The sequence below is a fragment of the Lepisma saccharinum genome, chromosome 12 (assembly GCF_977018435.1).
Source record: "Lepisma saccharinum chromosome 12, izLepSacc3.1, whole genome shotgun sequence".
Lineage (NCBI taxonomy): Eukaryota > Metazoa > Arthropoda > Insecta > Zygentoma > Lepismatidae > Lepisma > Lepisma saccharinum.
Window position 1 is genome coordinate 47,137,677 of NC_139240.1, and position 72,089 is coordinate 47,209,765.

Genomic DNA, 72,089 nt, shown 5'->3' on the forward strand with positions numbered 1-72,089 from the left:
TTTTGTTTGGTGCTCATAGCTATGGTGGTTCCCAATGCTGCTATTTTTTCACTTAAAGAAGCATCTTTGCTTACAAATCTACCAAATGCAGCCTCTTCTAATTTCTTGTCTGCAACATGTCTCTTGTCAAGATCAGAATGTGTGTTGTATGCTATGTCATGGTCTCTACAAGCAGCATCTAGGGGATTTACACCAGGATCACCTCTGTTTAATCTATGATCCAATTTTGTGCCTGGACCACAATACTGATAGCCTGGAATATGTAGTTCAAATGGCAACTTGTTTATAATGTCATTAACCAACCCCCGACCCTCAGAGACATTCCAAAATTTAGGTGGTAGAGTATTAATAATTTTTATGAGATATCCAATCCCCTTAGGGTCATTCACTATAAAATTAGACAATTTTGTGCTTATCATGTCCATAATTCCAACCTTTTCATTGTAAAAATTGTGGTTGCCAGCATTTTCCTCCCCAGCTATCACCAATAACCTATCCACAAGTTTCCTGACATCATCAACCCACACAAATTCTTTAGGCAGGGTGTTGTATTGTTTGATTCCACTGCCAGTCTTGATCTGTGACCATATGGGCTTGATTAAATTGTTGTATTTTGCCCCACTGCTCGACTTGACTCTTTTTTGTGTGGGATCATTGTTCTGGTATAGAGCATCTGATTTTATTAATATTTCTTTGTAATCCTCATAATCTTGATCTGTATAGCTGCCAGGCCTTTTCCTAGTCATCAGTTCCCACAATCCAGGTGTTCCGGGGTACTTAACAAAAGCACCTCTTTCTCCGAGACGAGATTCTGAATAAACAATCAGATCATCCCCCATAAAAGTTACTCTGAAATTGCCAATTCTATGTATGATGCTCCCATCAAGCTCTGTGTCAGCATATAAGCCAAAGACCTCATCTTTGTTGTCTTTAGGTGTGGTTAAATATTTTTGAGCAAGAAGACCCAATTCAATAGGATCCTGAGTAGCTTCAATTCTTCTAGGAGCAACAGGACTAGGTGTATGAATACTTGAAAGTGGGGTGAATGGATAATCTAAAATGTTCCTTGCAGCTACAGGTACAAGCTCTGTGATCAAATCTTGATTTTGCTCTGTAACAGTTTTGATATTCTTACCTAAATTATTAATAGCATCAATGACAGGCTGTTCTGTTTGTTTGTGTTTTTCATAAATTCCCCGGTTCTCTGATTTCCATCCCTTAAATCTTTTTACAAGATAATCTCTTAACTTAAGATCATCAATGATTGGCCTTTTCATGGTTGTTTATATATGTTTCAACGTCTAGAAAATCGTTGATTTTATTTCTGTATTTGCCACTATTGGGTGTTCTTGTCATATCAATTGTGACAAACCCATAACTGTCCTGGTTCCAGCACTTGCTGCAAAACTTGGAAAAATCATTGTAGCTCAAGTCCCCACCTACATATTCATCATGTATATGTTTGAGGTTGGTATGATCTTGATGAAACACACATATAAAATTGCTGTTGTCCCGGATCAGTTGCTTCGGTATTTTAGAAAAAGTCTGTGCCAGGTAGAAACAATCAATGTTTTTGTGTCGGCCCTGTGTAAAAAAATTTCTAACCTTGTTTTGATTATCCAATATAATGTCATCAAACACAACAACAGAATTATCGAGACATTCGTGAAGAGGCTTAACATCTGATTCAAAAGTGGCTACATCCAATCCATCATATAGCTTCATCAGCTGCTGATATTTTAATTGTTCCAAGCTCTTAGAGAAGACATACAAGTGCCTGTTTTTCCAGTCTAACCAGTTGGGTGCCAATAAAAAATTATCAACCATTAGTGTAGTTTTACCACAAGCAGATGGCCCAACAATAAGACACCTAATATTATCAGGCAGCAAGTTGCCATTTCTCTTATTCTGCTGTTCAGGTTCTGGCAGCCTTTTTATAACATCCCAGGTGTTCATATTATTATTTTGTCTGCATCGATCCAGCTGTTTTCCGGATGACCCAGCCATTTGACAAGTAACTTGTTGCCTTTTCTGCGGATGATTTTTTCTATGAGATATGTGTCAGGCTGCTTAGTTTTGCTGAGTTCTTCTTCATAGAATCTGCCTTTGAGAATTTCTCCTCGGTGATCCTTTATTATATATGTGTTAAGGGTCCCGGGTTTAACTTGAACCACTGTAAATAATTCAGTGCTCCAGTTTCTAGTAAAGCCTCTTTTGAATAAGTGCTTATATTTGCTGATTCTTACTTGATCACCCACCCTGTATTTGGCCCTTCTTGTTGTTGGCTGGTATCTAGGATAATAAACAGTCCTGATCAATTTTTGCTCATCAGATGAAGTTACTTCAGAGGGTTTCATGTTGATTGTGGAATGGACCGAGTTGTTATATTTATGTAGAAGTTCTGGAAGAATATTAATCCATTTATAATTACCTTGCAGGGTGAATTGTTTATACATAAGATTTTTTAGGGTTCTGTTGAATCTCTCTACAATTGAGGCTTTGAGATCACTGTAACTCGAATAATGTTTTATTGCCTGGCTTTTAATAAATTGTTGGAACACAGAATTATAAAATTCTTTGCCATTATCTGTTTGCAAATAGCGCGGTGATCTTCCTGAATGATTGATGATTGTCCTGATGGCTTCTGTAACACATTTTCCAGTCTTGGATTTGAGTGGCACAGCCCAGGCAAATTTTGAAAATGTATCTATCACAGTGAGTAGATACTTGTAGCCCTTGTTGATTTTGTCTAAGTTTTTCAACTGCCCACTTGCCATTTCAATCAAGTCGCTCTGCCATAAATCATCTATGCCCTTTGTGACTACTGGCAGTCTCTTATAATTATGTCGGGCCTGTCTGTGTAATTCATCAACAACTAGACATAATATGAAAACAAGAATATTGCAACTATGGGGTGTTCAGCAGCTGATACTACAGGATTTTCTAAATATAATTTGTCCCCTATTTGTATATTAAATTCCAGAGTGCCATCATCTTCAGTATAGGCTGTTTCTAATGTATTGGGGTCTGTAAAATCCTCTAACTCTACACTGGTGATTTTCACTTTGTTCTCAGCATTTGTTATTGATAAGGTGGGGTAGTGATGTGCTTGTGGCTGATGCCAATATTTGATCTTGATTGGTCTCAATGTGCCCCCAACAAAAAATTGGTAATAAAATTGTGCAGGGGACAGCATATATATTTTGCCACCTGGTGTAAATGGAGAATCATATTCTTTGTTGGGGATGCTGTACAATTCAAGAATTACTGTATGTTTAGGATTATGCCTGTTATTTCTTTTTCTGCTGTAAGCAATCTGCTTGTTACAGATTCAAGGTGCTCATTGATGGTCCTAACAACATCATCATGGCCTGGCTTGATTTTTATGTCCACAACAAGTTTCTTGTATTGTTGCACAATTTCTTGAAGCTGGGTGGCAAAAACAGACAGGGCATTTGCTTGATTGGATTCCATGGTTCCTAGCTGTTGCTTGATATTAGCTACAATTTGCTGTAAATTTTCAACAACTGCCAATTTTGAATTTTGAGCAGTAAGATCATGGACCTGTCTTCTGATATCCTCAAACAGAGCATGCAATTCATTAATATGTTGATTGGTTGGTAGAGTGGCCACTGTCTGAGTGAGTTGTTTGATCTCTGCTTGGATATTCTTGATATCTTCTGATTTCAATATCCTATTCACTGCCCTCTTAATATTTTTAAGTTCCTGTGATGTAGGAAGATTTGAAACAGTATTCTGCAAAGATTCAAGTGCCAATTTTACATTGTTTAATTCAGAAGCATCAGCCACATTTTGCATAGCATTTTGGAGCAGGGCTATATCTGCCTGAGAGGGTGTGGATTGTTGTAAAATTTCAAGCTTTGTTTGGATATCATCGATCAAGTGATGAAAATGTGATAGTTCAGATTCAGTGTTGAGGTTTTCAAGCTTTGTGATTTGGTGCTGGACACTGACAAGGGTATCTACAATCCCAGGCAATCTGGATTCTAGTACATTTGCCAAATCATTTTGCACTGCTGCTATTGTATCTTCAAGATGGGTTATGGTACTTTGAATTTTTCCAAAATCTTCATATGTTTCAAGTTGCAGCTTAATATTTGCAACACTCCGAGTTATTGCATTCAAAGCATCAGAAGATGGCAAGTTGTTCATAAAATTTTCAAGTGTCTCAATTTTTTCTTTAACCTCGGCTATGGCATTGTGCAGAGGATCCAGATTAGGTATCTGGAGTGATTGAATCTGTTCTTTTAGAGTGGAAATGACTAGATCAAAATCTTCTTGTGATTTTATGCTTTTGACAATTGTTTGGAGCTGTGTCTGGACATTATTTATCTGTTGTTCTAATTGTTGTTTCAATTGCTCAGAGTTGGTAGCCTGGGTCTTAAATTTGGCTTGAAGAGCTGCTACAGCTTCTTCTAAACTTTGAAAATTATCCAATGTGGCCAAATCAGTATATCTCTGAAGCAACAATTTGAGTTCAGAATCAATTTTAAGAAGAGGGTCCATGCATTGTGATTGTAAATTTGTAATTTCTAATTGAAGACTGGCATTGAGTGTGGTTTGTAAAGCTTGTAAATCACTTCTTAATTTCTTGACTCTGACATCAAGCATCAGAATCTCATCACTGTGATCTTCATGTCTTGTATGGCCAAATATATCATTAGGCATTTTTGTTTTAATGGTTATTTATTATAGAGTATCTGATTCTTAATTCTATAAAAAAGGGTATAAGCTTGTCATATGATCCAGGGACCTCAATATATAAGCAGTCACCAGCAGAAACAGTATATACAGTGCCAGAAACCATGTTTGAGTGCTTGATTCTATAAATATTTCTCCCTACTGAAATCTTGACATCACCCTCAGGGGTTGTAATAAATTGCAATTGCCCACCTACAGGTAATTGGTAATGATTTAAATTATTGTTAAATATGTACAATATTTTGCCTGTTTCATCATCATTATCTGTAAATATGCTGTTCAGATGAATAATTAACAAGCCACTCAGTTTAGACAGCATATCAGGAGAGGGTTGTGGTGTTGGCAGATCCATAATAGCCTGTTTTTTGAACCCAAATAAGTTCATAGGCATGTTTATTTATTTCAAATCATGCTCTGTAATTGGGCATTGTTTCCCACTTTTCAAATCACAATGACCCCAAGGTAGAGTATGTATGCAACATGATAAAATGCATCTCTTATCATCATGTGGGTCCAGGGCCACTTTTCTTACAACATTTGAAGTCAACAAGTGATCCTCACTCTGAATTCTATTTTCTGATGTTCTGATTGTGCTACATGATTTGAGGCAATTTTTGTAATCTTCAAATTCAAGCTCTTTGTCAACAGTTACTCTGCCAATGCCCTTGGCCTTTTTGACAACACCACTACATGTTTCAAAGTTGTACATCTTGGCCCTTAACCCAGCAAATGCCACAATAACATCACCACATGTCTCATCTTTTAACTTGCCAGGCACCTTTTTGTTGTGGGGTTGAATTCTTGTATGTTCACTGGTATCAAAGTATTGAAACAATTCAGGCTGTGCCATATCTTGATAAACATCTTCTGTTTGAATATCAAGAATAAAACTATCTGTGTCCATGTACATCAGTTTTACACGATCCTTATAAAAAGGCTTCAGCACATCATAATACAATATTAACATATGTAATTTGGACAATTCCAATATCACAGCCCCTACATAAATAGGTTTATCAAATTTGATCTTTGTTTTTATTATGTTGAAAAGTGCCATGTGCTCATCATAAATTCTTCTATAATTGAAGTTGGGCTTTGCAACCAATTTTTTGCTCCGGCTGGGGTCAGTAATTATTTTAACATCGGTATGTTTTCTGACATTTTCAATTGTTTTGCCATACACAGAATTCACCATCAATTTAAACAAGCCCTTATCAAATTGGCTCTTTGCAGATGTTCGAAGCTCCGTGTTTGTATCAATGTATGGTTTCAACCATCTTGAGTGCCTGAACCTCAAAACTTTTCCAATTTTGGTCACTTGAACACCATGTTTCATCAGGAACTGGAGGTTTTTGTAATATATGACATAGCCTTGTTTCGGCTCCAGAGTCATCATGAGCTTCTTCTGTTTAGAGCCAGGTGAGCACTGAACCTCGGGAATTGGGGGCAGATCAGAAAATTTGTTGTGTACATTATCAGGAAATGTCAGATCAACCTCTAAGAAGAGGCCACAGTTACTGTCATCAAAATCCTGAAGATCCTCAATATTGAAATCTTCAACCCATTCAAGCCCTGCATATGGCAGTTTTTGCATCATAGCGTGACCATAGAGGTTGTTTGCATCTACATACAGTATATAATTTGATGGCCTTGCTGGATCATAATCAGGCAGCATAATATGCTTGTTATTTGCTCTGGCATATCTCTGGGAACATTGCACCATCCCTCCTCTTATACATTTCTCCATAAACAGATACATATCTTGATCGTGGATCAGATCCAATTGCTTTTTGGTGTTGAAAAATGTTGCGGCCCATGCTAGACCCGGGGCACTGTAAAAATACACTGGGTCCAGTCCATAATTTTGCATGGAAGATTTTCTGAATGCCTGCAATATATCAGCTAAGAGGGTGACATCAAGTTTCAAATATGCCATGTGATAATCACCAAATGTCTTGCATTTTAAATTGTTCCACATCAACTGAGCATGGTGATAATCTTCATCAGTGATTCCAGATCCTCTGATTTTGCTGTAAAACTCTTCTTGTGGTGGCAGGGAACACTCATCAAATTTAGAAAAATCTGTAACATAGTCATATGGATATACACCCTTCCGCCTAATTAATTTCAGGTCCTGATTTGGAAACGAGGCATGTGTGATTTTGAATTGTTCATCAGATAATTGAGAGGCCAGTGTAGGCAGGCCAGCAGATAAAAATCTGTAAGAATCAAGAAATCTTAATTGAATAGAAACACCATCAACTTTAATTATCTTGCTAATAGATATATATTTCTCGTCATTTTCAGCTAAAATATTTAAATTCTGCTTCTCAAACCCCTCGTATCTGATCAGATGATGGAAATCATAATTGGATGCTCCATGGCAAAATATGGGGATAAATCTTGGTCTCTTGATCTTAATATTACAGCTATTACACAGGGCCATTAAGAATTTACCATCTGTATGAGAATGGTGATGTACCTTGATATTTGTATCTGAAAATTCAGAATCACATACCGGGCATTTTTCTGCATTGTTGAAATCCTCAATCTGTTCCTCTGTTAAAGGCAACATAGGTTTTGATTTTAATAAGATGTTATATGCTATGTCACGGCACTCATTTTCTATTCTATGTGCAAATATTTTGATGGCATCTGGTCCCATGTATGAAAATTCTTTACTAACAACACCATTCTGTACAACCACATAACAAAAGCTGGAAGGTTCATGCAGCTGGTATGGTGTAATTGAAGATTCTTCGGGATCTGGATTGCAGAATGCAAGAGATTTGAGATTTGATTCGGAATCCCAGACAATATATGCTGGGTGTTCCAACAAGGCTTCATACTTTTTGAATTTGCAATTTTCACTTGGATTGGGCATCACCATATGAACAGGTTTATGGTTCCCACAGTATTTCAGATGCTCAATTAACTTGTTTTTAGCAATTTCTGCATTCTCTTCCCGAACCCCCTTCACCATTTTTTGACCATAAAATACAGTTAAACATCTTCTGCACAACTTGAATATTGTATGAGTTTTGTCTAGTTGTGTTCTCACTAAAGCTTCAAGATTATGTATCAGAGTGTAATGATATGTACCATCCTTTTCAATTAAGAGCAGATCAATCGGAATTGCAGATTCATCATCAAGTGTACTGATTCTGAGAGGTTCTATCAAAGAATTGCCACGTCCAGTAGAACAAATAAAAACATTAATAGATAATTGCTTGCCATTGATGTGCCTGGCCCTTTTTTCAAATTTATCAATATTCTGAACAGACATTGGATATTCCAAACCCTCCATTGCATCGTCAAAAATATGTTCATGCTGTTTGTAATAACTTATTCTCTCAGGATGCCTTGAAACTAGAAACAAAGCAGCTAATATACACCACAAAAAGCATTTCTGGTCGGTATTTTCAATATTAACCACGGCTCTTCTGTTTTTAATATTGGCAGGTAATGGCAGATATGTAGATCCTTGTAATGGGCTGAATTCAGAAATATTAACATATAACTTGTGTGATGAACCGCATAGGCTCCATCCGGACTCTTTTGCTGCAAATTCAGAGTGTTTAATATTCAATTGATCCATCAATCTGCTTATTATTGTGTCTAAATTTGCATTTGAATATACCGGTACAGTTTCTGTTATGTGGGGATGTGTAAATTTTGTGCCATTTGGTTTCTTATATTGTACAAACAATTTGAGGGACAGCTTATAAGAGCCATTTTGTGCATTTAGAATTGCCTGCACTTTAGGATTTACACTGTTCAAGAAATTCTCAATGCCACATCTTGGCTCTGATACAAACCGGTGATCCCTTAATTGGCCGTTAAAACTGCTACGGATGGGTTCATAGCGTGGCTGCTTTGCTGCTCTGGCATTAAGAGGTGCTTCGTGCCTTCTTTTCAGACCAGATGTAGATGGTTGTGCAGAACAAGTATTTTTATGTTTATATGTAAAATATTCCATGTTGTATTTTCTATTGCATTTGGGGCAAATTTTTGTGGGAGTTCTGTATTTGTCCGGGTTACAAATCTTTTGATGCTTGGCCCAATTGGGGCTGGATATATTCTTATTGCATTGATTACAATATTTTTGATTCGGCATTTTTGCTGTTGTTTATTATATACAATTTCCTGGGGTTCAAATCAAAGCTCTATGCTGGATCAATTGGGCTTCAGCACTGTACTTTGTGTGTGTGTATATGTGTGTATGTGTATTAATATTTTTGGCTTTGGTATTTATATACAATTTCCTGGGGTTCAAATCAAAGCTCTATATTGGATCAGTTGGGTTCAGCATTGTGCTTTGTATGTGTATGTATATATGATCTTATTTGGGTTATTCTGCCAAATTATATGCTTCAAGTCTCCTATACTTTGGTGGAGCCTGTTCAGGTTCTGCCCCCCCCCCCCACTTGTGGGTTCCACTGCCAATCCAGCAATGGTGAAGAATCTGCACTGTGCCCTGGCTTTTATAGTTTTACAGAGCCAATAGAAACACTGTGGGGGTGCATTCAGAAACATGAGCTATTCTCTAACATTTTTGCCGAAGTACTTTCTTCTGAGTGTATCCCGTTTTTCTGCTGAGCGTACATGCAATCCATACCGCAGCGCCTCCCCAGCGAGGCGAGCGGAATTGTCTGGAACTAATCGATCAGAATAAAACTGCCGGAGCTCTAATAAGACTCAATGCAGGCAAATAGGACTGTGCACCGTGCAATAGAACTGTGCACCGTGCGGAAAGTATCGATCCTACCGCTTTGGGGCCGTCATGCGCACATATTGTTCAAGTATTGATCTTATACCCTCTCGGTGCTTGATTTTATATATGAACAGATTACAACAAATAAACTAAATGTAACAAATGCAAAATATCCCAGTTTCAATTCAATCCATTTATCTGAATCGAAGAAACCAACAATTCACATATCCCCATATCATTGTATGCTTGTCCTATTGGTACCTCTTTTGCTGGTGTGCAATTTTCTTGAAGAGGCAATTTTATTGAACAAACCTAATAGAACAAGATACAGCGGTATGAGAAATATGTGAATTAAAGATATTTTAGTAATATACGACGTCTAAGAAAGGCATATTCGGCTCCAAAGTACTTTGTTTATTGCTTATTACCATTCCCTATTACTGGCAAAAAGAGTTAAAAATATTGACATAATGAAAAAAATTGACTTGTTCCCAAGTGTTCACCGAGTTCAGGCATTTGCACATAGATGGCTCTGTTGTTGTTGCTTATCAAATCTCTAAAACAGGCAAATTTTGTTTACTGTTTTCTTAAACCAGAAATAAATATGTGTGTGTGTTTATATGTGTATATGTGTGTGTGTGTGTGTATATGTGTGTATGTGTGTGTGTGTATATGTGTGTGTGGCTTAGTTTTAAGTGTGGCCACAAGAGGGGCATATTTTTAACAAATTTATGGACAACAATCTCTCAGAAGTGCCTTTTGTAAGTATAGACAAATCAATCTGAGGGGCTTCATACTTTCTGAAAAATTCCCGAGGGCATTTTTACAAAAATCTGGGATTAGAGGAGGGTTCCACACTTGAGCAAAAAGCTCATTTGGGCATGTTGAGCTAGTTTTAAGTATAGCAAATCTGCTTGAGGGGGGGTTCATACTTTCGTGGGTTTATAGTACAGTCAACCCCACTACTTACGGCCGTGACTACACCACCCTATTTAGTAACCAGCACTAGCCATTCGACTGGGTAGCTTCGTCACTGTGAAGAACTTTTCATTCCAATGGAAGCATAACACTGTAATTGTTCGATAATGATAAACTTTTCGTGGATGTATCCGAATAAAATAATGTGTAATGGCACGCGAACTACTCACCTAGACGTCAGTATGATCTCGATACAATACCGACGCTTTAGAGGCATTTCAATGCTTATTTTCTGGCATCTTGAATAGGAGGAAATGGGTACAGGCATTTATTAATAACTATTTACTGGTTAAATATACGTAGAAAAAGACCTTCACCATTTCATTTCTTGTGAAATTCTAGCTTGATTTGATATATCACATCACCTTCTTCCCATTTAAAAATTTTGAGTTGAATTCAATACGGCGGGCGTTAATATGGCGGACATCCACTTTGAAGACACAAATATGGTTCTCCATAAGCCTAATCTGTTTCTGTCATGACCATTTGTATAGTCGACGCGCTAGCTACGTTAACGACCGGCTGGCTTTGACGTCCACGGAGCGCGCCCACCAGTTGCAACAATCACATTCAACGCACAGTGTTGCCACACATCTACTCTACGCCACCTTGTCCCTCCGCGCACAAGCACCTTCCTACGGTCTCCACATTGAAGTTGCAAAGTACGGCAACAGCGTATCCGCAGTCATGTGACTGAGACTCCACGTGGAGTAGACGAGCAGAATGACAGCTGCGCTCATTGGCTGAAGGTTGAATGTGATTGGACGAAAACAACTCGCCCGCTATTTATTCCCACCCACGTTCGTGGCGGCGGCTTCCTTCAGTTCTTCGACGTTAACGAAGTAAACTCGTGGACTATACCTAGCCTCACTCCTTTACATTTTTATAGGAAGTGTCAAGGAAGTTTTGTATCACCCTGTATATAGTACTCCAGCCGCCTATGACAGGGATATAGCCTTTAAAGGAGTCTCCAACCTTGCAATGTCGAAGATAGAGGCAGAGCAGTGCTATATTTCGATATATCGATATCGAGTCGATATTTTTAAAACATCAAAGGGTCGATTTCGTTAAAATATCGATGTCGATATTCGATACGTCGGTATTCGATATTATCGACGTCGATGTGTAGGTATCGCCGTTCTTATATTTCTCGGTATTAAAATACATGCGGGTCTGTACATGCATTCTGTTGCACATAACGGTACTTAGTAACAGTAAACAGTACAAGAGAAACATACACTACGCTACAGGATTCACATTCACCTTTGCTCGGTTTCACCATCACCTCACTATTCTGTTAACCCTGCCCCAACTATCTCCGCAGCATAACGCCAGACAAGGCGAGGAAATCGAGTGGGCAGAGCGAGGCAGTACACGTTCTGCGAAGGCTAGTAATTGCAGTCGCTTCCCCCCTCCACGCAATCCCATTCCTCTTACGTGTTCATTGGTGGAGCCGTCTCGTGTCACAACTTGCGCAGAGACTCAATGATAGTTTGAAAAATATCAGCCGTCATGTTCTTTTTACAATTTAATGATAATGACACTATTTACGGTTTTACATGATTATTATTTTGTATATTTTTCCACACAAAATGTTTGCTATTTTTGGCTATAAAAATTATTGAATTGTAAATCAAGAGAAATCCTGTGTTTACAGTTCCTTTCATATGAGTTTCATCCCCCATCAGTACATATATTTTGTTTTCTTTATTCCCCTTTCTTGGAGCCTAATATACACCTTACATGATTACGAGATTAATGTAATTTCACCTCAAGTGATTCTGATATCTACAAAATCCTTATGTACATTATTCTATAAATTATTTATTTATCAGTGATTTCAATCAGTGATTTTTTTTCTGATTTGAATCGCGATTTAAAATCAATTCATCCTTTCATCGTCATCATATGTATAATTTTAAATTTTCACTGCAACCACCAATGTTCCAAACCACGAGTCGCCACTGTCATTAATTATAACTTCATTTGGTCTTTTGCCAAACGTGCTGACCTTGCTATCCTGGTCATGCGAATGCATCCAAAACACTGAAGCTTTCCTAATTAGAAATGACGAATTGCGATAAAGCATGGTGTTCTAAGTTTAACATGCAACGAACTCCAGCTTCCTTGCCTTAGATGTGTCCATAAAAATCCTTTTATCTTAGCATCCAGAGAAGACACTTGGAAACAGAATTACCAAATTTAACTCTTTCCACCTGTTACAGATATAGAATATATATTATAACACCATTAAGCCTTGTTTCCATGATTATGAAAAACTAAATATGCTCACCAAGGCAGTAATTTATTTTATTAAAAACATAAACATGAACTGGAATGGGGGACTGAAGTTAAACAAAGAATGGAAGAAGGTGTTAGAAAGAGTGGAAAGGACAAGAGAGAAAGAGGAGAGGAGAAGGGAGAAAAATGAAGGAAAGAGAGCGTGAGATATTCTATATGAATATCTCTTCACATTCTATATGAAAGTAATTATGTTTAGCCTTTTAGGTGAAAGTACAGTTGGAAAGTGAAAGCCACCTGCTAGAAAGTTCCTAACAACTTTCTAATAGTCTGGAGGGAGTAATGTTTGTGTATATATAATGCCCTTTTTGTGTATCTTGTTACTTTTGTACTTGATACAGAGTCTGATGAAGACCTTGCTAGAAGGTTGAAACGTTACGTTTTAGTTTATGTTTTTAATAAAATAAATTACTGCCTTGGTCAGCATATTTAGTTTTTCAGAATATATATTGTAAAAATATGCGAATAATATACTAATATGAGATAAAACATAAATATTATGAAAAATAATTAAATATAATTAATTTTATGCAAGTTATTGACATGAAAATATGCAAATAGATATTTTCCAATAAATGAATAAAATCTGGTTAATATGGCGATTGGTACAAGTTGAGAGCAATTTCAGTTCCAAATAGCATTTACAAATTGTAATATTGGTATAACTTTCTATATGAATGTCCTGCCGCTGTTGTTCATTTATCAGCGGCAGCTGCTGCTTAGGTGGCAAAGTTACGCAACCACTACATATTTCTAGACTTACATAGATATACAGTTTAGACGTGCCCATGGACGTAGGTAGTATCTAGCACTTAGAAAATGATACAATAGACCACGCAAGGTTTTTACAAGTAGGCTATACTGCTTCCAATTGAAATTTAAGAACGAATGTTTCTTATTTATGTTCTTAAGTTTCATCGTTGATAGCTTGTACGTAATACTCAACAATCACTTTATTGTCTCTGTCTCTTTTTGCATCGACAATTGTTCCATTGTTTCCTTGTATGGTTGCCATGGAATTGAAATTTTCCTGACGAATATGAAACAACATATACCACGATATGTATGTTAATCTTCTGTGAAATCAATATTTCATGGGTGGATTCATCTTTGTGTAGTAGAGGAAATTACAGTGCCACGCTAATTGTGTATTATCAATCAACTAGAATGAGTATGTTTTACTTCCATGAACAAACGTAATTCAGGTAATGCATTATACTTTTCTATTTATAATTTTTTTGTCCTCTCGTTTAATAACAAGGCATTTAAAGCCTGAAAGTTTCCGAAATAGTAAACGTGGTGTCTTGGGTTAAAAGGGGAATATGAATTAAGAGTTTTGAAAATGAAAAATTTAGAACTAAGAAGAGATGAATAAACAGGTTAGTGCTTCATATTCGTATCCGTGGGCGACGTGGCGCGGATGGGAGAGGAAATGCAAGACTATGCAAGAGAGGTGCTTCTGTCGCCAGAGCCTCCTTAACTTACATTCGACCAGCCCCGTTGCTGTGGAGATGTTGGTATTTGAGTGTCCTTCTTAAAATGTCATCTGACACCCTGCGAATCACTTTTCGGATAATAAATGAGGCCTCTATTCCTGTTTACATGTATCCACACATTCCCAACCTCCTGGGTGAGCTGGAATCGTTCCGTAGCCACTCACCGAAGGAATTCATTTTCAAGGGGTCTCGCATCTCAAAAATCATGCACAATGCATCGAATGCGTGAGTATACATGAGGAGAGGAACGTAATGCTCCATTATGGAAGTAGGTCCTGCATTCTTCACAAAACGCTCTTCCCTTTCAGCAAATAGAAACACCAAGACCTCAAATGAGCCTCCTCTACAGCCTAGTGGTTATGGTTGTCACCTTGTACTTAAGGGTTCCCGGGTAGGATCATCACCTTCTCAATCTGAAAGCCTCATGGCTTACTCCGGGCACGTAACTAAGCGTCATCAACTGGAGGCGAGATAGCCGCCATGTTTGATTTGCTTCTTCGAAATCAATGTTGTACCTTTTTAGTGAATATGGAATTGTAATGCAAATTTAAGAACTGTAATCGAGTTTACATGACGTGTAAATATGCTTAAATGTGCAAGAGGTCTGGTGTATAAGTGTTGTGTGCTCAATTGCAGAGGCAATTATGATGAAAAAGGTAAGAGTAACGTTCACATTTCTTCAAGGTGGTGCAGAAAATGAGAAATGTTTAGGTTAATTCCATGTGATTCGGTCCCTACGAAAAGATACAAGTTAAGTAGCAAAGGTGTTATACTCATAAATAAATAAGAGTAATAGTTCAAGATGTAAACATTTCATGTGTCAGGAATAGGCATCTAATATACTCTTAAATGTGGTCATGTTTTATCTCTTGTCAACATTTGTTTTAGAAATATCAAATAATTTACCTTGAAATACAAACGTTGGTTAACGTTAAGATTATTGTTTATGATTGCAAATTAATTTGTTTCAATATTTAGCCAACGTTTAAAATATTACGTTCGTGTCTACCAAAGCAATTTGTTAGTGTAAATTTTATGCAAGCATTCGCTAAAATATTCACATTATTTACACAAATTTTCAGTTTCAAAATATGCTGAATGAAAGAAAGCTATACAACGGGGCAAAGTTGATGCATGTGTACATTTACATTCTTATATTATCCCGCTTTATGCTTCTTTATGTTAATCGGACGCTAATTTAAGATATTTTGTACATTCAAATACAAGGGTGCGATGTGTAACAAGAACTTCCATGAAATATTCGTGTGTAAAACTATCCAAGAATATATTACTTACGTTTCAAATACAAATGTTTTGACACAGAAGCATTTCGTTACCTAGCTATGTTAATATGAAGTACAAATGTATTTAATTATATAAAACTGTTTCATATGAACTGCTTTTTATTTTTGTTTTTGTGAAGCTTCAATGTTCGTAACTTTGATAAATCAGGGATAATGTTCATTGTTTCATAATTTATTAACATTCTTCACGATTTTATTAACAGAATGTAAAAACAGTGTAAGGAGATATTCCAAATGTTCATTTCCCAAGTGAACGCTAAGATCGAAATATTAATCTGCTTTATTTTTCTTTTTTTTAACTCTTAAGTTATTGTCACAGATCTTACTAACGACAATGAAAGATTCAATTTGTTTATTATCTTTCGTTCAATAAAGTCAATAGGATCGAAATTACAATGTGACAAATTATTTAGGTTTAGTCTTTATTCACAGAAATGTAACATTGCCCTTGTACAAATTTCTTTCAATTTTGCTGCAACGATATAGAAATTAAGTTTTTGTAGAGATTGTATAGCTACACAGAATATCTGCATTATCTGGTTGATTAATTTTGGGTAACGTTAAATACAATTTAATTGATTAGGTATCTTGACAAGTTTACGGTCAACCTAACATGTTTTTTTTTTATTTAAACAATTGATTTTACATACAAAAAAGATCATACAAAAGCGGTTACAAGTTTTACTGTAGCTGACAAATATTCCCGATAATATTTTTCAAAGATATATAATGTTTAATTTTTTTCGCCAGGAAGTTTCTAACGGTTTTCAACTCTTTCTTTGTGCTATGGTAAGAATTTTTGTGGTGGCCATAGTGACTTCCTAAATGAAAATTTTGTTGTAAATTTTCAATATTATACATTTTTCTTCTAACTACATTCGTCGGGAGGGTAAATGTCAAAATTTAACTTCATAAGAGAAATAAATATACCTTAATTCTCTACGGTAAAATTACGACAAGGGGTATACGACGATCGCCTCCAGATGATGACGTCTTGACTGAGCGCTGTGGCCTGAACTTCAAGATTGTCTTGGTAGGATCCCGGTAGAGGCTCCAAAGCTCAAATAGAAAGAAACTAGCTCATATGGTTTTCATCAGTGGTATCGTGTCATTATGTACGGTCCGGATTAATGTCTGGACACAGAAGACGTGTACCTTTCTTTGCACTGCACTCCGCTTTCTGCCTATTTCAAGGATAATCGCAACGAAGAAGATGAATGGCGTTAGATAAACGGACACTCATAAAAGAACAACCTCAGCCGTTCCAGGACACTAACCTGGATCCTTCGGTGTCGATGAAACAGGATTGCCAGAAAGACACCGTGCAGTTTTCTCTCTATTAAATTAAGTTAGGTAGCATCCTACACCTACACCCAATCAAAAATATATTTTACTTTGAAGATATTATTCGCAACTCAACATTGAATTAGCTTGGAGTGTTCTTTGAAACCATCAGCGAATGAACTCACCATGCCGAGTAAGTATGGATTGGCATCACACTAATTACCATCTCCTACTGTCAAATCATAAATACTTCTAGAATAGGCCTTAATAGACTGTCCGTAATAGTCTAGTCCCAAGTTAAAAATATTTTACATTTCACTGAAATTAAGCAGTTAATATAAAATATAGTTGACCTGCCATCTATCGACGTAAATTTATATTCGGAATTCATATTCGAAAGATTTTTTTTTTGGTTATCCAAAGAGGGAGCTATTATATCAAAATGACATATCTTTTGAAAAGAAATTTCGGGATGAAGCAACTTTGTAAAAAAATGCAATTTTACAACAGATATTTATATTTGTTCTCTTAACAGCAACTATTACATGATATACATATTGGATAATCTCCGAACACAAAATTATACATATAATTTTTATATAATGTTATATTGATTCAGTGTGAAAAATGTGAGCAACAGAAAATCGAAGTTTGTGAGTTATGCGTCTTTTCTTGAACATCCTAGTAATGTAACTTTTTACAATAGCTATTCGGGTTTAGGTTTAAATCCCATGATTGTATTACAGTTGACAGTAGCGTAGCGTCCTAATACGCCCATACGCCCGGCGTTCCCTGATTTAAAATTTTTAAAATGCATAAATGCTGTAAATATAAAGTAAAACGTGACTAATTATATACATGTTTGAGCATAATGGCATTATAAAAGCAGTTTTTCGCCATCCGTCTACAACGATCCACTAACAGCTCTCCTTGTAGCATTTCTCTAATGTCTTTGCTTGCCGGACGCCGGCTAGGTTTGGTGTACAGGACCATGCCTGCCTGTAGGCAGAGAGAAGGAGGGAAAGCTTGTGGCTTGGATCTCTACAGCACGGGCGAAATGCTCTCGCCATACGCGGGCGTACGGAGACCTGATTGGTTCAAGGGGCCATGTGACCTTTCCTGCCTTCCGATTCAAGGCGCTGTACTTCCGATGCAGACGACAGAATTCCTACCCGGTTTTTCGCGCTCGTGCCTCTGCTCATGCTGTGTGATGCTACAATAAGCAATATTGACTGACGTATCTTTCTTTAATGACCACTGCATCGTGTAATTTATTGCAAGAACAGTGAAGTGCATTAAAAACTAAAAGAACAAAAACGTTTTTGTCAAACAGATTGATAAAGACCTCGTGGTAGAAGTTCAACCTGTGGCTGCTCTACCACCTAACCCACAAAACTATTTATTTCAAAAATTTTTTTTTCGTTAGTATCTAATTGCCTAATATTGTGCCAGTGGAAATGTTTAGTATTCGTTTCAAAACTCTTAACATTGTATGATCTCTTGACAAAATTATTTTAAAATGTTTATCAGCATTCTCAAGATACAATAAACAGTGGTCTGAAACTCTGAATTACTACTAATAGGCACTGTTACGTCAGTAGAGTGTACGATTGTTGGATCATCCACCCCCCCCCCTTCGTGGCAGTGTGTTTTGCACAGCACGAGAGGTTTCCTGTTCGAATCATTTGTTCTTTGTGAGTGTCTCTTCATCAACTTCATCAATATCATCACTCATATTCATATTTGCGATTAGCCAAAAGTGATAGAAAGCGAAGTAAAATAAACCAAATCATTCAATAGTTGTATCATCCACAACAATGAAGTCTACTGTTGTTCTAAAGGCGCTTGTGATTGAGGTAGGTTTTTAATTACTTGCGTCATGCCGAAAGGTTTCCTTGATTATAAAATACTGTTTTGCTACACATGTGTTACGTGTGGAGCAAAATACTCCGAATGGTGTGCGGTGTTTCTGACTTGAGCAATCTAATTAAAAATGGCATAAAACACCAGTGCTCCAAGCATTTATTGCACACTGAGGCATCTTATTTTCTACATAAAACAAGCATGGATCATGTTTTATCGGAACCCGGCTGACTTAATGTAATAAACACAATGAGATTGTGATTTTAAATAGACAATACATATGTCGGCTAATTCCATAAGTAAACTCTTAAGGAATAAAAAAAAGGCCTACCCTTCCTTCTAACTTGGCGTTCCCATCCGAAATGCTCATGCTACGCCACTGACAGTTGATCCCTTAGGGCATAATTAATAAGCATATTTTGGAAAGCTTAAGCCACACTTCCATTGTTGTTGTGCCGCTTATGAAACACAAGACATATAGACTATCCAGAGGAGATCCTGGACAACAACACAGTCACCATCATAGGCGTAACTTGGCGGGGTCAAGGGGAGATACTTTCACCCCCAAAATTTCGAGTTTATTAAACTTTACAAGCTAGGGTACCTGAGAAGCAAAGTAATACAGAGTAATGTTTGTAATTTCGCAAACGTCACAGTTATTTAGAAAATTATCGTGGACGCTGTTTTTATGGGATGGAATACTTTTCGAGTCTCTTCCCCCAAACTTAAGCACCAGGTTTGATTCTGCCCCCTCAAAATTAGGCCCAGTTTAATTCTCTCATCTCAAAATTAGGCTCAAGTTTAATTCTGCTCCCTCAAAATTAGGCCGTTTAATTCTGCCACCTCAAAGTTAGGTCCCAATCCTAACTTGATGGACGCTTAGGTGCTGCTTTCAAGACCAATTAATGGAACTGACTTAATTTGGTTCACATACATATTAATTTGGGTTGACTTAATAAATGAGGTTTAGTGAAGAAAACAACGTAGGCTGTAACTAATTCGTTGCTTCTCTGTTTCTGCGAGGTGCGCGACCTTCTGAGCATGCGCACTAGCTTAAACTGGAAGCCAAACCATGAAAGCTTGCCAGAAAATGCAGGAGACATCGAGATGACCTGGAGGAGAAGATCGCTGCCTAGAATCCCTGTAGAAACATTCCTGGATCGGCAATACATTTCTCAGATGAAAACTTTAGTAGTCTTTTCACTTCTTGTTTTTGCTTTCAGTATTTAGTTCATATTTCAAGGAAAAATCGTAAATCATTCTTGCAGTAACATTTTTGTTCTACATTAAATTTGGTTGCATTGAAATATTTGTATATATGAGCTATTCCATGTGAAAATGGACACAATCAAGGTTATTTTTTTTCATTCAAAGTATCACTTATTATTAAACGGTAAACTGCAGAATTTGGAATTATGAATACAAACATTACTTTCATGGCTTTTAAATAACATATTGTTTCAAGCCTATTACTTTTTATAGTAGAAGTGGGACTTTTGTTGTGGTGTTTCCACTTAGTTTCATTATGATATAGCAATATACCATAAGAAAACTAAATTAATTCTAATTTCGTTCCAATTGTACCATTTATTGCTTAATTATCTTAAGCTCTGAAATATTCTACTTCATTTCTGAAACAAACCTTAGTTTGAAGAATCTATGTATGATAATTTTGGCAGCCTTTGCATTGTTTCATAATCCTAATGTGCATTATGTCACACAATATCGTAGCAATATATCGCAAGGACCTGGGCGAGGATATAGTGCGAGCCCCCGCCCCCCCCCCCCGGTTCTTTAAATTTGTAATCTCAATGTGAAACGATACGATATCTTTAGGAATATTTTTCTTGTAATGAAAATAAAACATTCTGGATTTACTCTATAATTGTAACTTAAAATATTTTTAGTCCTTGTAGTTGAATTGTGGCAATTTATTTAAATGATAGTTCGCAAAATATCAGCTGCCATCTTTATTGTTTAATGATATTGACACTATTTAACATGATTAGTATTTTGTATATTTTTATACACAAAATGTTTGCTCCTTTTGCCCATAAACATTATTGAAATTTATTTCAAGATAAATTTACGATGTTTGCAGTTTACATAGTACATTTCCCTTCGTATGAGCTTCATACCATCAGTACATATATTTCGTTTCCTTTAATTTTCTTTCTTAGAGCCTAATAAACACCATTAAATGATTACGAGATTCATGTACTTTCACCAAAAAGTGTTTATGATATCTACAAAATCCTTATGTACATTGTTCTATAAGTGATTTACTTCTAGTGATTGAAATCTTGAATGAAATCAATCCACATTGGATCAGACACATCAAACCCTATTCCTGGATGTATTTAGTGAAAGTTTCATACCTGGCCTGTGAATTAAATTTGTTGGTATTTATCAAAACATCACAATATTCTATTTGAATCGGTCTTCAGCATTTATACGTACATACATAACGTACATAAAATGTCATTGCTTGGCAGGAAGGGAGTGGAAGCTAAACCACAATTCTACCTAGGCCGCCAAATTATCTAGCTACGAGTTATGGCCAGTGGATGAAATTATCAAGAACTTACTAGAAGAGGGTTTGATAGAACAGTTTCATTAAAAAAAAGAAAAGTGTATGACCAGCTTCTTATTGCACGTTCTTTGAAATTATTCACTAAGAAATATTGTCCTTCATTAGGACACAGGGCTTGCAACTAAAGTCAGTACATTAACCTAGCAGAAATATTAATTAAAAAAGGCTTAATCCGCAAAATTGTAGGTTTAGAGGAATTATACATAAAAGGCTTGATAGTAAAGAGGTTTATTAAACATCATGCCTGAAGGGCTTGAGACTATATGAATGATAATAATAAGAATATAAACCCCAATCTAAATTCAATAAATAATCAAGAAACAATTAAATTATACAATTAAATCTTTACATAACTAAGACTTCCTAACACTTTATTTAACTAAAAGAGGATTATAGTAATTTAATTTTAATATACAATTTTATAAAATATCCCAACTAAATACACTACATAAAACAACTTAAAATACTAAACCACTACAAAAACCGCTACTCCCTGGACTTTGATCCATTCCGAGTATGTCCCTTTTAACACTCAAAAGAACTCAACTTAACGTGCGTTAAACTCAGCTAATCAGTGGGAAGTGAAGTTCCCACACTAGGCTTGCTTTCCTCCGACCTCCGGTATTTGTTAGCCACGCCCCTTTCCAAATCAATGCCATCTGGTGGCAAACTAACTAAACATTTCTCTTTTTTACACTCAAAGACCTTGCATATGGTTATAGAGCGCCATCTCTTCCACACAATCGGTTTCAATATCAACGAATCTCGAAACGATAGTCATTTGTTCCATACGTGTGGAATATGAACACTAAATCGAGGTGAGACAGAGTATTTGTCAAGTGCCGTCTCTTTTTGTATAGATACCGTTCCTTTACTTGGGCACACAAGGGTAACCAGCAAGTTCTCTAAAGAAGGAACCTTACTCTCCTTAATTGGTTGTTACACGTATTTGCTTTCCATGTTAATGAGAGGCAATCTCTCATCATTCACCTCCCAAGTTCTGTCGAGCGCTATACTTGTCACCATAAACACCGTTGTGCTTGACTTAACGTATACGTAAGGTATGCATCACCATTCAAGCTCGCTTACTTGCAGCTTCTCGATCAGCGTTGTTAGTAACTACAGACTCCATTGTGTTATGGGACTCCTATTTTCGCTTCCACCGAAGAACAACAAGATCTTCTGATTCTCCTAGGTAATACTGCAATTGACGCTTCAAAATGAATGATTTAGATGTGTTGGTATTGTCGGGATCGTCGATATAGATATCGATATTTTCGATACTCGATATATCGACTCGATGTCGATATTCAATCAATATCGAACTTCTATATCGAAAAATCGATATCCCCACAGCCCTAGATAGAGGATGTCCTTTACCTTGATGTGTAGGCCGCCCCCAAATGGCCCAAAAGTAGACACGTGGGTTTTCTTGGGGAGGGCGGGAACTAAGGTTGGAACAAGGAGGGTTGTTCCCTGATCTAATCAATGGTTAATTTGGGACTGTAATCTTGGACACAAATACTCACCGCCGGAAGCCCTTGAGGCTAGAAGCGAAGCAATTTGCCATCAGTGGCGATGGTTTCCCTGTACGCAGTCGGCTAGAATGAAACAATTAAGTGGGTCGGTTGCTAGCGAACGGGACGATTTCGCTTGACACCGGTTGCTATAGATTCTCGCAGATCAGACGAAGACTAGTGGTGGCCACGAAATCCTGATAACGGTAATCCGAATTTCAAATTATCCGATATCTGTTTCGGATGAAACGGATAGAACAGATTTGATGAAGGGTTTGTGGAAGATACGTACAGTTGAATACGAAAACGAGAAATTTTAAAAAAAATATCGATAGCACGTAAAACAGTAGAACTGTCCGGATAATACACCATTCGGATATCTGAACATTTAGAATAATCCGAATATTCAGATAATTGGGTTAATCCGAATAACAAATATCCGGATAATCTGGATATCCTAATATCCGATATTCGGATATTTTAAAAGAGAAAGAGAGGGAAAATGAGATATGAACTGAGAAAGAGGGGAAAAGAGAAGAAGAAAAGAACATGGAAAGATAGAGCATAGAAATATATTTAGAGAACAAGAGAACAAAGAAATAGAGAAAAATGATATGGATGAACAGAGGAAGAGTGAAAACAAAGAAAGAGAGAGAGAGAGAGAGAGAGAGAGAGAGAGAGAGAGAGAGAGGAATTGAGATGAAAACGATGAAGAGAAAACGTGAAAAGTTAGAAGAAAGAGATTTAGGGAAGTGGTGTACAAAGTTCATTCTCATACATATTGCATACACACACACACACACACACACACACACACACACACACATAATACCTTAGGGTGAACTTTGTACTTCCATATGTTTGTGGGTAGATCAATTTATAGAGCAGAACATTAGGCTCCCTATTTTTTCTATGGAAAATTCGCATAACCTTGTAGATCCAATAAAAAAAATTACCCACAAATTAATTTCAATGTTATCAATTTTATGGTTATTTTAAAGATAGTTATCTTACAGGTTCAAAAAATCTCATTTGAAGTTTAATGCAACAAATAATCGAAAGTTTGTAAAATGAGAATAAAGAGTGAAACACAGTGCCTAACAACTAAACTGGAACTCTATACTAACAACTAGAACTCTGAGGCTAGCAACTAAACTGGAAGTCTGTGGCTAACAATTAAACTGAGGAGACAGTGTGGACATTAACTAAATTGGAACTCTGTGCTTATCAACTTAACAGGAACTCTATGTCAAACAAATAACTAGAACTCTGTGGGTAGCAACTAAACTGGAACTGAGTGGTTAAGAACTAAATTGGATCTCTGGGGTTAACAACTAAAGTGGAACTCTCTGGTTCACAAATATACTGGAACTCTGTGGCTAAAGACTAAACTGGAAGTCTGTGGCTAACAATGAAACTGAGACTGTGTGGATATTAACTAGACTGGAACTCTGTGCCTAGCAAGTAAACTGAAATTATTTGGGTAACAAATAACTAGAACTCTGTGGGCAGCAACTAAACGGGAATGTGTGGTTAACAACTAAACTGGAACTCTGTGCCTAGCAAGTAAACTGGAAATCATTGGCTAACAAATAACTAGAACTCTGTGGGTAGAAACTATACTGGAACTGTGTGGCTAAGAACTAAAGTGGATCTCTGGGGTTAACAACTAAAGTGAACTCTCTGCTTCACAACTGAACTGGAAATTACTGGTTCACAACTGAACTGGAACTCTGTGGCTAAAGACTAAACTGGAAATCTGTGGCTAACAATGAGACTGAGACTGTGTGGATATTAACTAAACTGGAACTCTGTGCCTAGCAAGTAAACTGGAAATCTTTGGCTAAAAAATAACTAGAACTCTGTGGGTAGCAACTAAACTGGAACTGTGTGGTTAAGAACTAAAGTGGATCTGTTGGATTAACAACTAAAGTGGAACTCTCTGTTTCACAACTGAAATGGAACTCTTTGGTTCACAACTGAACTGGAACTCTGTGGCTAAAGACTAAACTGGAAATCTGTGGCTAACAATGAGACTGAGACTGTGTGGATATTAACTAAACTGGAACTCTGTGCCTATCAAGAAAACTGGAACTCTTTGGCTAACAAATAACAAAACTCTGTGGGTAGCAACTATACTGGAACTGTGTGGTTAAGAACTAAAGTGGATCTGTTGGATTAACAACTAAAGTGGAACTCTCTGGTTCACAACTGAAGTGGAACTCTGTGACTCAAGACTAAACTAGAAGTCTGTGGCTAAAAATTAAACTGAGGCTGTGTGGATATTAACTAAACTGGAACTCTGCGCCTAGCAACTAAACTGGAACTCTGTGCCTAGCAAGTAAACTGGAACTCTTTGGCTAACAAATAACTAGAACTCTGTGGGTAGCAACTATACTGAAACTGTGTTGTTAAGAACTAAAGTGGATCTCTGGGGTTAGCAACTAAAGAGGGACTCTCTGGTTCACAACTGAAGTGGAACTCTGTGACTAAAGACTAAACTAGAAGTCTGTGGCTAACAATTAAACTGAGACTGTGTGGATATTAACTAAACTGGAACTCTGTGTCTAGCAACTAAACTGGAACTCTGTGCCTAGAAACTAAACTGGAACTCTTTGGCTAACAAATAACAGAACTCTGTCGGTAACAACTAAACTGGTACTCTGTGCGTAGCAGCTAAACTGGAACTGTGTGTTTAACAATTAAACTGAGACTGTGAGGACAACAACCTAACTGGAACTCTGTGCCTAGCAACTAAATTGGAGCTCCATGGCTAACAACTAACTTGAACTCTGTGAGTAGCAACTATCTGGAACTGTGTGATTAACAACTAAATTGTGACTCTGTATCTCAAAACTAAACTGGAATTCTTTGGCTAACAAGTAAACTGAAAGTATGTGGCTAACACTTAAACTGGGACTTTGGGGACACCAACTAAATTGGAACTCTGTGGCTAACAATTAAACTTTGACTGTGTGCATAGGTGTGCGCACAGGGGGGAGGGGGCTAAGAGGGAGTCAGTTGACCCTACTATTACTCTCACTTAGAAAGTTAGTGCAGATAAATCTTTTAACCAATATTAAACAATATTATTCCTCTTTAAAAAAATAAAGGATTTTCAAGACGACGAAAGTTCCTTGTAACTACGGAGGACTTTTTAACTATGTAATTGGACTATCTGACTTCGTTCTCCAACAATTTACGCGTACTTCTTATTAATAGTCATGCATTTTATTATTTAGCCTAGTTGTGTTACATCTATGGTCGCAGAATAATTTAGTCACACATTGGAAATGAATTAATTATGAGTAGTTGTCTTGAATCTGCTGTATAAAATCATGTTTATATCTAAATGAGTCTGAACCAGAGACAAGGAAAATAAAGGGGGAGGGGAAGAGAGAGCTTTTGTGCCACGGAAGCTGGAATTAACCTAACAGAGTGATTTTCGGTGGGTCCGGACACACAGTATATACGCTCCTGTTTAGTACCCATTAATACAATAAAATAGTGAGATGGAATGAGGATTTTCTTTCTCCAACTGAACTTTCATCAAGTTATCCCCCCCTTAATCAGAGGCTCTGCGCACGCCTATGACTGTGGGGACAACAACTGAACTGCAAAACTCTGAGTCTAGCAACTGAACTTTAACTCTGTGGCTAGCAACTAAACTTGAACTCTATGACTAAACAGCTAAATTGGAAGTCTGTGGCTAACAACAAAACTGGAACTCTGGTGCTAACAATTAAACTGAGATAATGTGGAAAACACTAAACTGTAACTCTGTGCCAAGCAAATAAACTGGAACTATATGGATAACAACTAGAACTCTTAGGCCAGGAACTGGAACCCTACACTATTAAACTGGAACTCTGTGACTAAACAATTTTATTGGAACTGTTGGACTAGCAACATAACTGGAACTGTGTGGATAACAAATAGATTGAAAGTCTGTGGCCAACAACTAAACTGGACCTTTGTGGTTAAAAATTAAACTGGAACTCTGTGACTAGCAACTGAACTGGAACTCTGTGGATAACAACTAAACTGGAACTCTGTGGCTAATAATTTAAATCTAACTCTGTGACTAGGGAACTCTGTGACTAGCAACTAAACTAGAACTCTGTGGCTAACAACTAAACTGGACCACTGTGGCTAACAATTACACTGGAACTCTGTGACTAACACTTAAGCTGAGACAGTGTGGACAACAACTAAACTGGAACTCTGTGCCTAGCAACTAAACTGGAACTCTTTTGCTAACAAATAACAAAACTCTGTGGGTAGCAACTAAACTGGAACGGTGTGGTTAACAACTAAACGGGAACTCTGTGACTAACAAATTAAGCTGAGACGGTGTGGACAACAACGAAACTGGAACTCTGTGCCTAGCAACTAAACTGGAACTCTTTGGCTAACAAATAACAGAACTCTGTAGGTAGCAACTAAACTGGAACGGTGTGGTTAACAACTAAACGGGAATTCTGTGACTAACAATTAAGCTGAGACAGTGTGGACAACAACTAAACTGGAACTCTGTGCCTAGCAACTAAACTGGAACTCTTTGGCTAACAAATAACAGAACTCTGTGGGTAGCAACTAAACTGGAACGGTGTGGTTAAAAAACTAAACGGGAACTCTGTGACTAACAATTAAGCTGAGACAGTGTGGACAACAACTAAACTGGAACTTTGTGCCTAGCAACTAAACTGGAACTATTTGGCTAACAAATAACAGAACTCTGAGGGTAGCAACTAAACTGGAACTGTGTGGTTAACAACTAAACGGGAACTCTGTGACTAACAATTAAGCTGAGACAGTGTGGACAACAACTAAACTGGAACTCTGTGCCTAGCAACTAAACTGGAACTCTTTGGCTAACAAATAACAGAACTCTGTGGGTAGCAACTTGACTGGAATGGTGTGGTTAACAACTAAACGGGAACTCTGTGGCTAAGAATTAAGCTGAGACAGTGTGGACAACAACTAAACTGGAACTCTGTGCCTAGCAACTAAACTGGAACTGTGTGTTTTTACAATTAAACTGAGACAGTGTGGAAGTAGAGAGGCAGCACTACGCGTCAGCAAAAATTCGATGCGACTGGTGTTATGTTACATCCGGTGTAGCGGGGTACGAGCTGTTTTATTGTTGAGTCAGCAGAACGTGTCTGATCACGTTGAAGACATCGGAAGCGGTGGGGGAGGGGGTCAATGGATTTGTCACGTTGTTTCTTGATGTATGCTATGCTAACACGTGCGTATGTTTGTGTGTGTGTGGAGGAAATGCGTGCGCCACCATTGCGTATGATTCAAAGACATGAAGAAATGATTTAAAGATGGCGCCGAAGGTGCTTTACCCCGAAAGCTTAGCGGCTAAGGTTATTGCTCTGTAAAACAAGAGGCGTCGAGGGTTCGATTCCTGGTAGAGTCAATATTGATTGATTGATAGATTGACTTAGTTTTTTTTAAGTCCGTTTTATGCAAGGCAAAACTAATCAGGATTGGAGCTACAGTTGAAAAGTGGTGATTCGGACCACTATGTGCCTCCACTGAGTATCGAACCTGGGACCCCTTGATTACAAGGCGACGATGTCAATATTGAATGGTCTCGATTAGCCTGTGTGTAAATAAAGGCAACAAAACGGTTGAGTTCGAAAATCGAGTTGGGTTAGTGGTTAATGTTGTCACCTGGCAATGAAGAGGTCGCGGGTTCGATTCTCTAGGTAGTTAAATTAGGCCAATTGTTTAGTCCCGCCATTATAGGTCCCCGATTAGTCCATCTGTGTATAAATAGTGCTTGAATAAAATCAATATGGCGGCCTTGGGTTAGTGGTTAATGTTGTCACCTGGCAATGAAGAGGTCGCGGGTTCGATTCTCTAGGTAGTTAAATTAGGCCAATTGTTTAGTCCCGCCATTATAGGTCCCGATTAGTCCATCTGTGCATAAAAAGTATTTGAATAAAATCAATATGGGGGCAGCGTTTTGTGTTTAGCGGCGGCAGCGGCGACCGGGCGCGGCGCGGCGCGGGGGTGTTTTTTATTCCGCGAGATGTTTTAACCAAGTGGTTGAGGGTTCGATTCCCAATGTTGGTGAAAATTGGATATTCAATTGTATTTGTTTAAAAGTTCCGATTAGCTTTTTGTGCACAAAGAGAAAATGAACTAATTGGAAATAGGATGTTTATGCTGTAATGAAAAGGTCCCCGGGTTCGATTCAAAATGTCAAATTGGCTGATAATGATGTTGTTTTTAAAATAAATAAAAAAAGAAGTGTGAATAAATTAGAATCTGTTGTTTTGCCGTGTGGGGCCCCAGTAACGATTAGCTTAAATGCATAAAGGAGTAGGTAAAATAAGCAAGATCGCCGTCACTATTGTTTTGTGATCAAAGAGGAGTCACAGGTTCGATTCAATCAAAGGAGGCAACATTCTATGTTTCAATTCCATGTAAAAGTCTAAAGTTATGTTTCGATTAACCTCAATGCATAAAGAGGAATTAAACAAAAACAAGCAAAATGGCGACAGATGTGATAAAAGAGAAATTGAATTAGTTCTTTTATAGTGACAAGAAAAAATAGCGAATCACTGTTAGAAATAGAATGAAAATAAAGATACTTGCCTTTGCGTGTCCAGCGCTGTGCAGAAAAGCTCTCATGCTTTATCTCCGACAAGTCCACAATACACAATTTTTTTTATTGTATAGTTAATTATGAATGTTGTTATTAACACAGATTCTTACCAGTGCGAAGAAAAGCTCTCATGATTTATCTCCGACAAGTCCACAATACACACTTTTTCATTATAAAGTTAATTATTAATGTTGTTATTAACACCGATTTTTACCAGTGTGAAGAAAAGCTCTCATGCTTTATCTTCGACAAGTCCACAATACACATTTTTTCATTATATAGTTAATTATTAATGTTGTTATTAACGATTGTTACCAGTAAAAATATAAACCATGAGGATTTTTAAAGGGGTGATAAGTGGGAAAAAAAAGCCAAGACATATATTTTATCCCTGTTTATTACCAATATTTACAAAATTCAAAAGAGCCGCACACACACACACATACATATGTAAAATGTTTATATTGTGTCACCAGTTTATCAGCATGTTATCTAACAAATTTTTATTCTTCAAGTTTGTTCACTCACCCACATAAGGAATTGTGTCACTATCATATCCATTTTCTGCTGCAACCACTGAATTAAAATGTTTCACTATTTTTTCCACAAGCATGTTCTCGCAAAAAACAAACACTTCTTTGGAAAGTCTTTTTCCGTCGATGTTTTGTATTGACAAAGGCTCAGGTTTTGTACATCCATGTAGATGGGAAAGCACAAACTTCTCCTTATTACATGCATGGACAGGGGAAATATCTGTGCAACCGAAACATTGTTCGCGAAGGTCGAGAATGCAAAATTCCACACAGTTTCCAAAATATGATTTCAGATACGGCGACACTGTTTCACACATAACTTTCTCATGCTCGATGCACACAAATATGTTCATAAAGTTCCGCCACGAACTTTCTGCGATGAACACTATCTCCAGGGAACCGTAAGCTGGTTTCTTCCTTATAATGATCTGACGGCGATTGTACAGTGTGGTTATCAGCAATTCATGTTGCTCACTTAGTGGGTAGGAAACACGAGGCTGCTCACCTGGAATAGCGATGTAATTGTCGATTACTGGAAACAATTCCTGAAGAGCGTGCCACTCCTGCAACTGTAGTTCAACACCGGCCGCCCCGCTTCTGTGTAGCCTGACTACAGGTTGGAAATTCAGATGAGAGGAAAGTCCGATTGAGATAAACTTTGTTTTCGAAGCATTCAAATAGTAGACGTGATCAAATAATATCGACTGGCGTATAAGACTAGTTACTTGTTTTTGTTCTTCAGGTTAATGCTGATCGCTCTCTTTCTGAAGAACCCCCTCGAAATTCATCGAAATAGAGGATTCCATGACTAAGAACTGCGAGATACTGCATGTCGCAGCGTGCAGATATACATTTGAAGAAATGCGTGGGTGTGTTTTTGAGACGCATGCGCGCGTAGCAAACCAAGCATGTGCTGGACAAAAAAGGTGGAGGGGGCGGGGCGTTACAAAGATCAATGGTGAGAGAAAAATCAGCAGAATATCATAAACGTCATATTGAGGAAATATTGGATAACAAATATTAATTAATTTAATTAAAGCATCAACCGCATTGTCGATCTGAAATTAGGTTTATAGACAGGGGGCAAAATGGAAAATATCGACGATGTTCTAGTATTGGATTGTTTCTGTATTTCCATCGGTATAATCCTCCACCACATTTGAAGCATACTGTTTTATCCTCTTTTTGAATGTAAAATAATCCTGCTTCGGACAGAGCTTCTACAAACGGGAATTCTTTTGATTGCCAGTTTCTGAAAGAGGACAATCTAGCATTGAAAGATCCCATCTCTGGATATTGCGTCATTGTTCTGTAAAGACACAAAACAAGATAAATATTATAAGTAAGCTGTTTTAAACTGTAACGCTACAAAATTATTAATATACTGTTAGGACTATATGTAACTTGTATAAAATTTCAAACAGTATTTACTGTCAATATTTTCTAGTATACGTACCGAGTATTATAAATTTAATTTACGAGTCAGCAAATAAGTTGTTATAATATTGTCGTTTTTTATCGGTACTGGGAATAAAATTTGAAATTTATGCATGGGTTTACCAGAGGCTCTATGGAATAAATACAGAAAACAGTAATGCCCACAGTACACAGACCCGTAACTTTGTATCTGATGAGTGTTGTACGTATAGAATTTAGAGTTACTTTCCAAAAATCGCAAATGGTTATGCACATGTGGAGGTTTTCCGTAACTATCAAAAAATTCCCCCCGGGAGTTACTGTCTATGTAAATTGCTACCCAGTGCTTCCCGGGGCTATCTTTGGGGTCTGTATTTTCAATCAACGCTGCTGGTAGTTCCACATGTACAGGTAATTCATTAGCTGCGAAAACCCCAACATGATGATTGTCAAAGGCTCTATTTGATATTAACCCGTGAAGCAAATTTAAAGTCGACAGCATTGCTGGACACTAAATAGTAATATTGTGCAACTCACCTTTTTATACTTCAAAGTAGACGGTACACGTCACAGTAGATTCCAGAACCAATTTGATCTGGACCACCAAGCTGTTTATCGTTGTTGAAACAATGGAGAGCTCTCTAACACAATGCTGATGCTCGGAATATGTAGGCGGGGTTTACAAACGCGCATGCGTACAGTGGTAATGCTACCTGGCATTTGTTGTGCTGTTGTAAAGTGAATTTTGTACTATAAGAAAATTGTCTGTATGTGTGTGTGTGTGTGTGTGTGTGTGTGTGTGTGTGTGTGTGTGTGTGTGTGTGTATATATATATACAGACACACACACATATTTATTTATTGATGAAGTATATATATATATATATAATACAATACAATATAATATATATATATGTAATTTGAAGATACAACATATGCGTAAAATCTAACAACTAGAAAAATATTCATAACATTCGATTTTTATATTATATGTAATTTAAAACATTCTTCACAGTTTGAGAAATGGAGTGCTTGTGGGAACACCCGTTCTCTGCAATATTGGCTGGTCCATCAGGATGCGGAAAGACATATTTTGTGAAGCATTTTCTCCAGTGTTTACCCCAAATGGTAAATGTAAAATTCAACAATATTTTGGTGTGCTACGGGGAATGGCAATCTGCATACAATGATTTCCCTGGTTTTGTACAATTTCGGGAAGGAATGCCTAATATTGACCAATTTGTGCCAAATTCTGGACCTCATCTTATTATTATCGATGATCAGATGAGGGAATGCGATCAAAGAGTCACAGATTTATTCACAAAAGGGTGTCATCATCGTGATATTAGTCTTGTCTTTATCACTCAAAATCTATTCCATCAGGGAAAAGGGAATAGAGATATATCTTTAAATAGTCATTATATTGTATGCTTCAAAAATCCAAGAGACAGAGCCCAAATTAATTATTTATCTAGACAAGTATACCCGGAGAATCCAAATTTTATAAAAGATGCATATTACAATGCCACCGCTGAACCCCATGGATATTTGCTGTTTGATCTGAAGCAGAACACTCCGGAAGAAGTACGTTTTCGGTCGCGGATATTTCCCGACGATGATATCAATTATGTATATATTCCTACAAAAAAAGCAAGCATAATCACTAGTCGTTTATTCTGTCATCATGGCTCCAAGAGTGAAACACGCTAAAGTGCTCCAAGTTTTGTCGGATGCTAAACCAGCTCTTCGCACAGCAATATTACAAGCTGCTGATTCTTCCTTAGTTAATTCAATCTGTGAGTGTTGTTACAATGTTCTAAAAGGGAATGTTCCTCTTTCAACACCTCAGAAAACAAAATTGAGCCGGTACAAGAAGGTGATACGTAATCTCTCTGCCAAAGGACACTCTACAAAGCAGAAGAAACAGATACTAGTGCAACACGGAGGATTTCTACCTGCGTTATTAGCCCCTTTAATAGGAGGTGTGTTATCAAGTTTATTTAAGTGAAAACAAAATCTGAACATGGAGCATGCCAAGAAAATGGTTATAATACCTCAAGAATTTATGGATAACATAAGACATCCTGTTATGTCTGCACCGTCTACATCCTTATCGCAATTGGATCAGGATATGCAAGTAATTTTGAATCTCAAAGGTCTTTCGGATGATGAAAAATGGCATCGTTACAGCATTGTGCTCCAAAAATTTCTGTCTATTACTCGAAAACAAAGAGAACCTGTGTCGCTACCGATTACAGAATCTACTGAGAAGTTGACTGATATGAAAGAAGAAATTCTAGCTGCTACACCTAGCATGTATCGTAGAAAAGCCGAACTGTTGTATGAACGTCTTTTACATAATAGTAATATTGATTGGGATAAATATGGGGCAGTTTTTATTAACAATAATAAAATTGAAGGCTCAAATATTGTCGATCTAGTATCGGATATAATTCGACCACGAAAAACAAGCAATTCTGTTGGGTGGCAACTGTTCAATAGAGCTCTGGCGTTATCTAATATTCCTCAAGAATATATTGGAAACCCCCGGAGACAGGAGTTTATTCAACAGATTGTTTTTGGCAACCCCGGACGCCATATTCCGCTGTCCGGAGCTAACCAAGAAGAGGTACAAGAATTAACAGAAGCAGAAGAAGAAGAAGAAGAAAAAGAACCAATTTCTTTTGTATCATCATTTCCAGGGCACAAACGTAAACGTACTGTTCCAGTTTGGTCAAGATACAAACCATGAGCGAAAAAATATTAGAGAATATCTGGTACAATCCATCTCATCCAGCATCCTATTCTACAGCTTCAACACTATGAAAAGCTGTAAAAAAATTCATACCATTGTCAACAATCAAACATTGGTTGACAAAGCAAACTGCATACACTTTGCATAGACCTGTAAAGCGTCGATTTCCGAGAAACTTTTATTTTGTGCATAATATTGATGACCAATGGCAGGCTGACTTGAATGACATGCAGAGTTTGCGGAATCACAACAAAGGGTACAGATATATACTCACAGTTATCGATATTTTTAGTAGGCATGCTTGGGCTGTCCCTGTAAAAAATAAAACTGGTGTATGTATAAAAAGGCTTTCCAGCAAATTTTCAAACAAAGCAAAAGAAAACCTTTGAAATTACAAACTGACAAAGTGCGTGAGTTTACCAACAGTATTGTGCATGAATATCTCAAAAAACAAAATGTAATTTATTTTAGAACAAAGAATCCTGATATTAAAGCTAGTATTGTTGAAAGATTCAACAGAACTTTAAAGGAACGCATGTGGAAGTATTTTACTAAGCAAAGAACCAGCTGCTATGTTAATGTACTCCCAAAGCTTTTGAAAGCTTATAATCATAAAATTCACTCGAGTATAAAAATGGCACCAGCAGATGTTACTCCTGAGAAGGTTTTGAAAGTATGGCACAATATGTATGACAAAAAACTCAAATCTGATTCATCTCCACTATTGTCATTGAAGATGCCATTCAAAATAGGAGATACAGTGAGAATAACAAAAACCAAAAAACGCTTTGACAAAGGTTACATGGAAAATTGGACAAGAGAAATATTTGTGGTGGAACATCTCTTGAAAAGAAATCCTCAAGTGTATGAATTAAAAGATTTACAAGGACATAAAATCGATGGAACATTTTATACGGAAGAGTTGCAACTGGTCCGCTTACCGGATATGCATGAAATTGATAAAATCCTCGCGACCAAAGGTAAAGGAGCCAGTAAAAAGTTGTTAGTTCATTGGAAAGTTTACTCCAGATTATTTGACAGTTGGATTAGCGCATCGTTTTTGGAGTCAAAAAAAGAGAGAGAGAGGCATAAATTTTTGTAGATATTCTCATCAGTGGTACAAATAACCTTTATAACACATCGTGAGAAAAGCAAACGCTTTCTACATTACTTTGCCTAGTAACAGTTCCATGAAATATTTCCCAAGTAATACTCTAACTAATTACACCACAAAGCTTCAGAACCGTGTGGAGTTGGACACCAACAAATGGGAGATGGCATTGGTAGAAGTGCATTATCCTTATTCAATACTAAACATTACAAGATTTAACAACTATATTCAATATAAATCTATGGATGATGTCAAATGGAACGAACTTCGAATATCCGAAGGCTATTACGCATCTATAAACAGCATTGTTGCAGAAATCAATAAATATTCTGAAACATTAAATTTTAGTCTCCGAAATCATCCTGCGTACAAACATGTGACTGTTGATATATCTACCAAGCAGAGAAACATAAATGTACAATTGTCACCTCAACTGGCACGGATATTAGGTTTTAAACCGACCGATGATCTATCAGAAGTAAAAATTGGACGCTCGCCTCCAAATGTTGTGAGAGAGATTCCTTCCCAGATGTATATTTACACAGATATTGTGGAATCACATATGGTGGGAGATGCTATCGCCCCTCTATTACGTATTATAAACATTAATCCTATGGAACATACTTTTGGAAGTGATGGTGTGCAAATTTTCGATTCACCACATTACATCCCAGTGCAGAAACATAATTTCGAACAAATAGAAATTGACTTAAGGGACAGCACTGGTGCACACATCCCATTCTCCTTCGGACTAGTGTGTTTGAAACTTCATTTTAGATGTTGTGGTGAAAAGCTGTGATTATGAATGACCCATATTTTCAATACTACCATCAACAAGCTGGATCTGGTGTGGGTAACATATATTACGGTGCTGCCTATCAAAAAGGACATGGCATTGGAAGTTTTCTTGGAGGACTTTTTCGGTCAGCTTTGCCTCTTATCAAGAACGGAGCGAAAGCTGTAGGGAAAGAAATGTTAAAAACAGGGGTAAATGTGTTAGGTGATGTTGTAGACAAAACACCCCTAAAACAGTCACTACAAGCCAGAATTTCGGATGCCAGATCAAATCTTAAAAGAAAAGCTAAAACAAAGCTAAAGGAAATGATTGGTTCAGGTTATCAGGGGCATAAACATTTCAAAAGGAATCACTCTGCTTCGGGACAGCGAACTGGAAGGACCGCTCAGAGAAAGAAGAGATCCAGTGCCAATACAAACACCAAGAAAACAACCAAACCCAACCATAAGAAAATTCAAATAACATCAGATATTTTTTATTAGATATGGCGCTAATTAGGGAGAAATCATGTGAGTGTTTTAAAAGTGAATTGGATATTTTCTCGGTAAAACCTACTCAGACAAGCATCTTAGAACACCACACCATCGGATACAAACCTGTTAGTTCTCTGGCAGATAATGCCCCCACCGAGTTTGTAATACCTGGACATGGTGATGATTATATGGATTTAGCACACACAATGTTGAATATAGATGCCAGAATTGTAAAAGCGAATGGTCAGTTATTGCTACCCACAGATAAAACAATTGGGCCTGTCAATGATTTTCTCAATGCAATGTTCAGCGAAGTACAAATCTACTTAAATAACAAACTCATCTCGTTTCCATCTCACATGCACCCATACAGGTCTTATTTTGAAAAAGCACTGAACTATGACATATCTCCAAAATCATCTCATCTCCAAAGTGCATTGTGGTACAAGGATACAGCACGCGCTTTTGATAACGTTTCGGAAGACAACAAAGGCTTTACAAAACGTAACCAACTAACAAAACAGAGTAAAACATTTTATATGTTTGGTTACTTGCATTCTGATATTTTCAATCAAGAGAAATTTTTGATCAATGGAGTGGAAATGCGAATAAAACTGATTCCTTCGAAAAACACTTTCTGCTTGATGGGATTAGATGACAGTGAAGGCAAAGTGGAAATTCTGGATGCTACACTATATGTGAGAAAAGTATCGGTCAGTTCATCCATCAAACTTAGTCACAATCGCATACTGCAAAAACATACAGCAAAATACCCTCTAACAAGAGTACAACTTAAAGCTGTAACTATCCCAAAAGATATTGTTTCAAAAACAATTGACAATGTGATACTTGGACGTCTTCCGAAACGATTAGTTGTGGGGTTTGTTACCAACGATGCATTCAACGGCACTCTGTCTACAAACCCATTCAATTTTCAACATTTCAATTACAACTTCTTTACTTTATATGTTGATGGAGTCCAAATTCCCGGCAAACCACTTCAACCAGACTTTGAAAACAACAAGTACATAACAGCATATCACACATTATTCTCTGGAACAGGGATATACTATATGGATGAAGGAAACAATATATCGCGTGAGGAATATCCCCAGGGATACGCATTACTTGTTTTCGATATAACACCAGACGCAGCTGCAAGTGCCATATCCCACTGCAGTCTTCAACGGCAAGGGGCTGTTAGCTTGGAAGTCCACTTCAAATCGGCTTTGGAATCTACTGTGACTTGTGTTATCTACTCTGAATTTGACGCTCTCATGGAAATTAATAATCAAAGAGATATTCATCTGGATTAATTGTATAACAAGGTGAGTTGCACAATATTACTATTTAGTGTCCAGCAATGCTGTCGACTTTAAATTTGCTTCACGGGTTAATATCAAATAGAGCCTTTGACAATCATCATGTTGGGGTTTTCGCAGCTAATGAATTACCTGTACATGTGGAACTACCAGCAGCGTTGATTGAAAATACAGACCCCAAAGATAGCCCCGGGAAGCACTGGGTAGCAATTTACATAGACAGTAACTCCCGGGGGGAATTTTTTGATAGTTACGGAAAACCTCCACATGTGCATAACCATTTGCGATTTTTGGAAAGTAACTCTAAATTCTATACGTACAACACTCATCAGATACAAAGTTACGGGTCTGTGTACTGTGGGCATTACTGTTTTCTGTATTTATTCCATAGAGCCTCTGGTAAACCCATGCATAAATTTCAAATTTTATTCCCAGTACCGATAAAAAACGACAATATTATAACAACTTATTTGCTGACTCGTAAATTAAATTTATAATACTCGGTACGTATACTAGAAAATATTGACAGCAAATACTGTTTGAAATTTTATACAAGTTACATATAGTCCTAACAGTATATTAATAATTTTGTAGCGTTACAGTTTAAAACAGCTTACTTATAATATTTATCTTGTTTTGTGTCTTTACAGAACAATGACGCAATATCCAGAGATGGGATCTTTCAATGCTAGATTGTCCTCTTTCAGAAACTGGCAATCAAAAGAATTCCCGTTTGTAGAAGCTCTGTCCGAAGCAGGATTATTTTACATTCAAAAAGAGGATAAAACAGTATGCTTCAAATGTGGTGGAGGATTATACCGATGGAAATACAGAAACAATCCAATACTAGAACATCGTCGATATTTTCCATTTTGCCCCCTGTCTATAAACCTAATTTCAGATCGACAATGCGGTTGATGCTTTAATTAAATTAATTAATATTTGTTATCCAATATTTCCTCAATATGACGTTTATGATATTCTGCTGATTTTTCTCTCACCATTGATCTTTGTAACGCCCCGCCCCCTCCACCTTTTTTGTCCAGCACATGCTTGGTTTGCTACGCGCGCATGCGTCTCAAAAACACACCCACGCATTTCTTCAAATGTATATCTGCACGCTGCGACATGCAGTATCTCGCAGTTCTTAGTCATGGAATCCTCTATTTCGATGAATTTCGAGGGGGTTCTTCAGAAAGAGAGCGATCAGCATTTACCTGAAGAACAAAAACAAGTAACTAGTCTTATACGCCAGTCGATATTATTTGATCACGTCTACTATTTGAATGCTTCGATAACAAAGGTTATCTCAATCGGACTTTCCTCTCATCTGGATTTCCAACCTGTGGTCAGGCTACACAGAAGCGGGGCGGCCGGTGTTGAACTACAGTTGCAGGAGTGGCACGCTCTTCAGGAATTGTTTCCAGTAATCGACAATTACATCGCTATTCCAGGTGAGCAGCCTCGTGTTTCCTACCCACTAAGTGAGCAACATGAATTGCTGATAACCACACTGTACAATCGCCGTCAGATCATTATAAGGAAGAAACCAGCTTACGGTTCCCTGGAGATAGTGTTCATCGCAGAAAGTTCGTGGCGGAACTTTATGAACATATTTGTGTGCATCGAGCATGAGAAAGTTATGTGTGAAACAGTGTCGCCGTATCTGAAATCATATTTTGGAAACTGTGTGGAATCTTGCATTCTCGACCTTCGCGAACAATGTTTCGGTTGCACAGATATTTCCCCTGTCCATGCATGTAATAAGGAGAAGTTTGTGCTTTCCCATCTACATGGATGTGCAAAACCTGAGCCTTTGTCTATACAAAACATCGACGGAAAAAGACTTTCCAAAGAAGTGTTTGTTTTTTGCGAGAACATGCTTGTGGAAAAAATAGTGAAACATTTTAATTCAGTGGTTGCAGCAGAAAATGGATATGATAGTGACACAATTCCTTATGTGGGTGAGTGAACAAACTTGAAGAATAAAAACTTGTTAAATAACATGCTGATAAACTGGTGACACAATATAAACATTTTACATATGTATGTGTGTGTGTGTGCGGCTCTTTTGAATTTTGTAAATATTGGTAATAAACAGGGATAAAATATATGTCTTGGCTTTTTTTTCCCACTTATCACCCCTTTAAAAATCCTCATGGTTTATATTTTTACTGGTAACAATCGTTAATAACAACATTAATAATTAACTATATAATGAAAAAATGTGTATTGTGGACTTGTCGAAGATAAAGCATGAGAGCTTTTCTTCACACTGGTAAAAATCGGTGTTAATAACAACATTAATAATTAACTATATAATGAAAAAGTGTGTATTGTGGACTTGTCGGAGATAAAGCATGAGAGCTTTTCTTCACACTGGTAAAAATCTGTGTTAATAACAACATTCATAATTAACTATACAATAAAAAAAAATGTGTATTGTGGACTTGTCGGAGATAAAGCATGAGAGCTTTTCTGCACAGCGCTGGACACGCAAAGGCAAGTATCTTTATTTTCATTCTATTTCTAACAGTGGTTCGCTATTTTTTCTTGTCACTATAAAAGAACTAATTCAATTTCTCTTTTATCACATCTGTCGCCATTTTGCTTGTTTTTGTTTAATTCCTCTTTATGCATTGAGGTTAATCGAAACATAACTTTAGACTTTTACATGGAATTGAAACATAGAATGTTGCCTCCTTTGATTGAATCGAACCTGTGACTCCTCTTTGATCACAAAACAATAGTGACGGCGATCTTGCTTATTTTACCTACTCCTTTATGCATTTAAGCTAATCGTTACTGGGGCCCCACACGGCAAAACAACAGATTCTAATTTATTCACACTTCTTTTTTTTTATTTTAAAAACAACATCATTATCAGCCAATTTGACATTTTGAATCGAACCCGGGGACTTTTTAATTACAGCATAAACATCCTATTTCCAATTAGTTCATTTTCTCTTTGTGCACAAAAAGCTAATCGGAACTTTTAAACAAATACAATTGAATATCCAATTTTCACTAACATTGGGAATCGAACCCTCAACCACTTGGTTAAAACATCTCGCGGAATAAAAAACACCCCCGCGCCGCGTCGCGCCGACCCGCCCCGCGCCGCGCCCGGTCGCCGCCGCCGCCGCTAAACACAGAACGCGGCCCCCATATTGATTTTATTCAAATAATATTTATGCACAGATGGACTAATCGGGACCTATAATGGCGGGACAAAACAATTGGCCTCATTTAACTACCTAGAAAATCCAACCCGCGACCTCTTCATTACCAGGCGACAACATTAACCACTAACAAAAGGCCGCCATATTGATTATATTCAAAACTATTTATGCACAAATGGACTAATCGGGGACCTATAATGGCGGGACTAAATAATTGGCCTAATTTAACTACCTAGAGAATCGAACCCGCGACCTCTTCATTGCCAGGTGACAACATTAACCACTAACCCAAGGCCGCCATATTCATTTTATTCAAACACTATTTATGCACAAATGGACTAATCGGGGACCTATAATGGCGGGACTAAACAATTGGCCTAATTTAACTACCTAGAGAATCGAACCCGCGACCTCTTCATTGCCAGGTGACAACATTAACCACTAACCCAACTCGATTTTCGAACTCAACCGTTTTGTTGCCTTTATTTACACACAGGCTAATCGAGACCATTCAATATTGACATCGTCGCCTTGTAATCAAGGGGTCCCAGGTTCGATACTCAGTGGAGGCACATAGTGGTCCGAATCACCACTTTTCAACTGTAGCTCCAATCCTGATTAGTTTTGCCTTGCATAAAACGGACTTAAAAAAACTAAGTCAATCTATCAATCAATCAATATTGACTCTACCAGGAATCGAACCCTCGACGCCTCTTGTTTTACAGAGCAATAACCTTAGCCGCTAAGCTTTCGGGGTAAAGCACCTTCGGCGCCATCTTTAAATCATTTCTTCATGTCTTTGAATCATACGCAATGGTTGCGCGCGCATTTCCTCCACACACACACAAACATACGCACGTGTTAGTTTAGCATACATCAAGAAACAACGTGACAAATCCATTGACCCCCTCCCCCACTGCTTCCGATGTCTTCAACGTGATCAGACACGTTCTGCTGACTCAACAATAAAACAGCTCGTACCCTGCTACACCGGATGTAACACAACACCAGTCGCATCGAATTTTTGCTGACGCGTAGGAACGAAGTGCTGCCTCTCTACTGTGGACAACAACTAAACTGGAACTCTGTGCTCAGCAACTAAACTGGAACTCTTTGGCTAACAAATAACAGAACTCTGTGAGTAGCAACTAAACTGGAACTGTGTAGTTAACAACTAAACGGGAACTCTGTGACTAACAATTAAGCTGAGACAGTGTGGACAACAACTAAACTGGAACTCTGTGCTTAGCAACTAAACTGGAACTCTTTGGCTAACAAATAAGAGAACTCTGTGGGTAGCAACTTGACTGGAACGGTGTGGTTAACAACTAAACGGGAACTCTGTGGCTAAGAATTAAGCTGAGACAGTGTGGACAACAACTAAACTGGAACTCTGTGCCTAGCAACTAAACTGGAACTGTGTGTTTAACAATTAAACTGAGACTGTGAGGACAACAACTTAACTGGAACTCTGTGCCTAGCAACTAAATCGGAGCTCCATGGCTAACAACTAACTTGAACTCTGTGAGTAGCAACTATCTGGAACTGTGTGATTAACAACTAAATTGTGACTCTGTATCTCAAAACTAAACTGGAATTCTTTGGCTAACAAGTAAACTGAAAGTATGTGGCTAACACTTAAACTGGGACTTTGGGAACACCAACTAAATTGGAACTCTGTGGCTAACAATTAAACTTTGACTGTGTGCATAGGTGTGCGCACAGGGGGGAGGGGGGTAAGAGGGAGTCAGTTGACCCTACTATTACTCTCACTTAGAAAGTTAGTGCAGATAAATCTTTTAACCAATATTAAACAATATTATTCCACTTTAAAAAAATTAAGGATTTTCAAGCCGACGAAAGTTCCTTGTAACTACGGAGGACTTTTTAACTATGTAATTGGACTATCTGACTTCGTTCTCCAACAATTTACGCGTACTTCTTATTAATAGTCATGTATTTTATTCTTTAGCCTAGTTGTGTTACATCTATGGTCGCAGAATAATCTAGTCACACATTGGAAATGAATTAATTATGAGTAGTTGTCTTGCATCTGCTGTATAAAATCATGTTTATATCTAAATGAGTCTGAACCAGAGACAAGGAAAATAAAGGGGGAGGGGAAGAGAGAGCTTTTGTGCCACGGAAGCTGGAATTATCTTAACAGAGTGATTTTCGGTGGGTCCGCACACACACTATATACGCTCCTGTTTAGTACCCATTAATACAATAAAGCAGTGAGATGGAATGACGATTTTCTTTCTCCAACTGAACCTTCATCAAGTTATTTGCCCCCCACCCCCACCCTTAATCAGAGGCTCTGCGCACGCCTATGACTTTGGGGAACAACTGAACTGAACTGCAAAACTCTGAGTCTAGCAACTGAACTTTAACTCTGTGGCTAGCAACTAAACTTGAACTCTATGACTAAACAGCTAAATTGGAAGTCTGTGGCTAACAACAAAACTGGAACTCTGGTGCTAACAATTAAACTGAGATAATGTGGAAAACACTAAACTGTAACTCTGTGCCAAGCAAATAAACTGGAACTATATGGATAACACTTAGAACTCTTAGGCTAGGAAATGGAACCCTATACTATTAAACTGGAACTCTGTGACTAAACAATTTTATTGGAACTGTTGGACTAGCAACATAACTGGAACTGTGTGGATAACAAATAGATTGAAAGTCAGTGGCTAACAACTAAACTGGACCTCTGTGGTTAAAAATTAAACTGGAACTCTGTGGCTAATAATTTAAATCTAACTCTGTGACTAGGGAACTCTGTGACTAGCAACTAAACTGGAGCTTGGAGGCTAACAACTAAACTGGAACTCCGTGGCTGACAACTAAACAGGAACTCCGTGGCTAACAACTAAACTGGAACTCCGTGGCTAACAACTAAACTGGAACTCCGTGGCTGACAACTAAACAGGAACTCCGTGGCTAACAACTTAACTGGAACTCTGTGGCTAACAGTAGACCTAAATAGAGAATTGACAAACACCAATTGGAGCTCGGTGGAGCTCGCCTTAATGGTTTCCTCTTGTAAGGCATGAGCTCCATTTTCTCGCAGTGTTGCCAACTCCTACCTACACCTTTTTTTTTTTTACTTGGCAAGGGCTAGAGAGAGAGAGAGACCTATAGCTGGCAACAGTGGTGAGCGAATGCACCTTATCGTAATTTTCCAACTCCGGCAATGTTCGTAGATCGTGACCTTTGTAAACCTACCTCTCTCGGGGGAACGACGTGCCACACACACACACACACACACACACACACACGCACGCGCACGCGCGCGCATATGTATTGTAACACAAACAAACAAACAAAATAATAATTGTTGTTTTTAGGATGCCTGGCCCCTATAACCTCGCCAGGGTGCGTGGTGCCCAACCAAAAAATTAAAAGGTTCTCTAACGGCCTTCGAACGTAAAATTGATTGACGTGGGGGCGAATCTCTTCGGGGATGTCCTTCAATTCGTACATTTGCCCGTACATGCTATTTATTATTAATTTAGCCGTGTTCTGTTTGGCGTCTATTTCGAGCAGTTTGCCCGGCGGTAAAGTTTTATTGTTTTTAAATTCTTTGATTTTTTTATGCAAGGCCATAATCTTGCAGATACACGTAGCGTTTAGCGTGTTCTGTGAAAAATACACGTGAATATCTACTTCTATGCAGCCGGTGTGGGATTCGTGACGCCGCGATAAACATCAACTTCTGTGCCAGGCGGGACGTTTGTTCCGGCGTGGAATTCGCGCCACTCCCAAAGTTCACGCTGAAAGGGGAGAGGCCAGATGACTTTCGTTTCTGTGGTGTGGATGTAGGTCAAATCAAACACAGTAGTGTGAAAGCTTCTGGACAGAACAGTGAAGTTTTTGCGACTGTACGCGATTATACTACCATTTGTGAGTGTTAAATTGCTAGCAGCCTTTTGTAGGTAAGTTTTGTTTCTTGTTATTTCTCTTGCATGTGTGTGTGTGTTAATAATAATAATTTCGAGTGGCGTTAGTGAACAGGAAGTGTTGTTTTGATTAAACATCGAAATTTACGATAAACAAAACAAAAATATGAGCATACATAACGTGCGCTTGAAAAAACTATTCTTCATCGCGAATAACATAAAAGCGAGGTAACAATCGGAGGGAGGGGAGGGACGATAATTATGATCATGTTAGTTTACTCATGGTGGATGGTATTGACGCGTGTACTCTGGATTGGATTTGTTGTTTTAAGTCTACTTTATGCACAGTAAGGCTAATCGAAACTGGACCTACAGTGGGATCCGAACCACCTCCGCCGGGTATCGAACTTGGAGATTAAAATTATACAAGTGTACAGGAGAAATTTTATCTTTTTGAATGTGTTGATACTCTGGGCTGGATTTGTTGTTTTATGCACAGTAAGGCTAATCGAAACTGGACCTACAGTGGGATCCGAACCACCTCCGCCGGGTATCGAACTTGGAGATTAAAATTATACAAGTGTACAGGAGAAATTTTATCTTTTTGAATGTGTTGATACTCTGGGCTGGATTTGTTGTTTTATGCACAGTAAGGCTAATCGAAACTGGACCTACAGTGGGATCCGAACCACCTCCGCCGGGTATCGAACTTGGAGATTAAAATTATACAAGTGTACAGGAGAAATTTTATTTTTTTGAATGTGTTGATACTCTGGGCTGGATTTGTTGTTTTATGCACAGTAAGGCTAATCGAAACTGGACCTACAGTGGGATCCGAACCACCTCCGCCGGGTATCGAACTTGGAGATTAAAATTATACAAGTGTACAGGAGAAATTTTATCTTTTTGAATGTGTTGATACTCTGGGCTGGATTTGTTGTTTTATGCACAGTAAGGCTAATCGAAACTGGACCTACAGTGGGATCCGAACCACCTCCGCCGGGTATCGAACTTGGAGATTAAAATTATACAAGTGTACAGGAGAAATTTTATCTTTTTGAATGTGTTGATACTCTGGGCTGGATTTGTTGTTTTATGCACAGTAAGGCTAATCGAAACTGGACCTACAGTGGGATCCGAACCACCTCCGCCGGGTATCGAACTTGGAGATTAAAATTATACAAGTGTACAGGAGAAATTTTATCTTTTTGAATGTGTTGATACTCTGGGCTGGATTTGTTGTTTTATGCACAGTAAGGCTAATCGAAACTGGACCTACAGTGGGATCCGAACCACCTCCGCCGGGTATCGAACTTGGAGATTAAAATTATACAAGTGTACAGGAGAAATTTTATTTTTTTGAATGTGTTGATACTCTGGGCTGGATTTGTTGTTTTATGCACAGTAAGGCTAATCGAAACTGGACCTACAGTGGGATCCGAACCACCTCCGCCGGGTATCGAACTTGGAGATTAAAATTATACAAGTGTACAGGAGAAATTTTATCTTTTTGAATGTGTTGATACTCTGGGCTGGATTTGTTGTTTTATGCACAGTAAGGCTAATCGAAACTGGACCTACAGTGGGATCCGAACCACCTCCGCCGGGTATCGAACTTGGAGATTAAAATTATACAAGTGTACAGGAGAAATTTTATTTTTTTGAATGTGTTGATACTCTGGGCTGGATTTGTTGTTTTATGCACAGTAAGGCTAATCGAAACTGGACCTACAGTGGGATTCGAATTATACATGTACACAGGGGGAAATTTTATTTTTTTTTGTCTGTGAAGGTTCTAAGGTTTTGTGAATATGTTGGAAAAGCACTAGTATATACATAGAGCAAAGTTACAAGGTTTTACGCCCCATAGGAGTCCTATTGGAAACATAATAATTAGTGCTTAAACAAGAACATTTTCATAGTTTCACACCTCTACTAGATTGGTAGAAAAATATACTAGTAGGCAATAAAATCTGAAGAAGTTTCGTGTCTAGCAAAAATAAGCTAAATAGAATTACACATGCATACAATATTTATTGTGTTTTTCTATCTACAATCATATTTTTCTTATATATTTTTTTTTTATTTTTTTTATAGGGCTGATTAAAGCACATATTTGAGGAAGACAACACCACCCATATATAAATAATCCCTCAAACTAACACTAATTAGAATTAGCTTACAAAATTTTCCTCATAAGGCATTTTTGTCTTGTAAACACTCTACCACCAACAGATCACATATAAATAAACATACCCCGAAAAAAAGGAAAAAAAATGCGCTCCATGAAAAGTTGCCCTGTGTGCAAGAGAACCATGTCAAGCCAACATTTTGCAAGACATTGTCGCACCTGCGTGCCAGGCAAGCATTTGGCTGCCACCGAACCATGTCCCAGGTGCGACAAACATATTACTATTGGTCATCTGAAAAGGCATATCACAACATGCAAAGTCGTCGTCGGAGCACCTGTTCCACAACCGTCGACCAGCTCGACCAAGAGGAAAGCGGTAGCCGACTCGCCACCACCCGCCAAACGCGTCAAGCCTGCGATGAAAGCAGACCGGTCTGCTTTCGGAGGAATATTAGAAGATTATGTCCGATTGTCGGACGGCTCTTGCGATGTTCGTAGCTTTTTAGAGGAGAAGCGAGCAGAGATAGTTTCTATTCTTAGTAATGCACTGGCTACGCACTCCTCCACTAAATTCTACGGTACGCTATGTTGCACATACAAGAAGCCGACCGATGAAAGATACACTTTCTTTCATGCAACGAAAGCAAAAACGCTGCATCTGGCGGATGGTGACAGCATTGGGGAAATTTACGACAAGTTTACCGAAGAGCTGCTTGTTAAACAGGAGGAGCACGAGGCCACAGGCTCGGGCGGTTCGCTGTGCGGAGAACCCCATAAATTGTGTGTTACTTTTAGTCAGTTTGCACCAATGTCCGGGTCTAGTTACGTCGCTCTACCACCAGATGTTGCAGCAAAGAAGGCTGTTCTGAATATTCAGAACAGGGATAACAAGTGCTTCGTCTGGTCGGTGCTGGCAGCGTTGCACCCCGTCGACTGGAAAAAACAACCGCGTCGCGTTACCCACTACATGCAGTACGAGTCGGAGTTGGAGGATGCAATGGTGGGAATAGATTGCCCCGTGGCGCTTTCGGATGTTGGCAAGTTTGAGGCACGTGCTCGCAACTTACAATTAGCCATAAACATTTACGGTCTCACCGAGAACAAAAATGAGGTCTACCCCATCCGGGTGAGCAACGTGTGCAACAACAACGAGGCACGAGAAGTCAACCTCCTGCTCATGAAGAATGAGACACAACACCACTACGCCCTTATTCGCTCGCTCTCCCGGTTGGTGTCGAGTCAAAAAAGCAAGCATCATGGTAGCATAGAAGTTTGTCGAAGGTGTCTGATCACTTTTGACAACCAACAACAAAAACACCAGAGCTTACAAGGAGAAAACATCGCTGCCGAGAAGCTCGCTCGCCACATGCTATACTGCAGTACCAACAAACCTGCACGAACTATTCTACCCAATCCTGATGCGACAGAAAAATTTAGCATGCATAGCGCCATGGCAAAGCATCCTGCCATCATTGTAGCAGACTTCGAAGCCTTCCTCGAACCCCTCTCCACCTGCTATCCCGATCCCGAAGTTTCTTCCACCACCCCTTACCAACTCCACGAGGCCTCGAGTTACGCCTACGTTGTGGTGTGGCGAGACCGACGTGTTGCCCCCGAGCCGTATGTCTATCGCGGTCCCGACCCGGTCAAGCACTTCTTGCAGAGGATGGTAGAGGAGGCCCAAAAAATAGGAAAAGTGTTGCTGTCCCCCAAGCGCATGCGACGACTTTCTCCTAAGAATAAGCGTAGGCACGAGGAGGCAACCAACTGCCCTGTTTGCAACTTGGTCTTCACCGACGATAACAGTAAAGTGCACCACCACGACCATTATGGTACTGGTAGCTACATCGGTCCGTGGTGCAACACGTGCAACTTAAAAGCTAGGGACCCGCGCTTTATTCCCATCTTCTTTCACAACGGCTCGGGATACGATTTTCATCACTTGGTACCCCATCTCGGCTACGATGATAGTCGTATCAGGGTCTTAGCACAGAACGAGGAGCGCTACATTAGCGTGAGTAAGTGGGTGTCTATCCCCGAATTGGAAGCAACTATCGAGCTTCGGTTTCTTGACTCGCTGCGTTTCCTCCATGCAAGCCTTGATGCTCTTGCAGGCAAGCTTAGGGACGAGCAGCTGACTATCACTGCAGCTAGTTTTCCAAACTTGGATGTTGGGCTCATCAGACGTAAGGGGGTCTACCCCTACGAGTACGTAACGGACCCCGACAAGTTCAAGGAAACATCGCTCCCTCCACAGGATAAATTCTACAGTCGGCTGAGAGGCTCTAACATAACAGATGAGGAATACCAGCACGCCCAGTCCATGTGGAAAGAGTTAGGTTGTCGAAATTTTGGGGATTATCACGACGCATATTTAAAGCTTGACGTGACGCTCCTCGCGGACGTTTTGCAGGCGTTTCGCGCGACAGCAATAAACATCTACCACCTAGACCCTGCCTACTTCTACAGCCTCCCCGGACTGGCATGGTCGGCCATGCTGCTCACGACCAGGATTAAACTCCAGCTTCTTAATGATGTGGAAAAGTTACTTTTTTTGGAACGAGGCATCCGAGGCGGTATGGTCCAGGTGACGCAACGCTATGCACGTGCTAACAATCAATACATGGCCACCGGTTACGATCCCTCTAAAACAACAAGCTACATCCTCCACACAGATGTAAACAACCTGTATGGATTTTCCATGATGCAGAAACTTCCGTACAAGGGATTCGAGTGGGTTAATCCTTCGGATTTCGACATGAAAAATTTCGAAGATTGTACATACGGATATTTTGCCGAGGTGGACATCAAATTCTCTGAGAACCTCCATGATGTATTCAGCGAGTTACCACCTGCTCCAGAATTTAAGCGTTTACCTAACTCGAATCAACCCAAGCTTATCATGGATGTTGAGCCCAAAGAGAGGTATGTGCTACATTACCTGAATCTTGCTTGGTTGATGAGGCAAGGTGTTACAATTGGTAAAATTCATCGCATCCTCAGGTTCGAGCACAGTAACTGGTTAGTACCCTACATCAAAGCCAATACCGAACACCGCATCGCTGCAACCTCGGAGCTTGACAAAAACTTCTTCAAGCTGATGAATAATGCTGTGTTCGGTAAAACGATGGAGAACGTGAGAAATCGCGTGGACGTTAGGCTGGTTACCAATGCGAAGCGATGTCGTAAGCTGGTTGCAAGCCCGTTCTTTAAATCAAGGACTATTTATAATAAGCAGTTGGCTCTGGTCCACATGGATAAACCGGTGGTGCGCCTGACAAAGCCAATTTATGTTGGTGCTACTATTCTGGACTTGAGCAAGTTGCATATGTTTGAGACACATTATGGTACAATGTGCAAACATTATGATCGTGGCATTTCTCTTTTATATACAGATACGGACAGCTTGGTCTACCATGTTCGCACAGTTGATGCATATAAGGATATAGCGTCGATTCCACCTTTCATCGAGCTTTTCGACACATCAGGCTATCCCCAGCCGAACCAGTACGGCATCCTGCCCCGAAACAAAAAAGTGCCCGGTAAACTCAAGGACGAGAAGGACGGGGATGTTATTCTTGAGTTTGCTGGACTTCGGGCCAAAGCCTATGCAATTCGGGCCGGGGGGTCTGTCACCAAGAAGGCCAAGGGTGTAGGTAGGCAGGTTGTACAAAAGCATCTCGCATTCGAGGATTATGTTGAATGCCTGAAAACTCGCTCACCTGTTCTACGAAAAGAGTATCGAATCCAGAGCGTCAACCATAAATTGACAACCAACATTGTCAGGAAGATTGCTTTGGATGCGCACGATGATAAGAGGTGCATCCTGAAGTGCGGAATTCACACACTGCCGTGGGGGCACTATCGCTTAGCAGAAAGCAAAACCTGCAACATATGCCCATCTTCAACAGAAAATTCATAAAAACAAAACAAAACAAAAAAAAAAAATCATTTTGTTACTCAGTAAAAAAAAACACTTTGACTGTCATTACAAAATAAAACTTTGACCGTATCCTTAAATAACCAGCATGCCTATGAACTTGTTCGGTTTCAAAAAACAGATCATCATGGAAACTGCACCGTCCATACCAGATCATGAAGTCTTACCTTCTGTGTTACCTAAACTCAACGGTCTGTTGATCATTCACCTCAACAGCATTTGGACGAAATTGGATGAAGACGTCGGCAAAACTTTTTACATTTTCAACAACAATTTACATTTTTACGAAATTCCGATCGACGGGAAACTTCAAATCACCATGAATCCGGAGAACGCAGGCGAAATCAAAATTTCTACCGGCAAGAACATTTTTCGAATCAAGCACGACAAGATGCTTTCTAACATTACGTACGATGTGTCTGCAGGAGATTATTTTTACATGGAACTCCTCGGAGATTACGACAAACTTATTCCTCTCTTCGTAGAATTACGAATCGTCTATCCTATTATAAATAACCGTTAACCAAAAATGCCTAACGACATTTTCGGCAACACCAAGCGTGTAGACCACGCAGAAGAGATTCTCATGTTGGACATTCGAGTTAAGAAGTTGAGGACCGATTTGATCGCTTTGCAGGAAACCTTAAACAAAAGTTTAGAGTCGGAAATCGCTACGCTCCAAACGCAATGTCTCGACCCCATTCTGAAAATCGATTCCGAACTGAAGACGCTGATAAAAAATTATGTCGACGTACCTTCTTACGACAGCGTTCAAAATATACAGTTGAGCGTGGATTCGCTTCAAAATGATTTGGCCAAATTACAGCAATTTCAATCGAAAAATGAAGATTTGGAAAAACTGAAACTCGAAATCGAAGAACGAACTTCCGCAATAGAAAAGAATTTCTCCGAACTTCAAACCGTCGTGAGCGATATAGACGCAGAACGCTTGCATGTCGTCGTTTCCAAATTACAAGAAGAATTCACCGGCACGTTGGAAGAAATTAAATCCAAGTTGCAGACTTTGGAAGATACAATGACGAACCTACCATCGTCGGACGAACTGCAGGTCATCGGTAAAAGCGTCGCGAACATAAAAATTCAATTGGAGGCCTATCAAGATTTCGAACACATTCAAACCACCATCGCTACGCTTCAGGCGTCCTTGGAATTGATCAACGAAGAAATTAAAAATATTCACGCTGAAGCGAGAGCGTTGACGAGCATTCAAGACACGTTGAGCACGGTTCAGCAGAAGATCGAATATTTAGAAAATTTAAACGTCGAAACGAATCTCGCTCATTTTCATCACGTACTGGACAACATACAGGGTGACTTGGAATCGTTACGAACGAGCGTGCCTTCGAGCGAAGATTTGGAAAAATTGAAAACGGTGGTGACGGCACTATCAGATTCGAGCGACATCAAAAGTTCGTTGAGCGATCTCGAGAGTAAAGTGGCCAATCTCCCCACCTCCAAAGAATTGCACGCTTTGAAAAGAAACATATCTCGAATGCTGAAACGACTGGAAACGGAAACGGCGAACGTGGAACAGATTCGAGACGAACTTGCTTCGCTGGTGTCGACGCTGCCCACTTCCCAGAGCGTAGCCGACCTTCACACGCAGTTTACAGAGATGCGAAGCATCGTGAACGATCTTACCGAGAAGAGCTCGAAATTGAATCAAGTCGAGAACCTTCAGAACATCGTCGTCAACATCAGAGATCAAGTTGGAGTGCTGGAATCCACGCAGGAATCGACGCTGGCCTCTTTCGGTGCCAAGTTGCAAGAACTCAACGAAAACTACAAGCAGTTGAACGTGGAAGTGAAAATCAAACCGTCGTTTTCTACCGTAACGGATACCATAGTCGAGCATTTGCTGCCCATCGAAAATAAACTCGGACAAGTTCACAGTAATCTGCTCGGCGTCGACACTAAATTCGCTAAACTGCATTTTCTGCAAGCCATCGAAATCAACAGCGTACCCAATCAACAGAGAATCTCCACGTTCGTCGAAGGTAACAAACTGTACATGTTGCATCCTTATCATCCGTACTACAAGTTTCTCCTCGATGGCACGATTCAGATAAACGAATTTTCGTACTGGTCTCACGGTAGAAAAGCTAGCGTTCCCACCATGACTTTGATATCGAATCGTGGTGTCCAGAAAGCAGGAAACATTCCTCTGGCACGTTGGAACGAAACGCGCAACATATATGAAATACACGAAGACGAAGATCTCACCGTTTTCGACGTGAGTGCCGGCGATAAGCTGATCATTCAAAACACGAGCGAAGTGCCGCCCTCTTTGAATCCCATCACGCTTGTGCTTCTCTTGAAACGTAATCTCTAAACAAAAAAAATGTCTAGGCAAGCCATCGTCGAAGAATTGCATAAACCTGCACGCCGTAACTACGAACGTTTGGCTGTGGTAACCAAGGGCATCGACGACCTCTGGCAAAGCGACCTCGTGGAGATGAGCAGCGGCAATTTGAAAAACATACATAAATGGAACAAGGGCAACAAGTACCTTCTCACCGTCATAGACACGTTTTCGAAATTCGCATGGGCTCTACCTTTGAAGGCGAAAACGGGAACGTGCGTCACGGAAGCATTCAAGACAATTTTTCGCGAAAGCGGCGGCAGACGACCACGGTTTCTGCAAACAGACAAGGGTAAAGAATTTTACAACGCCGTATTCCAAAAGTTTATTCAAAAACACAAGATTCGACATTATTCGACTTTCAGTCACGTCAAAGCCAGCGTCGTGGAAAGATTCAATCGAACCTTGAAAACACACATGTGGAAACGATTCACGCTTCGGGGAAATTACAAATGGGTCGACATCCTGCCGGAACTCGTCGACACCTATAATGAAACGGTACACAGAACGATAGGCATGAAGCCAGCTGACGTTACCAAGTCCGACGAGCAGCGTTTAATTTCTACCGTTTACTGTCCAAAGTACACACCCACGACAAAAAAAGCTAAATACAAAATTGGAGACCAGGTGAGGATCAGCAAATTCAAACGCACCTTCGAGAAGGGGTTCACAAAAAATTGGAGCACGGAACTTTTTACCGTGGTTCGAGTTTTACCTGGAAACCGACACACGTATATAATAAAAGATAGTAGCGGCGAGATTTTGAAAGGAAGATTTTACGAAGAGGAACTCTCTAAAACGAAACACCCCGACACGTACCTCATCGAGAAAGTATTGCGTAGGAAAGGTGACAAACTGTTTGTCAAATGGCTGGGACTTCCAGAAAAGAGTTGGATCGACGCGGACGAAGTGATCTTGTAAGTACGTGGAACGTGGTGAAGCGTCTACCGGATCCGGAAAGTCAAACGAAGAAAAAGAACGGCGAGTTGCTTCCCGACAGCATCCGCTGTCTGATCGTAGGTCCTTCGGGGTGTGGGAAAACAACACTGCTCGTGGACAATTTTCTCCTCGCACCGAATTGGTTAAATTGGAAGAACAGGCACCTGTACGTGATCTCGAAAAGTTTGGAGCAATCCAAATACCAGCAACTGATGAAACTGTACGATGGTCTGGACATTGCAACATTCGCCTCGGAAATAAAACCACTCGACGATTGTCGTGAAAATTCAGTTGTTGTGTTCGACGACGCCATCCTGGAAAATCAAAATGAAATTCGCAACTTTTTCACGCAAGGTCGTCACAAAGGAATGGATTGTTTTTACCTAGCTCAAACGTTTTCCAAAATTCCAAAACAGTTAGTGCGCGACAACGCCAATTTCATATGTTTGTTTCGTCAAGATCACACCAACCTCAAGCATGCGTACGATGACTACGTAGGCGGAGACATGAACTACAATCAATTTTCGGAAGGCTGCTCTACTTGCTGGAACGGTGACGATTTCGGATTTGTGACGATCGACATGACGAGAAAACCCAACGATGGAAAATACAGAAACAAAATCAACGATTTTCTAAACGTTGCAACGTTGTGAGAAACGACGTATATAAATAACGTCATGACGAAACGAAAAATCGAGGACGAAAATCTCAAGCTTCGCGATTACCTCGCGAAGCGCTTCAAAGGTTGGAAATCCGAGAATCGCGGATTCTACGAAGAGAAGAAACGTCAGGATCAACCCGTGATCGATGCCATCAGCAGTCTAGGTAAAGAAATTAAAAGTGTCACGGAACAAAATAAAAATTTGATTAATGAACTCGTACCGCTCGCAGCTAAAATTTACGCCGTACCCACACCCATTTCGAGCATTCCTTCGACGCCGTTCGAACTGAAGGATGCACCGGCACGACGTCGAGCCATTGGTAGCACGTCGTCTTCGGATAAAATCGAGTTGGGTCCTTTGGCACGAGACTACCTGAGCACGGGGAAATTCGACAAGGATGAAGTGTTCGGATTGTATCCCAGCATGGAAACCAGCGAAGGCGGCGGTGTGGTGTGGAAGATTGGGAAATCGAAGGTGACCTTCGAAGGCAACGACATTAAAGTCAATTTAGGCGACAAGGACAGTTGGAACAGGTATCCGGGTACGGTGGGACTGTGGGAACTCGTCGCCAAAAAGCAGCCGAAAGATTACACCGACGAAGATTACCAGAGTTACAAGGAAATTCTGATCATGACGGATGCCTTGTACCAGAACAACGACGCCTCGCAGAATAGGGTGAAATCGAGCAGCGGCGAGAAGTACAGGAATCTCATCAAACCGATTTGGAACCAGGTCAAAACGGGCAGCGGCGTCAAACGCTACAACACGTTACCCAAAGAATTCGTTTGGGTGGACGACGTTAGGAAACTCGTGGACCGATTGTTGGTGATAGCCGGCGAAGAGAATGCAGGCAACCGTAATTTCTACAACGAGAAGGTTGGCATCGTGGACATGATCAGCACGAAACTTTCCAACTTCATCGTGAACGACGACAAGGGCATAGGTTACCTGATCAAAATCATCAACACGCTGCCTCCGAAATTTTGGAACGTGGCCGAAGGAAAGGGACTCGTGAACGACATCATCAACAAGTTACCTTTCGAGATGCATCTACCTGGCTACCAGTACTGCGGACCGGGTACCAAACTCGAGAAAAGATTGGAGAGAGGAGACAAGGGTGTGAATCCGTTGGACGCGGCATGCAAAGATCACGACATCGCCTACAACACCACGCAGACGGATCTGGACGCACGTCACGAAGCAGACAGAAAGTTAGAGCACGCAGCTTTCGAAAGGTTCGTGAGCAGAGACGCATCGTTGGGTGAACGGGTCGCCGCACTGGGTACCACCATCGCCATGAACACGAAACAAAAATTGGGGTGGGGTATATAAATAACATACCGTAAAAAAAAAAAAAACAACATGGCTTGCATAACTGATTTGCCACCCGAGCTACTATCTAAAATATTCAAAAAAGTAGTAAACGGAGATGTTAATAAACTTGTAATCATAGCAAGAACAACGCCGGAATTTCGCATCCCTTGTGAAATAGTTCTCAAGGACCATCTTCGGGAGATCAGCGGCCTGAGGTGTGGTGATCTCAACATTCTGCTTTCGGCTGCAGGGGAGAAATTAAACGATAGGTTAGATGAATTGCACGAGGCGATGCAGGGAAGAAGACGGTACACAGTAGATTGGTACAAGTCTGAGCAGGAGAAGAAAAATATCATTACGCACATCATCGCGTTCTCCGAAGCACGGACTTTCTTCCTCTGTTAAAAAAAAATAATAATATATATACGATACAAATCGTGAAAAAAAAAAAACTTGATATATAAATAACACACATCGTGAAAAAAAATAATCTTCGGTATATATAAATAACACACATCGTGAAAAAAAAAAACAATTAAATTTCTCTCTAACACTTTGAAATTTTTTTTCATATGACGACCGAAAAAATAAGTGATCTCCAAGCATTAAAACAAATGCTAAATTTGTCAGTCGAGTATGTAAAAATTCAGGAATTGGAAGTCGACAAACCTTACACGATAACTTCCGGTTCAATCGTTTCTACCCAGTATGGTCCCAAGGTACGCCTGTTGCTCAACGCACAATACAGTCTATTTTTACCAGATCGATACGCTAACATGTTATCCGATGAGAAGCTATCTATTTTAATCGAGAACAAAACTCGAATCGTGTACAAGGGGACAAAGGAACTTCTTGGCAAGAAAACGAAGCACGTAATAGAATTTGTGTAACGACTGCGAGGCCTTGAAAATATATAAATAACATACCGTAAAAAACTACACAAGAAAAAATCTCAGAATATATATATATAAATAACATACCGTGAAAATAACACATAGAGCATCAACATGAAGCCCAAGGGTGTCGTGTACCAGATACCATACTCCAATCTTAAAAATCTAGGTGCCCTCGATGGGTTACTCACCAAGAAACAACGCGAGAAGAAACGTTCTTGCTTGTCGAAAGGACACGGAATGAAATTGCTGCTCAGCACACCTCAATTGAAAAGATTGCAGCGTTCGCGGAAACAGCAAAAGGTCGGAGGTTTCATATTCAGCATCCCGGCCATCCTGGCAGCATTGGGGGCCGTTGGAAGTTTAGCCGGCGGAAGTGCCGCCATCGCGAAAACCGTCATCGACTCGAAGAAGAACAAGGCCGAGTTGGAAGAACAGAAACGTCACAACCTGGCCATGGAGAAAAGGGGCAAGGGTGTGATGAGAAAGTTTAAAAAAAAGAAACAGAAGCACTCACCAACCGAGACATTGAATCTCTGATCGAACCGTTACAAATCAAGCACTTCAGAGGAGTTTTCATGTCCGACTCGTTACCTTCAACCGTCAAAAGAAGAGAATGCGGAGTAGTCAACTTGGACGGTCAAGAAAATCCAGGCACGCATTGGATATGTTACCACAAAAACGATAATGATAAAGCATTCGTTTTCGATTCTTTCGGAGGCGTTCCACCTACAAATTTAATTCATTATCTGAAAACGAACAAAACCTCCATATACTACAACGACGAACGCATTCAAAATTTCGGAGACGTGAACTGCGGCCATCTCTGCCTCTCCGTGCTCGCGTTTCTCTCTAAAATAAATAACCCTACGATCGAGGATTTCCAGAAAGCACTGTGGAACCTCAAACAGCATCACTAGGATGGGCGTGTTCCATCTCACGAGCGAATCTTCAATCTTGAAACTCACGCTGCACGACGACATCGTCTATCCTAAATCCGTGGCTCTGCGTGCATTCTACAGCATGTACCTCATACCTAACGTCACGCAGCACAACAACAAAATTAGCGTCGGAAGCGAACACATCGTCGTCACGCCAGGCCAATACAATCTTTCCACTTTGCAAGCTCAATTACCCAAAGGCACGTACTTTTCTCAAAATTCGGTCACGCACAGAGTGGAAATCCTATCCGCTACGGAGACCGTGGACCTGGGCACCATGGGAGAACTTTTAGGTTTCGAGAACGACACCAAACTCGAAGCTGGCATCAAGCACACGGCAACAAATATTCCTAAATTCTTGGCCATAGAGACTCTGAACGTACACTGCAACGTGGCGGAAGGTATGATCACGAAATCTTCGGACGGATTGTTAGGAAGTCACAAGCAGACGGGAATCATAGCCACTTTCAAACCAAGTTCCGAGTTCATGGAACCGATCATCTACACGCCCTCTTCGCCGATCTATTTTCCAGTATGTCGCAACCGCATAGACGACATAGAGTTGGTGGTGACGAACGAGAAAGGAGACGTGGTGGATTTCGCAGGTGCCACTACGACGGCCATCGTGGAGATCAACGTATAATAAATAACCATACATGTAAAATGGAGCAAATCGAAAGTTACGAATTGCAATCTTTCCCTCCCAACCGTCGCACGTTCGCCAATCTCAACGAGGCGAACAGGGAGATCGAATACGACGTGGACGTAGGCGATGGGTTCGTTCATCCTCACAGAGCGGACCTCTACCTTCAATTCGACGTGGTGAAGAAGGAAAGCGGAGACGCGTTTCCTGCAGCAGCAAACTTGATACTCGTGGACAACTTCGTACCTCACCTGTTCTCGCAGGTGGAGGTGAGGAAACACAACACCGTCATCGACAGAATAGATTATCCAGGCATCACGTCGACGGCAGTGGGAACGTTGAAATTATCCAAAACGGACGCAGCGTACTACCAGGCCGGGGGATTCGAAGCCGGGACCAAAATATCGACGAGAAGTCACACGGTGCTCTTTCCCATGCGTCTGCTGCCTGGTTTCTTCTCCGATTACAAGGAGATCATGTGGAAGGGAGGACTGAGGGTTACGTTTCGAAGAGCGGCCAACGACAACAACGTACTGATGCCATACGCTACTTTGGGTCCGGACGGCACCACGCCGATAGCCAACACTCTACCCGAAGCAGCCAAGTGCGTCATCCAAAGCATGGAATTGAGAATGCCGGTGGTGGAATACGAAACGAACTACGCCCTCAAGTACAAAGCGGAGATCTTGAAAAGTCCGCAGGTGCCGATTCACTTTCACGGTTACCAGTGCGTGCAGAAGGTGGCGTCGGGAAGTCACATGGAATTCGACGTGACGACGCAGTTCAACAACATACAGTTCGACATGCCAGATTTCGTCGTAGTGCTTTTTCAGACCGGGAGGGACAAGAATCAGGAAAAAGATTTCAGCAAGTTCGACGACTGCAAGATCAAGAACGTTTATCTGAAGAACGGACGCAACGAAGTGTTCCCGCGCGAGAATTACAACCTCGACGTGACCAAAAACGATTACCTCAAACTTTACGAAGCGTTCTCGGCTTACAAACGCGTGACCGAGGGAAGCGTGGACATGTACTACACGCCCAGCGAGTTCAAAGCCCGGAGACCCATGACCGTCATCAACACATCTAAGAGAAAGAAGGTTGTGGTCAACGATCGAACCAACATCAAGGTCGTCTGCGAGTTCCACGATGCCTTGCCCGAGGATACCCTATGCAGTGTCATCCTGATTGCAGAGAAGTCCTTCGCCTACGACGTGAAGAACGAGAGGGTCACAGAGCAGTTTTAACAAGTTTTTAACATCTATTTTCTTGCACAATAAGAAATTTTCTGCACTAGTACAATCAGTTACAATGGCACAATACAAATTTCACTAGTTCAGATCAGTTACAAATGTCAATTTCATTAGTTATCAGTTTTTGCACTATAGCACGAGACAATCAGAATTTGCACAAAAAAATTTGTTGTTGTTTTTACACGTAAAAATTAACAATAAAATTTCTTTTTTATCGTTTCAGATGCTGTCGAAACATCAAAAACACATACACACACACTAGAAAAAAAATCATGCAACTTTATTTGTAACACACACATACATTCTCCATCTTCATCAAGAAAATATTATAATAAACATAATTATTTTTATCTATCTCACAATAAAACTCTATATCCAAAAATATCACAACATCAAATAACACTAGAGTCGTTAGTACACGTTGCATGCATTACGGAGGTCCTCTGTAGGGTTTCATGGAAGTTTGGGGGAAAAAAAAAAAAACACATGAAACTCTACAGAGGTGCGGTAATCTATAACCGCAGCCATTAGAAAACTTTTACATTTTTGGTTGGGCACCACGCACCCTGGCGAGGTTATAGGCATCCTAAAAACAACAATTATTATTTTGTTTGTTTGTTTGTGTTACAATACATATGCGCGCGCGTGCGCGTGCGTGTGTGTGTGTGTGTGTGTGTGTGTGTGTGTGGCACGTCGTTCCCCCGAGAGAGGTAGGTTTACAAAGGTCACGATCTACGAACATTGCCGGAGTTGGAAAATTACGATAAGGTGCATTCGCTCACCACTGTTGCCAGCTATAGGTCTCTCTCTCTCTCTAGCCCTTGCCAAGTAAAAAAAAAGGGTGTAGGTAGGAGTTGGCAACACTGCGAGAAAATGGAGCTCATGCCTTACAAGAGGAAACCATTAAGGCGAGCTCCACCGAGCTCCAATTGGTGTTTGTCAATTCTCTATTTAGGTCTACTGCTAACAATTAAAATGGAACTCTGTGCCTAGCAACTAAACTAGAACTCTCTGGCTAACAACTAAACTAGAAATTTTCTTGGAGTTGTGTTAATGCAATGACGAAATTGACGCAGAGATATATCCCACTATTTCGTTTGCTTCATGTGTTTGCACTTAGACATTACATTATTTTTATTTAATAACGCAAGAAAATCCTTTGCAGTCGAAGTTTGTGAAGTTTGTTTTGGAAAATTACATAATTTGGATGCTTCAGATAAAAAAAACTTCAATGCTAAATGCATGTAATAGAACTGAATGAAACATTAGTTAACCCCTTCATTTCCATTTGTAAACAGTTCTGTTTCCCAAGGGAGCGTCGTTCCTTTGACGTCAAAAATGTTTATTAACAACTGTGGCAAAAGGCCAGCATTTCGTAATATACGTACGTGCATCAACAACTTAATTCGAAAATAACTAGTGTTGAATCGGTTACATGCACCAAACTAGAAACAGATTGCTATGTATATATCAAATATACGTATCATTTCTTGTTCAAAAAAAGTTGTATGTTTATTTATGCCTGCGTCAATACTTTTGTAGGGTTTTAGCCTAGTCTCCCCATACACAATTTTTTGTTGCCTTGTATTATGTAAACAATAAACAAGCGCACTTTTAGTTCTTATATACACATTATATCAAAACATGAAAAGTACCGGGTGTTTAAAATTACAAGTCCTCTTCTCAGAGTCATCTGTTGGAGACAGTTAGAAGCAACGGATTTTGGTGAAGCTTGGTATATAGCAAGGTTAATAGAAATATAGAAGTTTGGCAAATTGCTTGTTCTCGTGATGACGAAACTACGGTAAGAGGTGAATGTAACCATTGAAACGAAAACCAAATCTATGGGCTAGTGTTGCAATATGCAGATAGGGAACACTGTCAGAAACTGAACGCGCGAAATCGAGTACACAAATGCACATTTCCTGATGTAAGATGCTTTCTCCTTTATAAACAATAAACTCATGTACAGTTTATGCCTTCAGGTAAATTGAATATACTGACGGGTAGCTACGTACTATACAAAACGTGAAATAAAATCCATTGTCTGATGTTTAAAACGAGCAATACGATTTTTTGTTTCAACATGTACATAAACACAAAATGTAATACAGATATTACGCTCTACAATTTAATTTGATGTAGTTTAGTAAATCACTCTCTGAGTTTCTTGAGCCACGGTCAATATATAATTAATATGTGGTGCATGACTTTTAAACATAAAGATATCCATAAATATAACTGGTCTTCTGCAGATGGTAACACTCATAATGAAATAGATCATATTCTCATTGATAAAAGAAGGCATACTAATATCGTCGCGTTCAAGGCAGAAGGGCGTAAGTGACATTTTTTGGGAAAATGACTTTTCTGCAGTTCCTTGTAGGTCTTGATGGCCTGCACCTGGTGGCAAAAGTTGGTACTTGTACGGCCTTCATTTGGCCTTGAGAAGCACAAATCATATGGGCGTTAATGTAAAATTAAACGTTTCGTTCAAGGCATAAAAGCCTAAGTGACACTTACGCCTTTCTGCCATGAATATTTTGTATTCCACAAGGTGCTGCTTTGTATGATACGCCCTTACACATAGGTCGACGTGTAAAAGGCAGACTGCAAAGAAGAAACGTAACCTAGGTGAGGAGTAAATAACAACAACAGGTAAGGTGCATCCTGCTCGCAAAGTGAAGGCGGTGTCCTGTAAATGTACTTATGACTGTTCTACTGTTCTAAATGCAGATACGATAGTGAGCATTAATAACTCATATTGGAGCATAGGCGACCTTCAGCGACAAAGAGATTTTCTGTATAGTCACATAGAACGTACGCACAAAGAAAGGGGAACACGGAAGGTACAATCTAGAAGACAGTACACATTAAAATATCTTTTAACTGTAGCGGGAAATAAAGTGCGAGTTTGTAAGCTGTTTTTTCTTCGCACTTTAGACATTACTGAAAAGGCTTGTCGTGTTGCTCTGACAAAAGGTATTGAGACAGGAAATACAGGTTATGATATGAGGGTAAGCATGCTCCCAAATATTCATTCTTACGAGAAACAATAGAAGTAGCTAAATCTCATATACAGTCTATTCCGCGCGTTGAATCTCATTATTGTAGAGCGTCAACGTCAAGATTTATTTCATAGATCCATGACTTTCTCTTAAAAAACTTTATTCTCTCTACAGAAGTTACTGTAAGGAAAAGGGAGTTGATCAAAGACGTGTCATTGGACGAACATCTTATTGGAAGGTTTTGAAGGAATTAAATGTTAAAATTCAAAAACCAAGAAAGATCCAGTGCAAAGTGTGTGTAAAATTTCAGAAGCTACCCAAAGAGAAAAAAGAGCAAGAAAAGGCAATTTATGACGAACATATTCGTAAGGAGGAGGAAGCCAGGGACGAAAAGCGATTGGACAAGGCCAACGCTCTGACGGATAGCAGTCAGAAAGTTATTTGCTTTGACTTACAACAAGTCCTAACAACTCCATCATGTAAAACAGGAGTTCTCTATTATGTGAGAAAGCTTAACGTATACAATCTTACTGTTTATGACCTTGAAACTCACGAAGGATACTGCTACATCTGGGACGAAACCAAAGCAAAGAGGGGGACAGACGAGATTGCATCATGTGTTCTCAGGTACTTGCGGCAGTTACCATCAAATGTGCAACATGTTACTATGTATTATGACTGTTGCGGAGGGCAAAATTTGAACAAGAAATTTGCTGGAATGTGTCTTTATGCCGTGAACACTACCCACATACAAACCATTGACCACAAATTCTTGGAGCCTGGTCACACAGAAATGGAAGTTGACTCAATGCACAGTGCAATTGAACATTCAAAGCGTAGTGTGGATGTGTACTCTCCATCAGATTGGCTACTTGTGGCTAAACTTGCAAGAAGAAAACCATCAAGGTATTCTGTATACTCAATGGAAACAACTGATTTTTATGATTTCGAGGCAGTCAGAAAAATATATCTCCCCCTGACGTCGAAAGATAACGAAGGAAAGAATGTTCCTTGGCAAAAACTTTGATGATTAAAGTTTGATCAAGGCAATCACGATACTATTATGTTTAAAACAAAAATGAAGGGTGAATTTTCAGCGCTCCAAGTACGTAAAAACCCACTTCGAAGTCTCTCAGTCACCTGTCACCACGGTAAAAGGACTTGTACATCTATGTAGCATAGGAGTGATTCCCAGAGACCATCATGCATATTTCAGTAATCTCAAAGTTAACGATACTGCTGATGACTTTGTTGATATTGACGATCTCTTATGTAATATAATGTACCACACAACTACATTGAGATGTACAATAATAACACACAAAAGAGTGTCATTGTTTAAAATTGTAGTGTAGACTGTGTTGGAATTACAATTCTTACAACATACGCCTCGAGTTTACATACACCTTCTATTTGAAAGTCATTCACGACAGAAGGGCGTATGTGTATTTGCTTTCAATTTTCTCACAATTCATAAATATTAGAAAAGTAAAATACACATGAAATACAACAATTGGCCTTTCTGAAAAACAGTACAGAGAATTACCAAGCTACTTTTAATTATATAAAAGTTGAGTAACTTCAACCTTTCAAGTAAAACTTCTTTTGCTTCTCCTGTAAAATTTATAAAATGTTAGATACGCCCTTCTGCCTTGAAAGCGACGATATAATTTATGTTCGTTAACATAGAGGTGCTGACTGTGCCAGTGGCCATTATTTAGTAATTGCTAAATTAAGAAAAAGACTCTCGGTGATAAATCATAAGCAACAAAATCTAAAAGCTCTAAAATTTAATACAGGAAAATTTGCTGATGATGGAATTAACAAAGATTACCAAATTAAACTGTCAAATAGATTCGATATTTTGCAGGATTTAAATGATGATGAAAATATAAATGAAACAGACGTAAATAAGAATTGAGAGCACATACGTAATGCAATAGAATCAGCAGCTAAAGAAAGTATAGGATACCACATAAGCCAAGAAAAAGTAAGCCATGGTTTGATAATGAATGTCATAACCTAATAGAAATAAGAAACCAGGCTAGACTTAGGTGGTTAAATAACTCTGATGATACATTTAAGCAATTATAATAGAATAAAGCGAGAAGTTACTTGAAAAGTAAAATTAACGAAATTGAAACAAACAACAAAAATGAAAATATCAGAGATTTATATAACGGTGTAAATGAATCTAGGAAAGGGGTGGCAACCTAAAGTAAACTTTATAAAAGATAAAAACGCCAATTTTTTGGCTGACCCAAGCGATATTTTAAATAGATGGAAGAACTAATTTAATGACCTTTTAAATGTTCATGTAGGTGATATATCAGGAGTAAATGAAGTACACACAGCAGAACCTTTTAGTTAAAGAACCTAACTTGACTGAATTTAAAGATGCTATTGAAAGGCTAAAGAATAGCAAAGCACCTGGCATTGATTTAATACCAGCTGAGTTAATTAAATATGGTGGAAATTCGTTAATACTCGTATGTCAAATTCATAAATTAACTTGTTTAATATGGAATAAAGAAGAAATCCCTCAACAGTGGAAAGAATCCATAATTCTTCCTGTGTTCAAAAAAGGTGATAAAATGAACTGGAATAATTACCGTGGAATTTCTCTACTCTCAACAACATATACAATATTATCTAACATTCTTTTAGCAAGACTAACCCCATATGATAATGAAATTATAGGTGATTATCAATGTGGATTTAAACGTAACAGATCAACTACAGATCAAATTTTTCACATCAGACAGACACTTGAAAAAAGTGGGAATATAATCAAAATGTCCATCAGCTATTCATTGATTTCAAAAAAGCATATGATTCGGTCAAAAGAGATAAATTATATAATATATTAGTGGAGTTTGGAATACCTAAGAAGCTTGTTAGTATGATAAAAATATGCACCAGTGAAACAGAAAGTAAAATTCGTGTGGGTATTAATATGTCTGACAAATTTACAATTCAAGATGGGTTAAAACAAGGAGATGCATTATCTCCATTGCTCTTTAATTTTGCCTTAGAATATGATGTTAGGAAGGTAAAAGAAACTAAAGAAGGACTAAAATTAAATGGTGTGACTCAGTTGTTAGCATATGCAGATGATGTAGACTTATTAGGGGATGATATAAATACAATTAAAAATAATGCTAAAATGTTTTTCAAAACTGCTAAAGAGATATGTTTGGAAGTTAACAAAGAGAAAACTAAATATATGCTTACAGGCCGAAACCAAGTGTTAGGTAATAATCAAAATCTAATTATTGATAACAACTCGTTTGAACCAGTTTCCAAATTCAAATACTTAGGAGTAATATTAACAAATGAAAATTATATTAAAGAGGAAATAAAAAGTAGGCTTAATTCAGGAAATGCATGTTACTTCTCTCTTCATAAACTTTTGTCTTCTCGTTTAATATCTAAGAAACTAAAAGTTAAAATATACAAAACGATAATTTTGCCTATAATATTATATGGATGCGAAACTTGGTCCCTTACATTGAAAGAGGAACATAAATTGAGAGCATTTGAAAATAAGATCCTTAGGAAAATCTTTGGATCTAAAAGGGATGAGGAGACAGGTGAGTGGAGAAGGTTACATAATTTAGAACTACATAATTTGTATTCATGTCCAGATATTATTAGAATGATTAAATCAAGAAGAGTTAGGTGGGCAGGCCATGTGGCACGAATGGGAAATTAAAGAAGAGTTTACAGGATTCTTGTTGGGAAACCTGATGGTAAGAGACCTGTAGGAAGGCCAAGACGAAGATGGGGGGATAATGTTGAGATGGGCCTAAGGGAAATTGGTAGGGATGGAAAAGAGTATATATGTAGATCTTGCTGAGGATAGGGACAGATCTGTGGTGCTGCAGCCATGAACCTTCGGGTTCAAGAAGGCTGGAGAATTAGTTAGTTAATTAGCATGGCTTCGTAACTTCAAGTTGTTGTCCAGCCGTTTGATGGCGCTAGTGGTTACCGTATCTTCTTTACCGCAGACTATGGTAGATAGCATGTGGAAATACCTAGAGATTGTTCTTGATCTGGTGTTGAATTTTTCATATTGCAACACTGTCATTTTGTCGCTTGACATGACTTCACATTCAAGCGATGCATTCACTTTACCGCTAATAAGTCATTGCACACAAAAGCATGAAACGTAATCTTGAATACGGGCCGGCGTTGGTGTAGAGGCTATGTTGACCATGGAGAAGCGAATGCTGGCGAAAATGTATCTCAAATTTTCGCCATCAGGTGGAAATGTGGCGCTGAAACAGGCGATTACGGTTAGTTGAAGCATATTCAGAGTGACACAGTTTGTATCTCTCAAGGCCGTAATATATTTGTTTAGAGACATATCTATATATGTAGATGGATTGATTTGCTTTTTGTTACGTCGTTTTTTGTACCACTTTTGGCTAATTTGCGAAGATGGGAATGAGGGATGATATGATGATATTGATGAATGAATACTCACAAACATCCATTCTCAGGGCAGGATTCGATCCCTGGCGTCGTAGCGCGATGTGCTAACCACTACGCCACGGGGACCGGCTATAGGTAGATGGAGCTGTGCGATTTTCCACCTTCCGTTACATAGAGACATAGTATAAGGGATGTTCCTGTGTAAACAAAAAAAAATCGATCAGACAATTCGATTATCGAAGGCGGGAAAAGAACTTCCGGTTTGACCAACTTCCCAATATAAACATGTGGAATACAGCTTCGAGGTTATTTTGTTATAACAGATTGGATACAAAATGGATCACTTGAAATTAGAGAAACAAAGGTTCCTAGAAAAATTGGCCCGGATCCTTTGCATGAAGACTTACGGAACAATAGTATTCTTTTCCGAGACAAGTGTAAGCGTACCAGTTATTGGCACTTTAAGTGGAACTAGTTAGAAAAAAATGAATTACACATATTGTATCAGTACATTTTTTGGGTTTCCGTATTTTATAAACTTTGACACCTGTTCTGAAGTGAAATCGATTGAGACATAGTAAAAACAGAAAACAGTTATTTATTTTTTTCCAGAACCTGATAATGTTTAGTTGTTGGCCTACACTGACCAGTTATTGTCACATTTGTGCCCAGTTATTGGCACTCCATATTTACAATGTGCTAAGCCTCTAAGATTCACAGTTATCGTAGGCTACGTAGTAGCTAAGCCTATATTGTAGTTATAAAACAATTCAAATAGGAATATGCCTAATGAAAATTATGAAATAACTCAGAAAAGTAAATAAGTGAAATGGTTTAAATACCAAAAGTCTGTACCAATATTATCAGTCTGAATGCTGCTACTTGGCACTGGTGGCAACCAGTGGCGTAGCGTTATAGTACGTCCATACGCCCGGCTTTCCCAGATTTAAAATTTCAAAAATGCATAAATATAAAGTAAAACTTGACTAATTCCATATAAGTTTGACCTTCATGGCATTATAATAGCTATTTTTCGCGATCCGCTTGCAACGCTCCACTAACAACACTCGTTCTGGCTTTTTTTTTCAATGTCTTTCCTAGCCGGACGCCGGGCAGGTTCGGTGTAAAGGACTCTATATACCTTGCTGTCTATCTGGAGGGAAAGCTTGGATCTCTACAGCACGCGCGCAAATTCTCTCTCGTATGCCAGCGTACGAAGCAGAGGGCTACGGTGATTGGTTCATGTGACCTTCTGAAGAAGACGACAGCGGTAGAATTCCTACCCGGTTCTTCGCGCTCATGCCACTCGTGCTATGTGATGCTACAAAACGCAATATTGACTGACGTAACTATACCAAACTCAAATATACCACTTCTTAATGGCCGCTGCATTGTATAATTTATCGCACGAACAGCGATGTGCATTAAAAACAAAAAGATCAACACAGTTTTTGTCAAATAAGTTGGTGAAGTCCTCGTGGTAGAAGTTCAGCCTGTGGCTGCTCTACCACTTAACCCGCAAAACTATTATTATTATTATTATTATTATTATTATTATTATTATTATTATTATTATTATTATTAGTATCTGTCAATGGAAATGTTTAGCATTCATTTGAGAAATCTTAACATAGAATGATCTCTGGACAAAATTATTTTAAAATGTTTATCAACATTCGCAAGATGTAATAAACAGTGGTCTGAATTACTAATCGGCACTGTTACGTCAGTTTAGTGTACTATAGTTGAAGCATCCATCCACCTCCGTGTCAGAGTGTTTTGCACAGCGCGCCAAGATGACACGAGGACCCTGATTCGAATCCCGGGGTGAGCACGGGTGTTCTTTGTGAATGTCCCTTCATCAACTTCATCAATATCATCACTCATATTCATATTCGCGATTAACCAAAAGTGGTAGAAAAGCGAAGTAAAATAAACCAAATCAATCAGTAGTTGGATCATCCACAACAATGACGTCTACTGTTGTGCAGAGGCGCTTGTGATTCAGGTAGGTTTCTAAATGACTTGCGGCATGCAGAAAGGTATAACAAGAAGGTATGAAACACCAGAGTTCAAAACATTTTTGGCGTAGTGAGGCATCTAATTGTCTAGCTAACACATGCATGGATGATGTTTTATTGAAAACCCAGCTGACTTCAGGCAAATAAACAATACCTGTGGCGACTAATACCATAAATAAGTTATTAAGCAAGAAAGGGCCGACCCTTCCTTCGGACTTGGCGTTCCCACCCGAAATGCCCATGCTACGCCACTGGTGGCAACTACTGGTTAACATAAAGTTATCAAAGTCAGAACGCTCTCATCGTCATTCTTATGTTTTCAATAGCACCATGGTAGTGTTCAAAACATGGAAGACCTATTTCTTTCAAAATTGCGAGTTATTCGCCCTTGTGCCAAGTAAATGGGCATCATGCACATTAGCAATATCAATTATTGGCACCCTTGAAAGCGTGTAGCGATTAAACAATTTGTTGGCAATGGGACGTCAATGCACTTTCTTTAGGGTCTAGCTAACCGTTAAACAAGAAGCATGTGCAATAATTTCATTACTACAACAAATAACAAGAGAAACATAAAAACATTTTCCTTAACCTACCTGCTTAGAATTGAGCAGAAATCTTGAAAATCACAGAAGCCTTCCAGTTATAAGCGATTTTTCCACAAGAAATAACAAACGAAATAGACGACGCTTGCAAATGTCATCAACAGAAGACAGGGCAACAAGGCGGGAACAAGACCAATGTTGCTAGTTTCACACAGATCTTAATTTCTACAAATATTCCTCAACGTGCCAAAAAACTGGTCAATGCCAATTACAGGAAAGCTTACCCAATATTGTGGCCGCGGCTCTGACTACCATGATAAAGGTCCCGGGTTCGATCCCCGGCCGGTTCGAATCCGGGAACTTTTCTAACGTTGGAAGCGGCCCCGGCGCTACCCAGCGTCGAATGATATGGGTACCTGGGGGAAACCTGCGGTAAAGGCGGGTCAAAGGCGTGATGCTGATCACATCACCCCCACTCACGACCGGGTCAAGAAAGTGTTGGGCGTTACCCCCACACCCCCTAGAGGCCTTCATGGTGTGGTGCTCAGCACAGGAGAGAACTTACCCAATGTTGTTCTTCTACTAGCACATATGTATTTATTTAATTGATAACATTTATTAATAACATTGAAATACTTCGATTACAGCAGTTAAGTGGATAATTTTAGAAATTGTGTACTCAAACACAGTCCCTATTTTTCTCTGTCTTGGAGAGGTCTCATAGTACAGTCAAAATAAGAAGAAAATGAACTAATTCATAACAAGATGAAATTTGTTATATATAGCTTCTCTATAACATTAATAAAAACATATCAAAAGTTCTCGACGATTAACGGTATATTGAAAAATGGGGAACAAACAAAAATTTTCACGAAATAACAGTACTAATTAGGCCTCCCCGATGGCGCAGTGGTAACGTCGTCGCCTTGTAATCAAGGTGTCCCGGGTTCGATACCCGGTGGAGGCACATAGTGGTTCGGATCTCACTGTAAACTGTAGGTCCAGTCCCGATTAGCCTTACTGTGCATAAAGTGAACTTAAAACGAAATCGGTCGATCAATCAATCAAACAGTACTACACCTGCCGCAAAATTAGTTTGGTATTGAGAGCTGAAGGAACACGCATCACGGTGTTGCCATATCATGCGGTACGGTACGCACTGCAGCCGTCTGACGCTGTGTCGAGGAAAACGTGTTATGAAAAGGAACAACAATGATGAAATGTGTTATTGTTTTTCGAGGAAAACTGAATAACAATGATGACAATAATGATGAATGTGTTATTGTTTTCTCTCTTCATTTCAATCTCCCTTACAACATGAACGAATTAACGAAACGAGCATTGTTTAAAGGTTACCTTTTCAATCCATTTTGAAAATATTTAATACATACACTTGCAATAACCATTTGTTTCCGAAGTCGCCGTTAAAGTCTGTCCATCTTTCAATTATACCGCAACTGAATTGCACAAAGTCCAGTTGGTGGGGCGTCTGACTTTCACGCGGGAGACCAGCGGTGGCCTGTGGAACTTTTTCAAATATCCCGAGCGGCTCCGGGGTCGACTCAGCCTAAGTGAGTACCTGAAGCAAACCTGGGGTAAAGGCGGTCGGTGAACCACATCACCACATCATCTCCATAATATGGCCTAGGTCGAGGTCGAGACTGTGTGGAGCCCTACCTCCACATTCCCATATGCCTCCATACTTTACATTATATGTAAGTCAGTTACATAAGATATATATAACATAAGATAAAATTGTGCTTCGTAATTTCTCTGAGGAATCTACATCGCCATGCAGAAATGTAAGGCTTCTCCATCAGTATTTTACGTTCATTAATTTTTTTGCGTGAGAATCCCAGAGATTTTATGATTGTCCTTAAAGATGTTTCCCCACTTTGAAAAAGTCCCGAATCTTTCAACGAAACGCGCAGTTTCCCAACAGTGGGATGATCTTTCCTCCTATAATAAGAGTAAATATGGTGACGAATAGAGTCTTGCTGAAAGGTATCTAAATTTGTCACGCGTTTACTGATTGATATTCCTCTTCTTTCCTGGGGTTTCCAATTTTGAAGCCTCGCATTGATTTA